The 72,089-nt window shown below is 39.9% G+C and overlaps 3 protein-coding genes across 4 annotated transcripts; all 3 read right to left on the reverse strand.

Annotated features, from left to right (window-relative positions):
* Positions 1-26,056: 26,056 nt before the first annotated feature.
* Positions 26,057-32,815, reverse strand: LOC112198984 (receptor-like protein 7). Of its 2 annotated transcripts, none has more exons than XM_040517759.1 (2): positions 29,265-32,815; positions 26,057-26,507 (listed from the first exon to the last, which is right to left on the reverse strand). In XM_040517759.1, exon 1 carries the CDS (start codon positions 32,422-32,424, stop codon positions 30,325-30,327), a length of 2,100 nt encoding a protein of 699 aa, XP_040373693.1. In that variant the 5' UTR covers positions 32,425-32,815; the 3' UTR covers positions 26,057-26,507; positions 29,265-30,324. The 2 variants fall into 2 exon arrangements, with proteins under 2 accessions (XP_040373693.1, XP_040373694.1); XM_040517760.1 differs by lacking the exon at positions 26,057-26,507 and having other exon boundaries at positions 31,339-31,463; positions 31,594-32,815.
* LOC112198983 (receptor-like protein 54) lies at positions 29,295-30,317 on the reverse strand. The gene has a single exon (XM_024340058.1). The coding sequence runs from the start codon at positions 30,315-30,317 to the stop codon at positions 29,295-29,297; it is 1,023 nt and encodes a 340-aa protein (XP_024195826.1).
* A 940-nt stretch (positions 32,816-33,755) lies between the features above and the next one.
* On the reverse strand, positions 33,756-35,378 carry LOC112196353 (xyloglucan endotransglucosylase/hydrolase protein 24). Its single transcript, XM_024336669.2, has 3 exons — positions 34,958-35,378; positions 34,577-34,770; positions 33,756-34,210 (listed from the first exon to the last, which is right to left on the reverse strand). The coding sequence occupies exons 1-3, from the start codon at positions 35,243-35,245 to the stop codon at positions 33,853-33,855; spliced, it is 840 nt and encodes a 279-aa protein (XP_024192437.1). The 5' UTR covers positions 35,246-35,378; the 3' UTR covers positions 33,756-33,852.
* Between the last annotated feature and the right edge of the window lie 36,711 nt (positions 35,379-72,089).

Below are 72,089 nucleotides of genomic sequence, written 5' to 3' on the forward strand. Positions count from 1 at the left end.
ATGAAAAGAGAGAAGTTCCGCCAGCGGAGTTGCGCCTAGCGGAGACTATCTCGCTTGCAGGATGAAAAGAGAGAAGTTCCGCTAGCGGAGTTGCGCGTAGCGGAGCCTTTCTCTCTTTGCAAGATGAAAAGAGAGAATTTCAGCAAGTGGAGACTTTCTTGTTTGCAAGATGGAAAGAGAGAAGTTCCGCTAGCGGAGACTATCTCTCTTGCAGGATGAAAAGAGAGAAGTTCTGCTAGCGGAGTTGCGCGTAGCGGAGACTTTCTCTCTTTGCAAGATGAAAAGAGAGAAGTTCCGCTAGCGGAGACTTTCTCGTTTGCAAGATGAAAAGAGAGAAGTTCCGCTAGTGGAGTTGCACTTAGCGGAGACTATCTCGCCGAGTGTTCCAATGACTGTCGATTTTCCTTTTCGATGGTTACCTTGGACAGACGCTTCGTGTGATGGTGTTCGACACGTGGCCTACATGTATTAGATTAGCATGTGTGATAACGTCTCTTCAGCACGCCCGTCGCCTCACCATTAATGTGGATAATTATTGATTTTGTAACCGAGGCGTCGCCTCGGTTAATCCGGAGAGTAAGTGCGCTTGTGAGGCACGTGTACGGTTGTGGTGCGATGTCGTTTTTCAGTGGATGGCCTAGAATAGTTTGACGTTGACATAAAAGATTGGGAAACCTTGTGTTTTGGCACTTCGTACTTTTTACCTTGTGTCGTCATCTTCAAGCTTCACTCTGCGTTCTGAGAAGAGTATTGCTGAGATTCCGAGAAGATATCCAGTTTTTGGAAGCACGAAGATATTCTGCCGTGAAGAGAAGTGTTTTTGGTCGCACTCTAGTTTTCATCTTTGAGGTTGGTACTCTGAATCTCATCCCTGTTTTACTGGATTTCTTCATTTGTTTTTGTCGGTTTCTGTTTTTTTTTTTTTTTTTTTTTTTTCAATTTGGGGTACTGTGTTCCTCCCCGGTGTGCTCTGAGGGTGTAAAGTAAGTTTTGGGGATGGGTTTTGGTGTTTGGTAGAGGGTTGGGGTATGGGGGTTTGCTGGATGGTCGAATTTGGGTTTTTGAGTATATGGGTACTTTTTGTTCCTGTTTTGGTGTTTTCTGGGAAAGTGTTCTTGATGCTTCTGGATGTAACTAATAAAGGGCTAGCCTAGATCCTGTTCCAACTGACTGGTTTGAGTTTTAGTGTTATGGGATGGCTAGCGTCATAGAGATTTCAAGCGGTGAGGATTCCGGGTCTGACGAGTCGCTCAACGTGGCGGATAGGACATTTATTGACTCGTTGCGTCCGTCTGCCCCTACAAGAACTTCCTGGTTCGAACCGCTAGACATTACACCGCTACAAACCATACCTTGGGAAGTTGCCATGGGTCGTGCTGGTCGTCCTGAGAGTTCTAGGGCAGGAGAGGATGCCGCTACTCGCAAAAGGCGGGAGGACAGGCTGGCGAGTAACATCGCAGCTAGCGGCTCCGCTGATGGGGTGAGAGAGGCTGGCGGGGAAGAGGTTGAGTCGGCCTGGGTTCTCCTCGACGGTACCGCGGTTGACGAGGCAGGAGGGCCGATGACTGTGGCCGCCGTCAACCACGTGAAGAGGGTGTTCCGCCTGCCAGGCGTTGTGAGACTGCGACCGCCGTTGAAGGATGAGAGAGCGTCGTTCCTGGTAGCAGGGCACGCCGCCGTGCACGAAGCGATCTTCCACCAGGGAGTGACACTCCCACTGCTGCCAAACCTCCAGATTTTGGTTTGTGAGTTTGGCATCGCTTTTGGGAAGATTTGCCCTAATATGTTGCGGTTGCTGATGGCGTTCAACTCACTTTGGCGTCTGTCCGGTTGTGAGGGTCCAACCGCGGTGGTGGTGCTGCACTTCTACGAGTTGGTGTACGTGAAGCGCCAAGGCTGCAGCGGACAAGTTAATCTGAGTCGCCGCCAGGGGGCGCCCAAGCTAGTCGAGAACCTAAAGGACTCCATGTTACCCTGGCGGGGGACCTTCTGTGTTGCCACCGATAGATGGGAGTACCAAGAGGGGTCGAATGCTGGGGAGCCGACATTCAGGATTAAGTCAGAATTCCAACCTATCCGAGGTTGTCGGTCTGTCGCCGTCTAGAGTTGATTTTTTGTTGCGTGGTACTTCCCTGTTGTAATGACCGCTTCGTTGTTTTTTTTTTTTGGTGTAGCGGGCCTGGTATAGCCTGACGCGAGATGAAGAGTGCCGCCTCGCGAGGATCCGCGGCTGCTGGCAGAACCGTAATTTGCTAGATCTTCCCCTACTTACCAACTGGGAGCTTTTGGTCGATCAGCAGTTGACACGAGCCCTTGGTAAGTACCTTCTGTTGATGTGTGCCTTTGTTCAATTGCCGTCAAGCAAACTCGTTGTTTTTGGACAAACTCTTCGCCGGGTAACAAAGTGAGTCGCGAGGCGTTTGATAAGGCCATGGACCGTGGCAAGATCAACAACTTCCTGGAGAGCATGTACGCCTCTGGGCTAGAGGCCCAAAAGACCACCGTCGAACCTCAAACACTGGCGCTGAGCCCATCTTAGGTTCCCGTGGTGCTGCCGATGTCGCATCATTCACATCTCGGCCCCGACGGCTCGCCCGTGGTGCAGGTGGGAACTGGTGGAGGCAATGTCCCTGCTGCGCCAGTGTAGCAGAAAGAGAGGGTGCCCGCCATTAGGCGTGGGTCAAAAGAGAGGGCGGTGGCCGCAAAGGGTCCAGTGACCATTGCGGGGCTGGAGCAGCAAACGGGAACGCTCCCCGTCGCCGCTGGTGTGACTCAGGTGTACACCAAGGGAAGCGGTGACAAAAAGATCCAGTCGACGACGATGACGCGGATGATGTGGAGACCATTGGGGTCCATCAGAGGAAGAAGGCAAGGCCAGCCCCCTCGAACGTGACAGTGACCGCTGGGCCAGAGGCGCCAACGAGAGACCTCGACTCATTTTCCGTATATGCTGAATTTTTACGGATCCTGAGCGGGAGTTATCTTCCACCTCTGCGAGCGGCTCGGGTTTGGCGACCTGGGGGGATTGTGCGCTCAACCGCCGTTAACCAATAGTCCTTTAGCTAAGCCTTTGGACATCTCTAGGTTGGGCTGCACGAATTGTTCCTGGCGGCGTCGGTACAACCCTGGGTTGAGAGGGAGCTCAGTGAGGAGATCAAGGGCCTCCAGGGGAGCTGGGGGAGGCCAAGGACAGACTGGCGGATGTGGAGCGACGCCTGGCCAAAGCAGACTATGATGCAGCGAATGCCCATGGAAAATTGACTGTCGCCGTTAAGCGGGACCTTGAGAGGGATCGCGTAGCGGCTAAGGATAAGAAAGTTGAGATCCTTTAGCGAGAAGCTGCCTCTAGGTTCGCTGAGTTGAAGAAGCTGGAGAGCGAGGTTACTCGCCTGGGAGCTGAAGGGGAACGTGCGGCGGCTGCCGCTGTGGAAACGTTTAAGCAGTCGGCGGAATACAAGAAGGCCATGACCGAGGCAGCGAAGGCCGGTGCCATGGCCAATGTGGAACTGTTGAATCAGAAGGGCGCTATCGATTGGGTCAAGGCATCCCAGCCCTCTGGGCCATCAGGTCAAAGTGCACCGCCCGCGAGGGATGTGGTTCTTGTTGAGGCTGAGGGTGCCCGCTCAGGTAGCGGCAAGAGCGGTATGCGTCCGACGGACGACTCTCAGCGAACCCCACAGCCTACTCAGTCCGAGGTCTCCCGTGCTGGCTTTCTAGTTGCCCATACCCTAGCGGACGATACCATTATAACGCCGAGCCCTACCGCTCGCGGGTCCGATCAGACAAGCCGTCAGTCCGAGCAACAACCGCCGCCGAAGGGCGAGACTGTCGCTGATGCTCAGCCATAAAGATGATTCCCCAACCTGAAGTAGTTCTGCTGATGCCTTTTTTTTTTTTTTTTGCGCCGCTAAGGCTTTTGTAATCATCAATATTCTTGGGCGGGGAGTCCCGACCCCTAAAATGCAATTGGTAGTTTGTTTCCAAAATTTTTCAAGTGTGGATGTGTTTGCTGATTGCATTGTTTGAATATGTCTGAACCGCTAGAGTTTTTACTGCTTGTTTTGTGGCTCAATGAAACATTAAAGGGATTAAAATTGTTCCAAGTGCACGATGTAGCGGACGTAGTCCGCCGAATGTTGGCGTTGCCAGTTGATTCTTATGCTTGGACTTGACGACAATGGTTTGAATAATTCCTCGTTTCATTGAGGCTGATATGTAAGCGTTTACAAAAAGCGGGGTTGTACCCGTTGGGTAGCTTCCCTTAGCTAAATATTGAGTCAAAAATTTAGCTAAGCCAAGATACTCTAGGGTAGCGGTATGTCTACTTGTAGTAATAACAAAGGTGTTCGGTATTCCAAGGGTGGGTTGTTGTGACGCCATTTTTTTCCATTAAGTAGAAGGTGCCAGGGCTAGCGACTTCCACAATTTTGTATGGACCCTCCCAAGTTGGGCGGAGTGTTGTTGGCGGTGGAATGACTTCCTTCATTACCCAGTCCCCCAGTTGGAGGTTCCGGGTTTTGACCGTGGCGTTGTAGAAACGTGATACCCGCTACTTGTTTGCAAATTGTGCAAATGGGCCTTGTGTCGTTTTCCTCTAGGAGGTCTCTGTCAAGGTTGATGCCCTCGCCGTTGGTCTCGGCGCAGTAGCCTTCGACCCTAGCAGTAGGTTGAGTTACCTCAATGGGTAGGACGGCCTCAGTTCCGAACAACATGCAGAATGGTGTTTCACCAGTGGCGGAAGTTGGGGTAGTTCTGATGGCCCACAGAAGTTCCTGAGCTTTCTCCGCCCATAAACCCTTAGCGTCGTCGAGTTTCCTTTTTAGCAGTTTCTTAATTATCTTGTTTGCTGCTTCGACCTGACTGTTGGTTTGGGGGTGAGCAACAGATGCGAAACTCATCTTTGTGCCCAGGTTAGCGATGAAAGAAATAAGTTCCTTATTGTTGAATTGTATGTCATTGTCTGTGATGATTGTGTGGGGGACGCCATAGCGGCAATAGATGTTCTTCCAGAAGAAGTGAGTTACCTTGGCGGTGGTGATTGCCGTCTGTAGTTCTGCCTTTATCCACTTGTTGTTATAGTCGATGGCAACAATGATGTATTTGAACTGGCCCTTGGCGGTTTGGAATTTGCCCATTAAGTCCAAGCCCCACGTGGAGTGGATCCATGGACCAATGATGATCGACAGTGGTTCCGCCGGGGCATGCGGGAGATCAGCATACTATTGACATTTGTGGCAAGATTTCTATATCCTTCTGGCGTCTTCGCCAAGCGTAGGCCAAAAATGGCCTTGTCGCATTGTGCGATTGGCCAAGGATCTAGCGCCCGGGTGGTTTCCACATTCCCCGCCGTGTATCATTGCCAGAACGACATTTCCCTCCTCTGGGGTTAGACACCGGAGGTTGGGGTGGGTGAACCCCTGGCAGTAAAGCTTGCCATTCTGGATGTTGTAGCGGGTTGCTCTCCGCTTGAGCTGTCGTGCTTCGACCTTGTCCTATGGCAATGTTCCATTTCGCTTATATTCGACGATTTCCTTCATCCAACTAGGATTGACCTCAATGTTGAAGATCTCCGCAAGTGTTTTTGTGATGCTAGGCCTGTCAAGACACTCCACCCTTGTGTCCGCTGGACCTTGGTGCATTTAAGCAGTTGCTAGTCTTGCTAGTGAATCAGCCTTGGCGTTCTTTTCCTTGGGGATCTGTGTGATGGTGTGAAATTTGATTTTTTTAGGAGCGTTTTGACGAACCCCAAGTACTCCTCCAATTGTTGGTCCTTGGCCTGGAAACTGTCATTGACCTGGTTAACGACAAGCTGGGAGTCCCTGAATATGTTGACATTATCAGCCCCTGAGTCGATGGCGAGGAGTATGCCGACAATGAGCGCTTCGTACTCCTCCATGTTGTTTGAGGCCTTGAAGTCGAATTTTAACGCGTATTTCACGTTTAGTCCCCCTGGCCCTGTCAAGATGACTCCGGAGCTGCTGGCCTTGGCACAGAAGGAGCCGTCCACGTGCAGGTTCCAGTCTGATTGCTGGGGGGCTGGTTTCTTGGCGGTTATCATTGCTGTGTTGGGATCTACCTTTATGTTGGGTTCATCCTGATGCTCAGTGAGCTCAGCAATGAATTCCGCCACTGCCTGGCCCTTCTGGCTGTTCTTGGTTTGTAGTCAATGTAGAACTCGCTGAGCTCGATGGCCCACTTGCTGAGGCGCCCCGAGTGCTTAGGGTTCTGCATTACTTGCCTCAGCGGTTGATTTGTTAAGACATGAATTATGTGGGCCTGAAAATACTAGCGGAGGTGTCTAGAGGCGACGATGAGTGCGAGGGCGAGCTGCTCCAGGGGGGATATCTTGTTTCAGCCCCGTTCATGCCTCTGCCGGAGTAGAAAACGGGGAGCTCATCTTGGCCGTCCCGCCGGACAATGGTGCAGCTTACCGCTGACTGTGATACCGCTAGGTATATGTACAATGTTTCTCCCTGCACTGGGATAGAGAGGAGCCGAACTGCTGTCAAGTACTCCTTCAAGCTTTGGAACGCTGCCTCACAGTCTGGGTTCCAGTCGATGACCTTCTTGTGGGTTGTCTTCAGGACTTTGAAAAATGGGAGATATATGTCAGTGAGCCTGGAGATAAACCGAGAGAGGGTGGTTAGTTTTCCCTGGAGACTCTGAACGTGCTTTTTCCATTCTGGAGCCTTCATGTTGAGTATGGCTTGCACCTTGTCGGGGTTGGCCTCTATGCCCTGCTCACTGACTATGTAACCCAAAAATTTGCTGGCGGTGACGCCGAAGAAGCATTTTTCTAGGTTAAGGCGCATACCGTAGGCCAAGAGAATGGCGAATATAATTCTGAGGTTTGCCACGTGTCCGCTGGCCTTTATGCTTTTTACCAACATATCGTCCACGTAGACCTCGATGATTTTTCCCAAATGCTCAGCGAACATAGCGTTCATCAGCTGCTGGTAAGTTGCACCGGCATTCTTCAAACCCAAAGGCATGACATTGCAGCAGTATAGGCCCTTGTCGGTGGTGAAGGAGGTGCACTCTTGGTCACCGGGGTGCATCTTGATCTGATTGTAGCCGGAAAAGGCATCCATCATGCTGAGTAGCTCGTGGCCAGCGGTTGCATTGACTAGTTGGTCTATGCGAGGTAGCGGGAAACTGTCTTTGGGGCATGCCTTGTTGAGGCCCTTGAAATCGACACGCATTCGCCATTTTCCACTGGGTTTTTTTACCATGACCAAGTTGGAAATCCACTGAGGGTAATTTACTTGGCGGATGAATCCAATGCTCTGGAGTTTGGCAACCTTTTCCCTTATTGCACGGTATCTCTCCTCATCAAAGACCCTTCGTCTTTGCTTGGTAGGGTAGGCGGATGGTTTGATACTCAATTTGTGGGTGATGATCTCGGGGGAGATGCCTGGCATGTCAGCGTAGGACCATGTAAAGACGACGGCGTTGTCACGTAGAAATTGGGTGAGTTCAGCCGCTACCTCTGGGTCTAGCTGGGCGCCGATGCGGATTGTCCGCTCAGGATGTTCGTCGGATATGCTGATAATCCTTAAGGATGTTTCGGGGTTGATAGGCTATTTTTTGACATACTTCTTCTCGTCATCCCTGGGGTCCTCGAAGATATCTTGTGTCGCTGCATGATTTCCCAATGTTAGGATTTCGTGGCGGCGCATTGATCGTGCCACAGTTGTGGAATAGCACTCTCGTGTCAGTTGCTGACTTCCCTTCACACAGCCTGTTTCGTTGGGAGTAGGGAACTTCATGAGGAGCATGTACCCGACCATGATGCATTTGAGTTTGTTAAGTGTCGGTCGACCAATGATGGCATTATATGAACTGAAGCAGTCCACAATGATGAACTCATTATGGATTTCCGCCATACATGGACTGGCGCCGATGACTAGTCGCGTGTAGTAGGAACCTAATGGCTGTGTGACGTCACCGGAGAAGCTAAGTAGTGGCTCATGATCCTGCAGTAGTTTTCTGTGCCGCCAAAGTTTGTCGTGACACTTGTTGAAGATGACATTTACAGCGGAGCCGCTATCGACAAGGATCCTTCCCACTGACCACTTATCGAATATAGCGTCAATCAAGAATGGATCATCGTGGGGCAGATGTACTCCGCGTTCTTTCTCCTCTGAGAAGGTAATGGGTTCCCAACCAGATTTTGGGAGTTTAGCGGATCTCTCATAGCGGATATTGCACACCTCCTTGGGGTGATTAGCATGTGCATAAAGCTTTTTTGCTCTGTGAGACATATTGGTGATTGGAGCACTACCGTTGATGGTGTTGATGGGGCCCAAGGGCTCAATGTTAGTAATCACAGTGGTGGTTGGTGTACCCTAAATTGTTCAATCTTACCCTCTCGGTACAGAGTCTCGATGGCTGTTTTGAGGGCGTTACAATTGTTGGTGTTGTGGCCGCTGTCCTCGTGGTATTTGCACCACTTGCCAGTGTTTCTGGGCTTTCCGACCCTTGGGTATTTTCTTGGGGGTCGTGGCGAGACCTGGTCCTTGCATTGGTCGTATATTTCCTTGTATGAGGCCGTGAGGACTGTAAACACTGCGTACCGCTGGGATGACTCCATTTGTTTATTACGGTTATCCCCATGAAATGAGCGGCTGCCCCTATTGTAATGCTGGTCCTTCTGCCGCTTGCTCTGGTGGTTGTCTGTTGCCATTCTCTCTTTTTATCAGTTGGCGGTGCAGCAGAGATTTTGCTAGTGGTTTCCTGATGGTTGGTGGAGGGTTGGGTGGACTTTACAGGCGTTGGTGGTGGTGGGGGGGCTTCTCCAGATGTAATGAATTTTGCCTGTGCATGGATGACAGCCTCGCTCATGACATGGTCGTAAGCGGCATTTGGATGGTTGTAATTGAGGTGATAGAGAAATGGTCCCTTGAGGAGTCCCTGCTTGAAAGCCGCAAGCGCCATTGTTTTATCAAGATCGCGGCACTGGGACGTTGCCGCTCGCCACCTGGTGACAAATGCCTTCAATGTCTCCTCCACCCCCTGCTTGAGGTTGAATAGTTGAGATGTATTGTGGTGTCTGGCAGCCAATAGGATGAACCGAGAGAGGAAAGCATTTGATAGTGCATTGAACGAGTCGATGGACCCTGGTGGGCACTCAAAGAACCAACTCATTGCCTCACTATCCAGTGTTTCGCTGAACAAATGGCAGAGGGTAGCGTCATCGAAGCCTTTGTTATTGGTGACTTTCTTGAAGGTGTCCATATGGACAAAGGGATCAGTCATGCCGCTGTAATGTGACATCTTTGGTGTCTTTGCATGTACTGGGCGAATGGCATGCAGGATCCTGGTGGTTAGTGGTCCTGGTCTGGACGCAAAGAGTGGATTTGGTATTGGCACTGGGGCGCCTGCCTCCGCCCGGACTAGCCTTTGTTCTAATTGTTGCATCCGCTCCAGTATTAGGGCAGTTGTACTTCTATCGGGTCCTGTCTAGATGTTCTGCTGAACCAGCTCTTGCCTGGGGACAGGCATATGACCCTTGGTTCTGGCCCTGATTGTTGAGCGGCTGGTGTGTGGCTGCGACTCTGCCTCCTGCTCCAACATTAGTCGGGGTTCAGGTGGTGGTCCCATTCCTCGTAGCTCTGGTGGGTTTAATGGTACCGGCATCTGTACAATTGGTCCGGGTACCAACCCGCCGATGTTGGGTTGACTGCGCCTGGTGCTCCGCGATTGCTCGCTTTGCGCTGGGTTGGCGTTTACTTCCAGCGCCCTCTTCAGCTCGTCAAACTTTGACATCAGCATGGCCACCTGCTTTTGTGCCTCGACCTTTTCTCTGCGCTCCTGCTCGCGCTCTCGATTTGCCTTGTGAAGGTCCGCTAATGCCAGCTCATACATAGCGAAGAGTTCCTGCACTGGAGCGCAGCTAGTGCTCGGCTGAGCCTCCGCTGTAGGTTGGGTTGGTGGGATCTGGGAGCTGGCCTGGGGTTCCCCGCCGGGGTTGACCGGCGTGCTGAATAGTGTACGGTTAACGTTAATCGCCGGATTGACGTTGATCACTGGGTTGGTGAGGTGGGGGTTAGCGGATTGATCTGCCTACTCAGTGCTTTCCCCGCTATCGTTAGTCATGGTGGATGTGGTGGGATGGCCTTCTGTTCAAGGATTCCCACAGACGGCGCCAATGTTAATGCTTAAAGTTCAGCGGTAGCTAAACCTTTGTTAACTCTGGTCCGAGGGGCGGACCGCTACCTGTAATACTCAGAGTTATCGCTACCTGTCAAGTGAAATACATAGGGCGTCAGAGGGAGACCGTGCTGGGCGGTCTTCTCTTCTCCGATGCCTAAGTTAGTCAATGTATTTACGTTGACAGAATAACAGTAGGTAAGTATTAAATGGGTAATTAATGAGGAGAGAGGAGAGGACCTTTTATAGGTGAGGAGGGAACTGATCTTCTCCATGTTTTCGATGTAGGACTGATGTGCTTCAGTCCCCAGCTTCTGAAGCTACTGATGATAACTTGGCGCTGTGCGTGGCGGCTCGTCAGCCGTGATCTGGGGGCTAGCCGGGGCTCAGGCGGTAGCCTGTTTGGCTGTGCTTTCGTAGGTCACACAGTTGGTGGTAGTTGGTTCCGCTGGCGGTATCATGAGTGGCTCATTATAGCTAATTATGCTTGCAAATGCTCATGTAAGTACAGAATAACTCCTCATTTCATTGATACTGATTGATCAGCGGATACAAAAATGTTTAGCCCTTGAGGACAAACTTAACAAAAATAGGATATGAAAAAGAACTGAAGACTATGAAGCTTCATCAGAGCGGAGTAAGAGTCTGGATGGTTGAGTAGATGCTTACTTGTAATAGTAGTGTAAGTGTTTGGTGTTCACGGATGCTTGAATACGTAGCCATCTTTGTTTTGTAAGTAGAAGGTTCCTGGGCTTGCTACCTCAACGATCTTGTATCAACCTTCCCATGTTGGGCGGAGACGGGTGGGTGGAGGGATGACATGTTTCATTACCGAGTCCCCTAGTTGAAGAGTCGGTCGGCCAAAGCGTGCATTGTAGTACTGGGCTACTGTCTGCTTGTTGATAAGATTGTGCATACGTGCGCAGCATTCCCTCTTTTCTTCTAGCAGATCACTGTTGAGATTTAATCCTTCCTAATTATTGCCCGAATTGTAGCTTTGTACGCACAGCCTAGGTTTCTGCACCTCGATGGGTATGACTGCTTCAGTGCCGAAGGCAAGGTTGAATGGAGTCAATCCGTTAGCATCCGTTGGAGTTGTCCAAATGGACCATAAAACCTATGGTAATTTTTCTGCCCATAGCCCTTTTGCGGCATTCAAATTATTTTTAAGTATTTTTTTAATGATTTTGTTTATAGCCTCGACTTGCCCATTAGTCTGGGGATGTGCAAGTGAAGAGAATAGCATAGTGGTACCGACTTTGGAGGTAAACTCAAACACTTTTTTGCTGTTGAATTGAGCTCCATTATTAGTGATGATAGTGTGGGGTACACCATAGGGGCAATAAATGTTCCCCCACAGGCCGGAAGTGGAGGACTTTGGTAGTTGTTATGACCGTTAACGGTTCTACATCGATCCACTTGGAGGAATAATCGACTACTATGATTATATATTTGAATTGTCTCTTCGTTGTGGCCAGTTTGCCTATCATCACTACTACAAAAATTGAATCAGACGACGGCTAAAAACCGTCGTCTGATATGGAGGCAAACCGTCGCATATCGAGGCACCGTCTGATGAAGGTCGATTGTAGGGAACCGTTGTGTGAAGGGCTCGGCAGCATGTCGGTAACCTGTCGACAGCAATAGCTGTTGCGTGCTATTCTTCAGACGACGGGCGACTTTAGAAACTGTTGTGTGATTGCAATTCAGAGGTCGCTTTATTTTATGCCCGTTGTGTGACTTTCATTCAGACGACAATTTTTCAAAATATCCATTATCTATTTTAAGTTCAGACGACAGTTTTTATTTTTGGGTCATTGTGACTATTGTGCACATACGACAATTTTTTTGTGGTTATTGCTGTCCTAATAGAATGATTCAATGCATTATATTTGCTGGATGTGGAATAAAAAATGACCAAATTAACAGTAACTGATCAATATATATATATAGAAGAAATTATTATAATCCACATCATGTACCAAAATGGATTGTGCAAAGATAATCTTTTGTCCACAAAAGGAGTACATCTAATAATACATCGAGAAATTTACTTAAGAGTGTCTAGCTTTGGAAGCTTTGCTGCTCTCATGGCCTCATTAGAGTCTAAGGAGCTTGAAGTTTGAGGAGCTCCACACCCTCAATGTCTTCTGGAGTTTCTTCAATGACATCAGAACTAATATAGGAGGCTCATTTGTACATTTGTCTTCTCTCTCTTTCTGTCAACTTTGGGTGTTTTCTATATCATACAATGGCCGGGTACTTTACAGCTCCTTAATATAGTCAATTGTCCATTGCCTGCTATAGTCACCTCCTTAATATAATCACAGTGTGTTCATTGACTGATATTGTCAGTTGGAACCAAAAACCCAATCAATTTAATAACACAAATTCACATAAAAATGAGAAGAATGTTAGCAATTAGAGAGAACACCATGAAAACGTAAACAAGCTGAGAAGTGGGTCAGAGGGTGTATAAACCATGTAATGCACACCATCCTGCAGCAAAGAACCACAGATTAACCATCAACACAACAATGGTTAAGTATGTACAACATTACAACTTCTTGTACTTGATCTCATGAAATGAAATTTTAAAACTGTTTACATTCTATTGATCCACTCCAAAAGGTACTAAACCAAAAGAATGTATACTGAAGACTCTGCAGTAACATGTAAGTGAAAAAGGAGATGGGAAGTTCTATTTCTCCAGACTATAAGAAAATAACCTAAAATCAAGATCACTTTATTAAGCAGTGAGTAACCTCTCCTAAAATGACAACACCTCAGGTTTGAATAGACTTTGTTCAGCGACTTTGTTATACTTACATAATATATTTCCAAGTCCACACACATTTCTCTCTTTACCGTTATCATCCATCTTTAACTGTTTGACCTCATGAGTAAGGACAAATATATAACATGAAAATTCATATATTGTCGAGACTCACCAGCAGTGTCGATCATATCATCTACCATCGGCAACTTTTCCTTTTACATCGCCAATCAAGTTCATCACCTGGGAAGGCAAATATTAAATGTACAACAAATCTTTGCTTGCCATTTTTCTAAACTAGTACTCGTACAAAAAGATTATTCAAGATTTCTATCAGCTAGTAACATTACTGTGACCATAATGTTGAGACCCATGTTGATATGCAACTGCCCCCAACAGTCCTAACATAATATAATCCCAAAGAAACTAATACGTAGTACAAATTGGAAGAGTAATGAAAGGCATTAACACTGCTGAAACTATTTCTAAGAGGATGGATTAAAATGTGTGGAAAGACAAGGCATTAACGAAGACATGTCACTACTAGAATAATGGCCCCAGACATCGGCCAAAAACCGATGAGAAACAAAAACCCGACCGGTGTCTTTGTGGGTGATGAGAAAGATCCAGAAAATGCAGACATCGGTTAAAAACCGATGTCTAGTATTCGTGTAGACATCGGTTCCTAATTATAAATCAATGTAAATAGGTTTAAATGATAACAAACTTACATGTTTTACTATTGTTAAACCCACATTTTATTGTATTTAATTCTTAAAGAAATATAGATTACACAACACAAGTTTGCGTTTTAACATCGTTATTGATTTAAGAACCGATGACTGATACTATTACAGACATCGGTTCCCATTTTGGAACTGATGTCTGGTACTCAGTAACATATCGTTTTCGACAAAAAATCGATGTCTGTATATTTTAGTAACATCGATTTCCATTTTGGAACTGATGTCTGGTACTCAGTAACATATCGTTTTCGACAAAAAATCGATGTCTGTATATTTTAGTAACATCGATTTCCATTTTGGAACTGATGTATGGTACTCAGTAACATACCGTTTTCGACAAAAAATCGATGTCTGTATATTTTAGTAACATCGATTTTCATTTTGAAACTGATGTATCTGTATTACTAAAAGAATGGTACTTCTTATCCCTCATACCACCACGAAGAATATGCATCTTATCCCTCATACCACCATGAAGAATGGTACTTCTTTGCACGGGTTAGTATTTAACCTATATTTGAACTTTACCAGATATATACACTAACTTTCATTTTGGATCATTTCACCTTGAATTCCATATTATATGCTGTAAAAGTTTTGTTTCCTAGCTAAGTTCTTTAAAAGCTATCTGTTCATGTCATGGCCTTAAATCTACATCTCATGGAGTGATGAAAGTTAGTAGAAAATACCTTTACCGTTGGACATCTTGAGATTCTATTAGAAGGCAGGGTTTAACTATGCTACAAGTGAGATTTCTTCTCCTCTACAAGTGACATTTTTTTCTATTAGAAAATAAACTTGAAGTCTAAACTTGTATACAAAGAATCTAAATTACCTCAGCACATGCTTGTTCTTTTTCCCATTCACTGCTGCACAGAAACTCGACCCATTCAATGAAACTTTTCTTTTCTTGCAAGATGATCGATTTATAGCTTGTCCACTCGGTGAAAATTCCACAAATAAGCTCCATGAATCACACACTTTACGCAAGCACCTATAAAAGAATGCATTCAACACAAAGTCAGAGATACAATGTCATATCAGAAAGCAGAAGAATCAGAAGCATATAATCAAACTAGACATTTAGCAAGTTCAGTTAAGAATCCAGGATACATGTCATATCAGAAAGCAGAAGAATCATAAGCATATAATCAAACTAGACATTTAGCAAGTTCATATGTGGTGATATGCAAATAGTAGCATAACTAAAAACTTTATTCATTGAGACAAAAGTTGACAACTAAATTGGTCACACAGATCTTTTCTTTCAAATCCCACAAGGAAGTATAATCAAATTACAATTTACAACAATGCCTCAACACTTCTGACTCCTTGTTTTGTTAAGTTACTAATATAAAAAGCAGTTCAATGGATTAAAGGTGGTGCGCAAGCAGAGTGTATTGTTCCACAAGAAAAAAGTACTGGCATAAACTTTCACACAAACCTTCTCTGTTAAAGGCTTCTTAGGGGGTGTACCTACATGTACGTTTGCAAGCATAATTAGCTATAATGAGCCACGCTCATGGTACCGCCAGAGGTACCGACTCTCACCAAGGGGGTGACCTGCGGAGACACGGCCAGGCGGGCTACCGCCCAAGCCCGGGATCGCCCCCAAATCATTGCTGACGCGCCGCCACGCGCCGCGCCAAGGTAGCATCAGAAGCTCCAGACGCTGGGAATCGAAGCACATCAGTCCCACATCGAAAACAAGAAGAAGATCAACCTTCTCCTCACCTATAAAAGGTTCTCTCCTCTCTCCTCATTAATTACGCATTTACTACTCATTTATTGTTATGCTGCCTCTATGCATTGACTGACTTAGACATCGGAGAAGTGAAGACCGCCCAACGCGGTCTCCCTCTGACGCCCTGTCTCTCGTGTGACAGCTAGCGGAGGCCATCAAATCCTCAAAGTAGCGGTCCGCCCACCGGACCCGCGTTAAATGAAAGATCGGCTACCGCCGGACTTTGAGCATTAACAGGGGGCTTGTAACTTTTCTGGGAGAATAGAAAAACAATGACTGCAAAAAGAAGTACTTCTACAAAAAGATGTCCTGCAAGAAAAAGGCCAAACAAGAGAGATTTGTTGATCAGAAACTATCCCAGACATTCAAGAGAGATTTTTTCAAGCAAACAAAATTGAAAACCCAGAAACAACCCATAGGGGATATTCAATAAGTCAATGAGAATTTCCATTCAAGTCAATTATCCCAATAATCCCAATTTCAGCAAAATAATGTTTAAACAAGTTAACACTCCACACCCATACCAAAAGAAAAACCAGATCTAGAGTGGTATTACCGTAGCCCATCGCCCTGAACCAAATATTCTGCAGCCACCAGAAACAAATACCCAAATCCCTGCCAAAACATCAAAATCATGCTATAAACAAAGTCTAGACCCATTTACCTGCCACCATATATAATCCGTAGACTCATTCTGAAAAGCTTGAAACAAATCGAGACATGATCCCTAATTTCTTTTTCAGTTTTCTCCATCCACCAGATATCTGAGCTTGAGCACTAATTGGAAGAATATGTGAGATGATAAGAGCCGTATCAAAAGTTCATAAATTTAAGATTGGGTAATCAGGTTGGGTCTTACTATTTCGAGCAATAACGAGCTCTTGGAGCTCTAAGATCTGACTGTTGAACCCGGCGATCAACCAATCCAATGACGCCTCTACTTTCTCCGCTCCCATCTCACTCTCTCTTCACAAGAAAAAGACGATGAAACGCCGGATAGAAAATCAGTATTGGTGGTGGGGAGAAGAGAGAGAGGACCTATGCTGGTGGTGGTCGGAGAACGAGCTCGAGGCCGCTCAGGTCTGAGAACGAGCTCGGGGTGGGTCAGGTTGGAGAACGAGGTCGACGCGAAGAAGGAGGTGCGTGCTGGAGTCAAAGTGAGAGTTAGTAATTAGGGTTTGTAAGTTTTAGATAGAGTGAAAAAATTCTAAGGGTTGAGGAAATGAATATTTTGGTCCCCCCGCGTATTTGAAACTTTCAACTTCTTAGTCCCTCCGTGTTTTTTAAAATTTTTCCAACGAAACTTTTCTCATCGTTTCAGTTGGTGACTGATGTCTATAATAACAATAGAAATCGGTTTTTTCACAAACTGATGTTAGCACGATTTTTAACATCAGGTGCAATCCTGACCGATTTAATAGTGGCGATGTCTAATGACATTATTCTAGTGAAAACTGGTTTGACATTGACATAAAACTTCTTGATAACATCTTGATATCACTAGATAGTTGACCTTTCAAACTCATTATTAACTGTCATAAAACTTCCCAATTTAATAGTTACCAATAGTTTAACAATATCCATCTTACTTTGTCTATGTTCTATGGGATCGTAAAGTTAGTCAATTCTTTAGTTTTTTTTCATATGGATCTCTACATGAAACAGAAACAAACATATAAGAAAGCATCAGACCAAATAAGAAAGCATTACCAGTATGCAACCTTTCTCCCTCATTCTGAAATTTCTTGTTCTGGCACTTGTAGCAGCTGTATAGCCTTGGCCATAAGAATCACAAATAGAAAAAAAGGGAAAAATTATAATCAGTACCATAAGAATCTTCCAGCAAACACAGACATCCACATGGAAGTACATGCATATAACATATGCCTTTGTATATGAAATTATGATTCATATATGAAATATATGCATGGTAAAATAGTTCTGCACTTAAAAGTTAAAACAAATATGTTTCATGGGCTCTAAAAATCGCAGTCTTCTCAACAAATGGAGGTGTGCACATCTAGTATAAGTGAGGGTATAGTATGACTGCACGTTGATAGAGCTGTAATTAAGAGGATGTATGAAGTCGTTAGCTACCTTAATTTGTATAAAATATGAAGCTAGGTAGCAGCTTGACATATATAAAGAGACACTGATGCAAGAACAATAACAGAGAGATATTTACTAGAAAGAAACAAAGAGAAAACTGTAGAAACCATTATAAGAGCACTGAGGCATAGTTTCAAAGTTAAAACTTCAAAACCAAAGAGAAAATTATAACAACAGAGGAAAATCCCATCTTGATCCTACTTTCTTTCTTTTGTTTTTTTGTTCCCAACCAAACAATCCTAAGAAGATTGAAACCAAAATAATCCTATTTTTCTTTTCAGTATATTAAAAACATCTAAGGCAATTACTTCTAACTGCAATATATCATAAACAGATTTGCGAGTTCTGTAAGACAGTAAAAGTAATTAACTGCACTATGCCACTACGGGAATAATATAACAACACTTTTTACATGACCTTTACTTCTCCTCTTACCTTTCGTGATTTTGGAATGAATCAACTTCTCTTACTTTGATATTCTAGGACCATGCTTTTCAAAAGTACAGAAAACATCACAGACATAAACTAATGATATGGTTGGTACCAAGATGATTATATGCACCAAAGTATAGCTCCCTCATAAGTGACAAAGACCTCAATATGCTGGATACAATTGATTACACCGCCTTTATATTCACCACCATAATCTTAAAAATAAATAAGAAAGACCAATTTTTTCCCTATCAGAAGTTCCTATACTTGCAGGACATAAAGTAATATATATATAAGCAGCTGTAAGCGTTCTGTATAAAAAAACCATGATAAAAAAATTCCTTAACAGTGCTGATATCAATGGTATATGAACAGATCTACAACCGATTCATATTTATATGTTCAATTGAGCAATATTCCCTACAACCTACAAAACAAAATGTCTGATACACCAAGGCAAGAATATATACTTCAAGAAATCAAATATTGCAAAACTTAAAACTGAAAATAGTACCTGTATTGGAATGTACAAAAATGAGATAACATCAAGTTTCAGTATCTCCAAAATGGAAGTGCCAGCTTCTCTAAGCAGCTGAAACTTAATTCCAAAAATCTTTGTCATGTAGAGGCCAAAATAACAATGAAAATAAATAAGATCACCAAAACCAATATAGAATTCAGCAGTGGCACAGTACATGAATCTCGCTGAATTCTAGTTGAACCAAACACCAAAAGATGAACTAAAATTACACAAATTAACAAAATAACTCAAGATTAAACAAACAAAACAGACACCCAGAAGGCCAAGAACCAAGGCATCATCTATTTACATCCTCATCAGTGAGATTGAATCAATTTAGCAGTAAGAATAGCAGAGATAATCCCTAAATATGACTACGAATTAAGGAGCGTTTAACCGTAAAATTTTCCCCATATTGTATCCAATTGAAGAATAGAATTGAAATGGATACTCACACTTTAAGGAGAATCGAAGATGCGCAAACTTGTGTGGAGATTGGCCTGAAAATGTGAGGAAGAAGAAGAAGAGTCACTAGCTTTTTAAATGCCCAGAAATTACCCAAATCTCTTCCTCTTTCACTTTGTACAAAGCAAAAAACACACAGCCGATCTCGGAAATTGCAAAAGAGAGGGGGGGTTGTTACCGGAGATTGTTGGATTTGATGTTGGCCTGAGCACGGTCGGAATAGAGCTCAGAGTTGTTGAGGTCAACATCAATGAAGGGCTTCACTATTTCCCAGATCGAATAACCCATTAGGTTTTGGTATGGGTTTGTCTAGAAGAGAGAGAGCGAGAGAGAGAGAGAGAGAGAGAGCTTTGGTTGGGGTTTGTAGAAGAAGAGATAGGGTTTGACTAGAAAAGGTTTGTTGAGGGGGAGATAGGTCAGGTTTTGAAAAGCAGAGGGAGTGTTGGGGTTGCCAGTGAGAGCCGAGTGTGAGGCAAGTCGAGCGAGGGTTTTGGTATTGAGTTTAGGTCTGTCGAGAATGAGGCGAGTCGAGAGTGAGGCGCTGTCGAGAGAGGGTTTTGATTTTGGCCTTTTGGGTATGTTTGTTCTTTTTGTTATTTTTTTTTACTCAAGTGTTAGGGTTTCAAGCTCGATCCTATCAATTTGGATAAGGAATGACACAACAAATTTGTGTAAAAATGTGGTCTGAATGCAACCATTTAAATTTGAGGGCTTTCTCGTCGAATGTTTAATACCTATTAGGGGGGAATGTGGAGTTTGAGATGATATTTGGCACGACATACATGGCGGAAAATTTGCAGCTCAATTTTTTTAGGGTCATACAATGGTTCTATCCTTAAACGTCTTCTGAACTCATTCGTAATTCCTTATCGGACGACGGATTTTATAAAAACGACATCCAAAAAAATAAAAATCAATCAGATGACGGAAAATTATGATGCGTCGTCTGATTCAATTTTTGTAGTAGTGCACGTCTAATCTCCAATGCGTATACCCATGGAGCTATGATTATTAAGAGTGGTTTAGCTGGAACCCTTGGTAAATCAGCAAACTCTTGGCATGGGTAGCATATTTGTACTACTCGCTGGGCGTTGGTTCACATGGTTGGCCAAAAATAACTTGCTCGAAGAGTTTTGTTTGCGAACGACCTTGCTCTTGAATGACTGCCACAAACACCAGAGTGAATGTCATTGAGCACCTTTGCGCCCTAGCTCGGACGGACTTAAGCATTTCAGATTGGAAAAAACCGAAGTCGTCGTCAACCTTGGAGGCTTAGAAATTACTCCCACTTGCACCGCATGTGATGATGGTAAAATTTCATTTTGCTGACTTTCACCTTCCACTACTAAAATAAGTGAATCACACGACACTTATCAGACAACACATCGAATTTTTCTGTCGTCTGAGTTCATCAGTTGACAGTTTTGTTAAACCGGTTGTTTGTTCTCTTCTTATCCAACACATGGTCATAAAGATGGAATGTAATGAAATTGCAAAAACCCGGACAACTGCAACAACAACAACATCTGTTGTCTGAAAAGCCCCAAAAAAAAAAAAATTCTTCGCTAAAAAAATTAGGTCAATCTCGCACAAACCTTTAGCTCCAGCCTCTTTCCATTCCCGCACAAACCTCCCTCGCTCTCAGCCCTACTTCCATTCCCGCACAAACCTCTGACTCTCACTCAGCCTTGCTTAGTTCAACCCCTGCTCCCTCATTCTCATTCGATGACTTAAGGCTCAGATCTCAATCATAATCATCGTTGTCCCTCGACCACAAATCCAAAGACTATTCTTGTTCCTCGAGGAAGCTGTGGACGAGCTCAGACAGACAAGGCGAGACGTCGTCACCCGATTGCTCATTCCTGCTGCTGACGTAGCTCTCCCGTCCGATCGCTCATTAAAGTTCTACCAGTTCGGCAGTGCTATGGATTCGGAAGACTTACCGTTGCACCAACCTCCTCTCCTCTTCACGGAGACAGAAACAGCAAAAGCCACCACCAGTTCAACGGTGCTTTGGATTCGAAAGACTTACCGTTCAACGACGCATCAAAAGACTTGCACACTCTTCCAAGTAACCAATCCTTTGCTCTGATTCAGATCCTTGTTCTGTAAATTTATGGAAATTTGAGTTCATTTTTAATTTGGATTTGTTGATTCAGGACCTTTGTCTTCGACTTTCACTTCCAATTCGGTTTCAGAGGGCTTTTGTCTTCGTGTTGCTTATCAGGTAGCTATCTATTTTATGTCTTTCTCTCTGCTCAACTCTCAGTGTACTAGATATGGATTTTGGTTGGATGATTTTGGGTTTGCTTAATATGGGCGTAGTGTGATAGTTCTTGTTGCAATTTTACTTGCTTGTATGGTTGTCAAGAACATTTGGAGAAAGAAATTTGGTATTTTCAGTTATGGTCATGATTTGAGTAAAGAAATGAATTCTGGAAATGACAATTTTTGGTTGGGTTGAAGTCCTAAAGAAGCAACAAGAGACGAGGCAGGTTGCGTTGTTGGCATAGGAGGCAGACTGGCAGAATCAACTGGGCTTTAGAGCAGGCCTTCAATTTGAAGCCTGATTGCAGTGAGATTGGGGATGATTTCGTTGTTTTTCGAAGACTGATGATGGAATGATGCTCTGGTATATGTGGTTTTCCCTTTTTTTGCCTTTGTTTTCAGTTATGATCCCCAATTTGATAGGGTTTTTTCTTCTATATTTTTCAGGTATCTTGAACAAACAACTAATTTTTTTGGTTCCTGGTAATCGTTGCTCTCTGCAATTTCCTTTCCCATTCCCATTTAACTAATTTTGGTTTCCCAATTGTATATTTTCTATTATTTTTTTTCCTGTCATCACTATGGATTATGCTTTAATTTTCATGGATTCTCAAAGAAAAAATGATAAGGTAGTGTTCTGGAATTTCATTTGATTTGATCCGCAAGTAGTAGAGTTGTTGAGAATTGGTTTCTACATTTATAGCTTGCTTTTTGCTATATATGGTTAGTTGATTTTTGGAAATCAATATCAACTATAGTAGAATTGTATTGGACTGTGATCATTCAATTATGTCTTATGATTATAATTGGGAATCATTCCCAGTGGCATGTTAGTTTGGTTGTCCCAGAACATTGACATAAAATTGATATGCAATTGTGGAGTTGTTTATAAATTGATTTGGATGCTAAGAATTTAATTATGGTTTCAGTAAATGATGGAAATTGTTAAGGTTCACTCTAAATTGCATCAGTTGATAGTTGTAAGCTTTGTATTGTAAAGAAGGGTTATTGTAATGTCTATTTACTGGGGCAAAATGGTTTTGTTCAGGGCACCAGTAATCCAATTGCTCAAATCAGATGTGTTCTTAAAGAAGACATGCATTGAAGTTAAGCAACGAAGACATCATTGGCTCTGGAGAGTATGGGACAATTTATATACTTACACAGGATGACACCATGGCCTTTGCTGTGAAAAGATTGAACAGAGGAAGTGCAGATAGAGATCGAAGATTTGATAGGGAAATTGAAGCAATGGGGGATATAAAGCACCGGAACATCGTGACTCTTAATGGATATTACACTGCTCCACATTATAACCTTCTTATATACGAACTGATAGCTGATGAAGGCTTAGATGGAGTGCTTCATGGTATGGCATATATTAATTCAATTTCTACATTGCTAAGATTTATACATTTGAGTTTCAATGTTAATTTAGTTTGCTATATTTGAAAAGTGCAAATGAAATGTTGATTTGAAAGTAACTAGCATTTGAAACATCAGAATTCCCAAGGAACATGAATAAAAGTTGAGTTCTTAAAGTTTTCAATTTCATGGTTATTAATCAACCCGTTCACCAATTCTTTGTGTCTACTATACATGCAATGCGGATCACTATTCAACAAGCATTTGAATTGGCTGTCCAGATACAAAATAGCACTAGGTGCTGCAAAGAAGAATATCATATCTTCATTCCAATCTGAAATTGAAGGAGACGACTGATTCGAGAGAGAGGAAGAACTTGGGGACAGGAAGAACACGAATCTGGGTATTGATTGTTCTTGGAACCATTAATATATACAAATTACTGGATACATGAAATTTTGAAGTTATTTTTCACTGGATTTTATACTTTTGCAGTTTGTAATTGTCTCTTTGACTAGATGGGGTGTACTTATCTTTAGTGGATACAAGTTTTTCACCAGAGGCAAAGGCAAGAAGGAAGAGGTATTTCATGTTCTTTTATACCTTGAGCATTATTATTAATTATTATTAATTTTTTTTTCTCTCTTTTTTATTTTGTTACAGTTTGGCCTAGACATCAGATATGGAAAGTGACATGAGCATGCTAAAAGAGATGTGGGATGCCAAAAGCATAATTAGAGTGCTCAAATGTATAAATAACAATTGATGCACGTACATATGTTTACAATTACTGTTTTCTTGATCTCCATGCAAAAAAACTTGGAGAATAATTCTAAAATTCACCTCTTATTTATAGAGGCTTGGTATTCAATTGTTAGTGGTTTCGGAGTTTTAAATCATCCCAGAACTTCTTGGTAATAATGAGTCTGCTTGGATATAAAATGTCTCAACATTTCATTTTGTTTGTCTGCAAATGATTTATGATGAGTACGTGGAGAATGATGATATACATTAATTAAAGTTGAGTTATTAGCTGTATTGGGAATGTGTCTCCTTCATTGCTGAACACGTTTTGTTGTCGTTATTGTTGTTGTTGTTGTTGTTTTTTTTTTTTCCTGATCGATTACAACCTCGGTTGTTTTGTGTGGTTTTTAAGGTTTATTTTTGGAATTTCTTTTCATGTATTTATTTCTTAGATATGGTACTTGATCTCTTGGTTATTGATGTTTTGAGCTCAAATATTACAGCATGAAATTGATGTTGTGATGGTTTTTAACTTTCAGAGTTAATCTTTATGTATAGAAATTTCTTTTGGTCTGAGATAGTTTGATGCATTTGATGAGTGCTACATATGTGCATTTTTTTAGTTCATGAAAAGCTACGTATGGAAATTAGATACATTTAAGCTTCAAACACTTCCTCCCCATGACTTAATAAGCAATTATATATCTGCCAAGTCCTGAAAACTGGAGCTGATGTGTTGTAATTTTTTTTTTAGTTGTACTCAGTAATTGAGCATTCTTGACAGAATGGTAGCACCAGAAACATGGAAGTAGCTTTGAAACAAAGCAAAGTTAACTGAAAAGCTCCACACAGCAAAGATCTGGAAGCAGCTGCAAAGATTCATATGATACCCTCTTTCCATTTCTCATGTGTTCAGTCATCCACAACCAGGTTTTGGTTTGTCTGAAGACCTTGAACTTGCTCTTGAAGCCAAGAAGTTATAAGTACAACATGGGAATAACACTAAATGCCTTTTCAAGGTAAAACAATACTGCTTGAATATGCTTCCTTTATGATTCTAAAGCTTTTGTCTCATAGTTCTATTCTTAATTTGTTATTAAAGACTATTCATCCTAGCAGGCTTGCTGTATGTATTGGATGCTGTATATAAGTTTGTGGTTCTGAGTTATTGGATGGTTTTCTGAACACTAAGAGCAAATCAATTTGTTTCAGTGGAAGAAAAGAGGGAAAGCAGCATATACCCAGCAACACATTGATGAAGTAGGAAACGAGTAGGCAAAATTTGCCGTTAAAACATATATGTAAGCAGTAGTATTGCATCTAGTTAGTGGTTGGTGACGTATTTTGGTAACCTTGATTTTACAAGATAGACAATATTATTACTTGCTAGATTGAGGTTGCTTTTGGTTAGGATTGCTGGATTTGATCATATCTAGATATAACTATGTACTTTTGGAAATGTTTTGGATTGACAATGTAAGAAATAGATGTAATTGATATATGACAATGTTTTATTTTAGATTTGTTTGGGATATGATTGAACATTCATATTTGCAACAATTGTGCAAAGATGACTGTAGTTTCCAAAGGTATCACACAACAGAAGGGTTTACAAAACCATTGTCTGAGGTCCACTTACATATCACATCTAGAAACAACAAATAATACATGTTGTCTGAACTTCATTTCAGACAACAGAAATAACAAATTGACGTTGTGTGATCTCCATTTCAGTAACATGTACAATAAAGTTATTGTCGTCTGATGTTGAAATCAGACAACAGATATAACAATAATATGTTGACTGAGATTCATAAACCACAACTAAATATAATAAGAACTGTGGTCTGAGTTCCTATTAGACGACATATCCCATCAGTGGACTATTATACCTTATGCAAATCCTACAACACAAACAAATTACTAACTGTTGTTTGAGTTCCTATCAGACGATAGATTCCTAAATCTTCTGTTGTTTTAATTGCATAACACACAACAAAAACAATACTGACGCTTGTTGGAGATTCATTTCAGACAACAAAGTCATTCCAATAGTGTGGTGTGATATTCATTTCAAACATCATATAGTTGTGTTGCTGTTGTCTGAGATTCAACACACAACACAGTTTTCCAAAAACTGTTGGTGTAATATAACTTTTCTCAACAGTTAATAAACGAACTGTCGTGTAAGTTTGTAACAGACAATAGTTAAACCTAATTATTTTAATTTGGAAATATTCAGACGACACATACTTAGCTATACATGTTGTGTGAATTTTGAACAGACAATGGTTTTTAACTGTCGTCTGAGGTCAATCAGACGACAGGCTACTAGACAACAGCAGCTTTTTCCTTCAGACGACAGTTAATGAACTGTCATTTGATTAACTTTGTGGTATAGTGTTTTTCTTGGACAAACTTCATACCTTGACTAACCAAACCTAAGCTAATAGAGGCCTTCAAAAAGTACTGTCACTGCCCAAGCAATGTGGGTGCACATAATACAGTCCCTTCATTCTCTAGCACAACTGTCAGGTTTATCGATCATATTCCAGTGACCTAGCTGCAAAACCTCATTTGAACCAGATATCAGCATTTTCACTTAACCTAATATTGTGAGGGGTTTTAGAGTATGATTTGTAACATGCACTAGTGTATTAAATAAACCTTGTAATCGTTATTAATGCAATATGTTTCGAATTTGAAATTCAAATGTGTATAATTATTTAATTTAATCTAGATCAGACAAGGATATAGAAATTACAAGACAGTTCCTTGATGGAAGGAACTACCCTAACTACTTTTTTTGGTATAAAGGGATTCCAAAGCATACATTGATCCTTGCTAGGTAGAACACTAATCCTCAAAATTAATTGTCCCATCATACAATCTAAGATTGAGGGTACATATAGGAGAAAAATAATGGATAGTGGCTTTGGATCTTGTTAGTTTCCTATATCCCTTTAATTGAAATGATCAAATCTATCAGTACCACACGTAGTTACATACCAAACTTGAAAGATCAAATCCATAACCATCAGCAAATAAAAGATAGTGCTCCCATGCCACACTCATGTTTTTTTTCTTCGAAGCACACTAAACGGGAAGCTCCGAAGTAGGGGTGGCAGTAACAATAGTTCCAATGCTGTTCTCAGTGATGTCAGTCCCTAAATTGGAATCCATCATCTACATTATCAAACAAAATTTCATCAGTTGATGAACAAATAAAAAAAAAATTATAAGAATGAAAGCCAAAGCTTAAGGGGGGTGTATTGTATTTGGATTTGTGCAGACTTTTTTTAAATGATAGACTTTTTGAAAAGTCCACAGACTCTTTAAAAGTTGATAGATTGTTATGGATTTCTTAAAACCATTGATTTTAGCGACAGACTTTTATTAATTCATGAAAATCTATATACTTTATTATGAATGACTTCTACAGATTTCCTAAAATGTACAAAATAAAAAATAAAAAAAAACAAACAAAACAAAAAACAAAAAAAATTAAAACAAATGTAGCCCAAACACAAAACAAAATAATAACTTGTTATCTCTTCAATGCTCCAATATCTTCTAATAGAAATTGACTCAAATAAATGATTATTAGTCTGTCTAGCAAGTTTGTTCTCATTACTAATCTCCCAACAACATAAATATACAATATAGATCACTTGATGTTTATGGTTAATTATTCTCATCAATTTTGTTTTCGCCGATTAACATATATTGTAACAATATTGGTCAATGTCTTGATCTATAATCAATCAATTGAAATTCAATTGTTCAACCTTTTTTTGAACCATAATATAAATTCAAATTAATGAGAATAATTAATTAATAAAATAAAATTTAGTATGGTTCAAGGTCTTAGGGTTAGACCACAATATTTGAGTTTTAGGGTTTCATAAATCATTTTTATTGCTATTAGGGTTCGAAAGTATCACAATTGAAAAAACAAAAAACAAAAATCACATTCAACAACTACAATGAACATGTTGGGTATCAAAAAAGGTTGATATCATAAAAATTAGAGAAAAGACAAAAAATTAAGAAAGAGAGATGATGAAGGACAAACTTCTTCGTGCGTAGAGAGAAGAACTTTGATAGACCTTTTTTTTTTTTTTTGAATAGGAAACTTTGATGGACTTTTTGAAATCTTTGGTATGGAGGCTGGAAAATTATTGGAGTTAAGTATGTATAGTTAACACTACAAAGTCCATGATTATCCATGATTTTCTAATTCCATAAGTATGAATGATACTTTGAATACCTCTGTACTTTTATTCATTTTTAAAAGTCCTAATTGAATACCCCTAGATTTTGGTGGAATTCATGAAGTCCTTAAAAATCCTAATTGAATACCTCAAGACTTTCATGGACTGTTAAAAGTTTATATTGAATACACCCAGACTTTTAAATTCCATAGATTTATTTAAAAGTTCCACTAATTCTATATACAATACACCCCCTTAAAACCCAAACCCAGAGCAAAGCATGAACACCTAGACCCTAATCCCAGAACTTAAAACCCAGGAATTGAAAACCCTAACCCAAAATTTAGTTTGAAAACCCTAACCCAAAATTCAGTTTGAAATTCCCAAAACAAAACACTAAATTGGGTTCGAAAGACTAAATCAAAACACATAACATAAACCCTAATCCCAAAAGCCCTAAATCAAAACCCAGTAACCCACAATGCAAACCGGTCAAACCCTAATCCAAAAATCATAAATATAAAACCCAAAACAAGATTCTCTTTGAAATCCCTAAAATCAAAACCTAGAAAACTTTGTGTTTGAAAAGTAAAAAACCACAAATTTTTTCAACTCACCGAATCGATCTAGAATTGATAAGGAGAGAGCAAGAATTACTAGAAAGAGAGCGAGAGGCAATCTCACTCTCAAATTTTCGAAGATGTGAGAGAGAGGCGCAAAGAGGGTGGGAGGCTCTGAGGTAGTGAGGCTGTGTTTTTTGAGAGAGAGGCAGAAATGATCGAATCGATTATGCCCTTTAGGGTTTTCTCTCTGGTGTGTGATCTAGTGCAGGAAGGTCTACAATAAGGTTCTATTCAACCAATATAACTAAGACACATATAAAGAAAATATAATATATATTTTCAGTTTGGGCCGGTGTAAAGTGATTGGTTCAGAAAACAAAAACCGATGCCAAATCGGTTCTCATCCAGTTCATTCCGGTTCTCTCAATTTCCAGTTATATATTCATCAGTTCATTACCGAACCGGAAAAATCAGTTCGGTTCAGTATGTTTTTATGATCATTTCAGTTTTCTGCCCAGGCAACAAAACTCATCCGAATTATTTCTGTAAATATTCTCTTGAGCAATTTTTGTCAGAAACATTTCTGTAGATTTTTGCTTGAGCAAAATTCTTCAATAGCATTAGAATGTTTAATTGTTTATGAACTTTAAGAATTTTAACACTAGCTAGTCCGGAGTCTTGGATGAAGAAAAAAGTAGTGTGGCAAGTACGCGTGAGGTTAATTGGTCATATTCATGCATTTCTCCAATGGCCACCAATTTCTCTTCTAGATGTACCTAACAAGCTTCTCTCATGATCACAAAAAAAAAAAAAAAAAAAACCCAAGGTTCGGAATCAAGATGGTATAGATCTAAAGTATCCAGCTCTTCGTCTAACTTATCCAGATTCGTCAGATGCCTATCTCTTCCTACACATTGGTTCTCTATAATAAGCATTCTACTGAAAACAAAACGTTAGTATCACTATCTGTCTATGTCATGCAGTTGCTTACTCTCAATACCTAGCAAAATTAGATCTTAAACCCTAAACCCTTTAATCTAAATTTTAATATTTGAGTAATGAAAATTTAATAAATACACAGTAAGTATGGAGCCCCAGGCATCTGTAATATGTGAATTTTAATAATTGAGTAATGAAAATTTAATAAATACACAGTTAAAAAATACCTGGAACTTCCACTGCTCTTCATGATCCGTTCAACGTCTCCATCTTGGAGCAATGTAAACATGTCTTCTATGATTACCAATTCTTTGATCCAACTGAGGGAATATCATAAGCACAATGTTATACATAACTCTGTAATACCATTTCCTCCATCTCTTGCAAAAGAAAAGTGACCCGATGGCTATTCCGAGCCCAAATACAAATCCAATTTCAATATCGATAAGATCCCAGTCAATCTTATGTGCAGATTTTGGAGGGATTCCATGTGATCTTGGTGGAGACAATACTACCATGTTGTCCAAAGGAAAACCCCATAATCCTTTGTTACCTAAAAATGAGGCTTTTGAAAATGTTGAAAACTGCGGACCGGTTGGGATATTGCCGACCAGTTGATTATTGGAGAGATTCAGGAATGAAAGGAAAGTAAGTTCAGCAAGCTTTTGTGGAATTTTCCCACTCAAGTGGTTTTGTGAGAGGTCTAAGGATTCTAGTTGAAGCATATCACCAAATGAAGATGGGATTTCACCTGTGAAATCATTATTGGACAAGTTGAACACCTGTAATGATTCGTATATTTCACTGTACTCTGGGATTGACCCGTTGAATTTGTTGCATGACAAGTCAATCAAGGTGAAGGCTGCCATAATTTTCACCAGCTTCATGTTTAAACCTTTGCTGGTAACTGTTATTGCTTCCTCGAAATACTTGTCAAAATACTCATGACCAATAGTTTCTGGTGGCAAATCGTTGAGTTGCCGAAATTCGGACCAATATATGTTAGAGATTTTTGTCAGCGAACTTGGTAAAGATATTCCTGATATTCCACCACTGAAGAAGTTGTGTGCTAGGTCTATCACTTGAAGCCTCTGCCAGGTGCCATAGATCTCTGAACATTCAATGCCTCCATGAAATTTGTTGGACCGCAAAACAAGCACACTCAAGGTGGATATTTTCATCAATAAGCATGGAAAGGTATCGCTAATCTGATTGCTTCCAAGGTTTAAAATTTCTAAACTTGTGCAGCTGGCTAGAGATTTTGGAACCTGGCCTTCCATCTGATTTTCACTTAGCTCCAGCGTTTTTAATTAAACTGCAATCTTCAAGAAATGTATCAGGAATAGTGCCAGTGAGGTTGTTTCCCCTTAAATTAAGTACACTGGAAATGTCCATTGTAGTCAAGCATTCGGGAACTAAGCCACTTAGAGAATTATGGGATAAATCAAGAACCTCAAGATATGACGAGATGTTGCATATTGATTCTGGAATTGTCCCATATAACTTATTTCTTGAAAGAGAGATGAAAGAAATGGAATTAATGGAAGTACCAATGTCAATTGGTATGCTAGAGCTGAAATGATTCCTTGAGTAATCCAGATAAGTAGCAAATGGTAGGAAAATTGGGATCTGTCCCTGAAATTGGTTCAAATGAAGGTCAAGCTCAGAGACAAATGAAGCAGAATTGAGTGAAGGAGCTTCTACAGTCACTAAGGAGTTACAAGAAACATTTAGGTGTTGAAGAGAACCGACTCCCCATATCCATTTGGGAATCTTGCCTTGCATTTGGTTTTCCGAAAGGTCCAGATGGTACAATCTGGAGAGATTTCTCAACATATGTGGGAATGTTCTCAGCTTGTTAGAAGACAAGTTCAATATTTCAATTTGAAGAAATGTGGAAGATGAGGAATTGCTGACATTTGAACAAATCAATAAGCTATTGTGCGAAAGATCAATGTCTTTAACATTTTCGAGCTGTTGAGGGCCAATGAAAGGAAAACCACTGAAATTGTTTGAAGAAAGATTAAGTTGTCGAAGCCCTCGCAAATATAGGAGAGAAGCAGATATTGGTCCTTCCAAATTGTTGCGACTCAAATCAAGGTTGTTCAGTGATTTCGAAGAGATATTGGAAATTTTTGGAACTTGACCTGAGAATTGATTGTGGGAAAGTAGTAGTTCCTCCAACAAGGGAGGAGAAAAGATAGATGTTGGAATTCTCCCATTGAGTAAATTAGAGTCCAAAGCAAGATATAGCAGATTAATAAGGTTTTCCCAGTGAATAGAATCAATTGGACCATCAAATTTGTTTCCTGACATTTTCAACTGAACTAATTGTGTTAGGTTCCCAACTGACCTTGGGATTGATCCAGTGAAATCACAACCAGAAATGTCTATCGTTGACAGCTGCCTGAGATTTCCAATTGACTCTGGCAAAAGTCCAGAAAAATTCGTTTCTCTTACAACTAGGGACCGAAGAGAATTGTTCTTGGAAAACTGTGGCAAAGAACCATGAAGTTCTAGATTATTGGTTATATCAATAGCTTGAAGAGAAGGTACCTGAAGAATCTCATCCGGAAATGTTCCCTGCAGCTGAGAATTACAGAGACTCAAGGAAGTCAAGTTTGGAAAATTGGCAAAGAATCCTGGAACAGGAGCAAAGAATCTGTTATTGGCCAAACGAACCACAGATAGAGACTGGAGCTCAGCAAGAGACTCATGGAAAGGGCCTGAAAGCGCACAATCAGATAAGCTCAACACCCTCAGGTTTGGCAATGAGGAGGTTATGGCTTGGCACCACTCAATTCCCTCAGCTAATATTTGAACGACATCAAGATATAACTCTGTAAGCTGTGTGAGGTTCTGAACCAGCATGCTTAAATTTGGTTTCTGAAGTCTTAATGGACCTCTAATAGAGAAATTTTCAGATATGTCAAGGATAACCAACCTTGTCAATTTTGAAATCTCAATGGGAATTTGGCCGAAGAATTCCGCAGACGACAAATTTAGATACTTCAAGTTTGTAAGCTTTCCTATTGCGGCTGGAATTTGAGAGCCATTGAAGTCATTGCAGGCCAAATTTAGGCTTTGAAGATGTTGAAGATGGAAGAGACTGCTTGAACTATCAATGCTTGATGAGATAAATTCACCGCTGATGTCAAGTCCAACCACACGGCCCTTGGCACTGCAAGTTACACCAACCCAGGAACAACAGTCAACACTTGAATTCCAGAATATAAGCTTGGAGGATACAGAAGAATCAAATATAAGGCTTTTCTTCAGATGGAGCAATGATAGTTGCTGGTTTTCCTCACACTGGCTTTGGATTGCAGGGATTATATAAAAACATATGGTGATTGAGAATAAGAAAAAATACAGCAAAGATTTCATTTCGGAAATTTAGTAGAGCTCGATATGAACTGATGATTGAGGGAAAAAGTGAAGAGCACTCCGGTAGTCTGGTTAATATTGGATTTTGTGGCTTTACTGTGCTGGAATTGGAAGAGGCCAAATTGTCGTTCACTAGCTTGACTTTGAAGTCTACTCCTATCTATCCATAACCAAGGAAATGAGACCACTAGTTTTGTTAAGATTGCTTTTCTCACTAAAATTTGCTTATTTCATCTCATAGTTGACTGATTGACTGACTAGGGTGTTGAAAGCAACTAGGGAAGGGAGTCTGAAATTACAGCCCGGCCTACAAAGACGATGATCGTTGGCCAATTGCAAGAAAGTGGGTGTTAAGTCACTCTCACGCCTCCGTGCTCTGGGGTTTAGAGGGATTAATACGGTTAATCTGCGACAGAAAATTGCTTAAATTGAACACTCCTTTTTGTATGAGATATTGATATAAATCATATAATTAGGTGACTTGTGTATGCCTGTTGTAGACGATAAGGAAATTTGGGGTGCTGGAAATGGATACGGTCGCTTAGTTTTGTGGAAAAATCCTCATGACGAGTGCATGGCAACCGCGGTTGGCTTCACTTTGAAGTTAGAAGCTTATTCCATCCGAATTAGTCTGTATTATAATTAACCAGCTAAGAAAATGGGACGGAAGGAAATAGTCCAATGATCTACATGTCATTGGTTGGATATATGCTTCTTATTAGTAACTATATGGATATTGAAGATTAAGATCCTTAAAGCAGAAAATTGGGTCAATTCCATAAGGATTTTGGTTCTATTGGAAGGAGTCGAGTTCTTGATCTGTTCCAATAACGTCTTATTTCCCTACATGTCATTGCCATGCTCTGCTCAAGTATTTTGATGATCAGCTTCCTTGATTTGTTAGTTATAACATTTTTCTCAACTTAATTCCTTCATTTTAATTGTGTAGAGAGGCTTTGTGTTTTCTTTTCTTTTCTTTTAGAAGACTTGCATTGTGACCTAAGGCCTAGTTGAATAACTTAAAGAAAAAATAGTTTTGGCAAGCACGCGTACAGGTTCACATGAAGATTTGGGTCGTTTTGTTATGTTGATTCGTTCTTCAACCAAATTTGTCAATGCCACAGCTAAGCTTATTGACCAAGTATTAATTATCTACCATGGATGAAGTTAATCACGAAAAACTGATGGGTGCGAGCGGAAGGGACTGATTTAGCTTTTTCAAGTCTTTTCTTTATTTTATTTTTAATTTTGATCATTTGAACAAGAACAAAACGACATTACATAAAACACAAAATACATAAAAACCAAAATTTGTAACAATAATTGTGGTGTATGATATTGTTCCACAGCTCATCATCAAGGCGAGACGTGCTTTTACAAGCCAGCCTCATCAACATAGGTTTATTGTAAAAATCAGCCGAGTTGTGTCTAGGACAGATTAGTCAAATAACATTCAGGAGCAAACCCTGGGGGGAATCGCTTCGAGTCTGTGCAGTAGTTGTAGATCATATAGTTATTTTGCACCCATTGTATCTGCCCTTTACCCGAATAATCCACCTTCTTCCAGTACCATGCTCCATGGGAATCAGAATTGGCATTGAAGTTCCTGTAAGATGCAGTAAAGGGTGCTTGCGTCCAATCTATTTTCTCCAGTCCACCTCTTGTAGCCCAGTTATCCGCATTCCAGAGACTGGAGTATAACCTCATAGGCTGGTATTTGGGAAATGGAATGCCAAAGGACTCCAGGTTCTTGAACTGTCTAATGGGAATGCCATCTACCAAGAAGCTATATATGAAATAATTTGAAATCACATCAGTACAAAACCAATGCAACTAAAACAAGCTCCATAAGAATATTGCAGTATTTTAATTATTTTTTTTATTTAAATTACAGATTACTTCACTAAATGACACGTCAATTAATGTTTCAGTTCAAATATGATTACACTTGGGATCATCAATGTAGGCATATTTAAACATCATTTTATGAAAAATTAGGGCAACTGTAATTTACCAAGTCATTATGCACTCCGGATTTAGTTTTTATCATCATCTTTAAGAGTGCATCAGGATTTTCTCCAAGTGCGAATAATGGAACTGTGAATTTGGTGCCCTTTGCATTACAGTTGTGAATTTTAAGTATAGTACTTACACAATGTTTAGGGGATTCCAAAGGATAGAATATGTGTGGAAATCGGCAGTAGGATCAAACCAAAGGTAGAATTGCTGCTCTTTGTTGCCCTGTCCTTGGCAAAAGACATTCGTATGAAGAATGTAAGGCTGACCAGTAACATTTCCCAAGAATTCAAAGTCTATCTCATCATGATGATTTCCTGTTGAGGATAACTGAAGACATAACAGATCTTACCATTAGCATCAGAAATATGTAAAACGAGGCACATATATATAATTGTTATGGAAAGAAACATATTTTAATTGTAACATCATACAGTAAGTTAATGTGGTAAGAAAAAATATGACATCTGGTAATTTAATTCATTAGTACTCTATTGTCGGTTTGCAGGATACTTACGTAGAATGTAGTGACGGTACCGGCAGAGTTTCCGGCAACAAGTTTGATTTGCATGTCTATCTTTACATATAGATATTGATTGTAGGACTCAAATGCCGAGCCACTGACACTATTGAGGGATAGAGTCAAGAGCTGCCCATAATCGAGCATTTTAGCATTCTCCGGTCCCCATGTTATGTAGAAATCATCGTAAAATTTGCCACCAAAGGCAACCATGGAAGTGCTCATCATGAAGAGGAAAACGAGCAAGGCTGAAACATTGGAAGAAGAAAAATAAGCAGAAACCATGGCTTGGTGTTTGATGGTTGGTAAGTAGAATATGAAGAAAACGAATTTTGATGTGAATGGTTTTGGGAGACTCGTTATTTATAAACCTGAAGATCTGCAAGGATTTTCTGGGTTATTCCATAGTTGGTGGAGGTCATATTGGACTTGTGTGACAACCACAAAAATTGAGTTTCGCGGTGATTTAATATGTTTATGTTTATAACCATGTCAACGGGAAAAAAAATTAGTACTTGACTTTGATAATTAGTTCTTGTCACTACTGCTGGTAAGCTCTTCTACAAACACTGATATATCTGAACGTGAGGTCCACCCACGGTTTGAAGGGAAGACAGGTTCCACCTAGCTTGACCAGCTAACCATCACTATTCGACAGTTGTTTGATACTGGTTTAAGAAACCGTACCTCGACACGTGCATGCATTCAACTACTTCATGGTTGGCTTGTCTTTATTTTGAATTTTTTTCTATTTTTGAAGGAGAATATCACAAATAGTCATTGAACTATGACATGTTCGACACTTTAGTCACTCAATTTTTAAAAATATCACTTTAGTCACTCAAGTTAGATATTGTCAATCACTTTAGTCATTTTGTCTATTTCTATTTATTTTATCAATAGAAATCTCGTAAATAACATATTATATCAAGAATATTTTGGTCAAATTACTAAAAAAAATTTCCTTTGTCTGTTTTTTATTTGTTTCTTCCTCTCCCAGAACTCTTGTTCTGCGCATGGAGCATTGTTTGAATATGTTGGTGAACCAATTGAATATGCATGACCCTGGGCATTTGGAATTGGAGCTTTGTTTTCTCCAATTTGGCTTGGATTAGATGCAAAAGTGGGATCTGAAATATGGGTTTGGAGGAAAACGGAAAACTCAACGACTTGGTTCTCACCGTCGAAAAACCCTTTGTTATTGGAGCAACGACGGCGGAGAGCTTCAGTTCAGGGAGGTGGTGGAGGTGCAGACTCAGGTGGTTTCGGGGATCAAGTACTATCTCAAGGTCTCAACCGTCAGGAATGGAGGAGCTCCTTCATTGTTTGATTCTTAGGTTGTCATCAAGCCGTGGCTCCGCTCCAAGCAATTGCTCAACTTTGTGCCTCACAATTAATTAATCAAGTTTCTGAATTAAGGGGTGTGATCTACTCTAATTTATGTATGTTAACGATAATAGGTGGTGTTCTTTACTAATCTAGTTGCATCTGATGGTTATGGGGGTACTATGTAATATTCTGTCTGGATCTATATATGCAGTTCTTGTTGAGTTTTTCTTCTTTTCGGAAGAGGAAAAAAAAAAAAAAACCTTCCCTCAATTAAATTTTTTTAGATAAACAAGACAACAAATGTTTTATAATTTTTTTATTTTCTCTTCTAAAAAATAGTGATTAGACAAAATTGCCCTCAATTTAAAGGCTTAAAATAGTAGATTTAACGGCAATGGCTAAAGGGATTGACAATATCTAACTTCAGTGATCAAAGTGATATATTCAAAAGTTGAGTGACCAAAGTGTCGAACATGTCATAATTCAGTGACCATTTGTGATATTCTCCCTATTTTTTATTTTGGCTTTTTTGTTTGAGTGGACGTCAGTTTATTCATATGCAAACGATACCACCTATAATGAACGGCATTTAGGTCAGTTTATTGGATTCATTATTTAATTACATTTTTGATATTGGTCGTAGCAAAATAAAAATTACAAGAAGTAAAAATGTGTGACACCAATTATACATGTTTGTGAAGAAGGTTAGACCAGTAAAATGAAGAAAACGGCTCTATCGACCAAAAAGAAGAGTAGCCAAACCGTAAAATGACTAGTTTAAAAGGGTGATCAAAGAACTTAAGCTTCCTACAACATCCCTAAATTAAAAAAAATTGAAGCCATTACCTCAAGTTTTGAATTGGAATTCAACGGTTTTGAGAAATTAATATCCCATGTTATATTTTTTACAAAATCGGTGAAGTTGAAAATAAAACTTGGGTTAATTACATATAAGTATATTTTAGAATGTTTTTTTAGCCATAGGCCACTAACTATTTTTTTCCCTCTTAAGGCCACTAGATTAAATAATGTATTAAATTTTAGATATAAAAACCAACATATTTACGTAAATACCACTAGAGTAAAAAGTTAACAATCTCACTCTCTCTCTCTGGCGAGGTATTCGGCCAACCTCCAGCAAATTCTGGCCAATTCTGGCGGGTCTCCAGCCGACCCCTCTCCAACTCCAGTGGGGTCTCCGACGACCACAGAAACTACTGTCACTATCACGAAAAGCTACTACCACTAGCAACAGAAGCTACTATGTACCAGCAACAAAGGCTACTGTCACTAACTAAAGTTATGCTCCCAAAACCAAAAGCTACTATCCCCACCAACAAAAACTACTGTCAGCAATACCAAAAACTACTCTCAGCAGCAACAAACGCTATTGTCCGCAATACCAGAAAACTACTTTCATCAGTAACAAAATCTATTCTCACCATCACCAAAAGTTACTCTCATCATTGTCAAAAGCCATAACCAAGTAGAACAAGCAGAACAAAAGCTACTCCTAAAGACTGAGAAAGCTATTCTCAGAGACTAACAAAACTATGAAAATATAAATGATACAACCAAAATAAAAAATGCTACTACAATTGAGAAAAGAAATCATATTCAATGATACAAAAAGTATCCAGAGTTCAACAATGATATAACTATGTAAAAAGCTACTTCCATAGTTGTAAAAAGCCACTAATATAGTTGTGAAAATCTATTACAATAGTTGTATGAAGCTACTGTCAATGTGGCAATGCTACTGTCATTTTTTCAATTGTGATGCCCTAATCCCATATATATGCATAATTTTGCAACCTTCAGCACGAGAGTTTATTTCCACATTTCTCCGTTAGCCAAATGATCTCTTGGCCAATGGAGGCTTCAATATCCAAATTCACATGAGTTTCAAAATCTACCACTACAAATGCAAAGGGAAAGAATTCTACGAGAACAAAAATACAACAGAATATTAGTATTTGAAATAAAAAAATAAAAACAACAATGTATTGCTGTGCCGCAAACATGGCACTCTTATCAACTTGATAATAAAAAAAAATAAGCAATCTACAAAGCTATTGACATAAGTACATAAAACTACTATAACACACGTACAAAGCTACTGGATCAGTAATAAAAAGCTACTATAAAACATTTACAAAGCTATTGGACCAATAACAAAAAGCTACTGATAAGAAACTACTGACATAGGTACCGAAAACTACTATAACACATGTACAAAGCTACTGGACTGGTAATAAAAAGCTACTGACATAGATACTAATTGCACAAAACCAACTGATTATACATGCTGATAGTGTAACATGAATTCCAAATAAGAAATGATAGAGATAAGAAATCACAACAAGAAGAAAATTGAATTTAATTCAAGATCATGCTTTTCAAGTTGATAAGCTATTGACAAAGATCACTTGAAATGAATCAAAATGAAAACAGAAAAGCTACTAACATCAGATTAAAAATATACTAACATAGGGATAAAACACTACTATCACTGTGTTGAAAAGCCACTACAGCAGTTACAGAAAGGTAACGACTGCAAGAAAAAATGAAAGAATTTTTGTTAACAGAGATATGACAAAGATTAGTAGGACATGCATGAACGAAAGCACATGAATCTAAAACTCAATCAACTAGATTATTAGCTTCTACTTTTGACATGAATAAAAACACATAGAGTAACTAACAAAAATGCACAGTAAGTTTGTTTGGCATTGATAGTAGTTTTTCAAAAGTATGCTAGTAGCATTTTCAAACAGTATTAGTATATTTTTTTATGGTAAAATGACAAGCCTTCATCTTTTTGGTCTAGGTAAAAGTCAACTTGACTAGTCTTTGAACCTCATTAACACATTGACACATTCAACAACCCTACATGAGAGAAATCATATTCATCATGCAAAAAGTAGCAAAAACTAGTATCCCTTTGCATAATGTACTATTTCAATCACTAATTGCCAAATGGAAAGGTAGACTTTCAGTAGCAAACATTGTGTTTGGTATAAGGAATGAATAATAAGGACAAAACACATATAGCAGTACAAAAGTGTAACAATCTAAAGGCTCAGGGTCCTAGTTCAAAGGCCAAGTAAGCACCTCCCTACTGTAACCAAATAATTGAGCATGTAAAAGCAATCTAACCAAGTAACCATAAAATTCCAAGGATCGTAGAAACAATTACCAATATAGTTATGCATTACAAATATGAAAGTCTGCTCAAAGGCTAGTACATTAATTACCTGTATAATTACAATGATTGCAGAGACAATAGGTAGGGCAAAGATAACAGAGACACAATAGGTGGGGGCAAGGAGCAGAAACACAAACCTTCTCTCTCTCTCGAGAGCCTATCGTGATCGAATCAATAACACATTCTGCAGGGATTGTAGTAGGCGTGCCTCAAATAAAGTAAACCTTCTCCAGCTTGACCGTGTCTAGATGGTGCCCAACATAAAGAACAATATAAAAATAGTCAATAAAGTCCTAAATAGAATCAATTGCACCAGTTGGATTGAGGCTGAGATTAATCCATGGCAGTACAATACCTTTTAATTTCTTGGCTTCTTGTAAGTATTTTGGGTTATTTCCATTCAACACATGTTCTCCTAAGGCTACAGGAGCCTAGAGTATCTAAGGAAGTTAGAAGAGTTTTTCTCTCCTGATTTTCGGGGGTTCTTGGAGACCTAAAGATACAAACAAAAGGATTGCAGCCACTGTTTTATCCCTTACAAATCAGGCTCACTGATCTCAATCAAAGGTATTTTGCATTCCATATATTTTGCATGTGATTGATACATAAATTGTGGATCACAACTGTCTAAGATCTTATCGGATTTCTTAGGATAGAATCTTGAATATCTTTGCTGCATTTAGAAGATTTTGAATGCTTATCAGATATCTATCACAAGAGATCACAATTACTTGATATCTGTCAGGATTAATTGAGTATCTCTTTTTGGTTGATTTGCCTTCTATGTTTATCTTATTCCGGTTAAGATGATCTGATTGAGGGGGAGTCTTGCTCCTCTATAAAGACTTTCAAACTGCATTCTGGTTTTTTTGGGGTTTTTGATCTAAGTGTTCATTGTGTGTTGCATAGTCCTCACAAACTATTTTCTGCAAAACTCTCTTTGATTGTTATTTACTTTGCTTGCTCACTGCATTAATTCATCTCATACATCATACTTGAGATCAGTGAGGCCTTGATACAAGGTGGAAGTGGTAGTCTTGTTCTGATTCAGAGATTGATTCAACTGTGTGTAGAATAGGATTTTCAAAGTGTAAGCAAGTTAGCATTGTTGCTAGTAAAGTGATTGCGTTGGATATCACTACTTGTAAACTGTAATCATTTTCTTCAATAGTGGATTTGATTCTCGTGTAGGCTACGGTACAAGCCTCGCAGTAAAGTTTTCTTAGTGGTGAGGTTTACACTGCTTTTGCAATCTACTATGTTGTGAGTTTGTTAATCTTTTCATCAAGAGTGGTTCCATCTAGTGTTTTCATTTGGCATCAGAGCAGGTTCTAGAATTTTCTAGGCGATCGTAGGGAAAATGGAGAACTCACGTGATAGCACTACAGGAGGATCTATCAATAGTCCTCCATGGTTCGACGGGGGCTGTGAAAAGTACACATAGTGGAAGATATACATGAAGTCTTATCTCTTTGCACAAGATGAGCATGTAGGGAACATCATTGAAAATGGTTGGAAGACACCTATTGTTCCAACCAAAGGAGAAGGATCTTCCACTGTCACGCCGAAGCCAAGGAAGGATTGGATTGAACAAGAGGTGTGTGATCTTCAAGCTGATTTCAAAGCTAAGAATAACATATTCACAACTATATCGGAAAGAGAGAAGCTGAGGATCAGTCACTGTGACACTGCCAAGCAGGCTTAAGATCTGCTACAGATTACGTATGAAGGTTACAAAAAGGTACGTGCTCAAAAACTGCAAAGTTTAATCTATGAGTTTGAAACTATGACTATGGGAGATGATGAAACGGTAGATGATTTCCATGGTAGAATTCTAAAAATTGATGTCAGTGTCGTAGTTTAGGTACACCGTTTGATGAAGATAAACTTGTCAAGAAAATATGGAGGGCCTTGCCTAAAAAGTTTCACTCCAAGGTCACTAGTATTAAGGATTGTTTTGACATTGATGTCTATCGTCTAGATTAGCTTATCGAGAATCTTAAAACCTGTGAAATGAGATTGAAACCAGAAAAGAAAGTCAAAGATGTAGCCTTTAAGGCTGTGAAAGTGGCTAAAGAAGAAGAAGAATCTCTTGATCCTGCTCTCTTGACGAAAGAGTTCAGGAAGTTTCTTAATAATAAGAACTCAACTAGAAATCCCAATGGTCCTAGGAGAAATTCCTATAACACTTGTAATAGTGATAACAATGTTAGGAGTGGGAAGGGAAATGTCAAAGGAACTAATTTTGGAAAAACCAAATCTTATGAATGTGGTGGCTATGGCCATATTTCTACTGATTGTGGCAACAGGAAACATGGAAATAGCAGCAATAAATCTCTTCTCTCAACATGGAGCGATGATGAATCTCAGGAAGTTGAGAATGTGGCTTTTGTCTCATCTCTCCTACCTGATTCCAATAGTGATGATACCTTTTCTGATGATGAGACTGATATCTGCTGCAAACAACTCTACAAGGCTTCAAAAGCTACATTGCTCAAAAACATGAATTTGGAGTAGGAAATTGAAGTCCTGAAGACTGAAAAAGAGAAGGTGGAGCTCATGTTAAAGACCTCACATTCCATATGGGAACAAGAGAGGAGTACGTTCGCTGATGAACTGGCAAACTTACAAAGTGACCAAGGCTCTTGGACTTAGGGGACTAAGCAGACTGAACTCCTCAACAAGATCAAAATGCTGGAAATTGAGGTAAGGGGACAACAAGCTTTGAATTGAACTAAAGTCTACTCAAGAAAAATTCACCAAGTTTGAGATCAGCTCTGGAGCAGTATCTGAGTTGTTTAGGTTAGGAAAAGTTCCTCATAATACTTTTGGGCTAGGTTACTCTGGTGAGAACTCCAAGAGTACCAAGTTTGTAAGAGAATCACGACCAGTTGTTGAGAAGATTGTGTCCACTAATGTCATCAAAGAAATCAACACATTACTGAAGGACAGAAATGTGGTCAGGAAAAGTTCCTCATAATACTTTTGGGCTAGGTTACTTTGGTGAGAACTCCAAGAGTACCAAGTTTGTAAGAGAATCACGACCAGTTGTTGAGAAGGTTGGCTCCACTAATGTCATCAAAGAAATCAACACATTACTGAAAGACAGAAATGATGGACAACCAAAACATGCTCAACACGTAAAAGTTGACCAAGGAACTTCCACTAGTCAAAACAGGTATCTAAACTTTAAGACTTTTATTCATACTTATCATCACTGTTTTAAGTTAGGACATATTAGACCTAGATGCAATGAGAGATTTTTAAAATCACAGCTTGTTCAAGAAAAGTGTACTGTAGAATCTCGACATTGTGAACTTAGAGAACAAAAGGAACTCATCAATAAGTTGACTGAACTGTTTTCTAAGAGTAACATGCAAACTGCTAAGGGAAAACCTGTTTGGACTAAGAAATATACTAATAAGTGTTTTCTTGCTTGTACTGATGTTACTGATGCTACCTATCTCTTGACTTGTGTAAGTACAGAAAAAAAATTCAACTCATATCGCGACCACCTGCTTGGTAGCACTCACGGCCTTAGCAGACAAACGTCAAGACCTTTGGTATGTTGATAGTGGCTATTCTAGACATATGACTGGAGACAAAGCCTGGTTTTCCTCCTTTGAGGATAAATGCACAGCTGGTTCTGTTACTTTTGGTGATGGAAGGAAAGCGAATATCCTAGCTCAAGGCACTGTGAATACTCCAGGCATACCTAATCTCAAGAATGTGCTATATGTTGAAGGTCTAACTGCAAATCTAGTTAGTGTTAGTCATTTAGCTAATGACTATGAAGATGTGTGGTTTAACAAACAAAGGTGCTTGGTGCTCAATCACAAAGGAGAAGGTATCATGGGAGGTAAGAGATCTTTTGACAATTGTTATCATATTCAAGCTAATGAATCTCTTAGTATGCAGTCCTATTTATTAGTAAGATCCATAGAGGAGACTTTTGAACTTTGGCACAGAAGGATGGGACATGTGAACTATCAAGATTTATTGAAATTATCTACTAAGCAATTTGTCAGAGGCTTGCCAGCTCTTAATGGCAAGACTGACAAGATTTGTGGAGACTGTAAAATTGGGAAACAAACCAAGGCACCTCACAAGGTGGTGAACTATGCTACAACCACACAAGTCTTGGAACTACTTCACATGGACCTCATAGGACCAACTCAATCTGAGAGTATTGGAGGGAAGAGCTATATGTCAGTGGTAGTTGATGATTTTTCTAGATATACTTGGGTCAACTTCGTGAAAGATTAGATTGAAACATTTGAATCTTTTAAGAACCTGAGTCAAAAGATGTTGGTTGAAAAGCAGTTCTCTAATATTGGCATAGTAAGGGTAAGATCAAATAATGGTACTGAATTAAAAAATGTTGACTTTGCTAATTATTTTCACGGGCTTGGTGTGTCTCATGAGTTCTCAGCTCGAATCACTCCTCAACAAAATGGAATTGTGGAAAGGAAAAATAGGGTACTGTTGGACATGGCTAGAGTAATGTTGCCTAACCACAAATTTTTGAGCTGAAGCTATAACCACTGCCTATTATACTATCAACAGAGTCTTCTTGAGACTAGGGACTGAGAAGACTGCATATGAATTGTGGAAAGATAAGAAGCCAAACATAGGGCACTTCCATGTTTTTGGAAGTCCCTGCTACATCTTGAGGGATAGGGAGCATCTTGGTAAGTTTGATGCAAGAAGTGATGATGGTGTGTATCTAGGATATTCTGTGAACAGTAGAGCTTATAGAGTCTACAACAAGAGAACTCAAGTTGTTATGGAATCTATAAATGTTTATATTGATGATCAGTTTTTCAGACAGGAAGAATCATTTGCAGATGTACCATAAATCTCAAACTAACCAACACCTACATTGAGTGAATCAGTTAAAGTTGATGAGGAGGAGATAGCTGACATCATTTTTGAACCAGCTCCAGTAATGAGAAGAGGCTTCAAACAAGTTCAAAAGGATCATTCAAGTCAAGATATCATTGGGGATGTGTCAGATGGTCTAAAGACTAGAAAGCAAGCTGTTGCACAGGTAAGTCAAGAAAAGTTACTTCTTTGCTTTATCACAAAAAATCAAATAAACATGAATGTTATATATCAGTTTGGTTTTGGGTCCTTAATTTAACCAAAGAATGTAAAGGAAGCATTAGGGGATGATCACTGGATTGGTGCTATGCAGGAAGAATTAAATCAATTTACTAGGAATGATGTGCGGTATCTAGTACCAAGACCTAGTAATTGTAATGTCATAGGAACCAAGTGGATTTTCAGGAAGAAGAGTAATGAAAAAGAGAATGTGACTAGAAACAAGGCTAGATTGGTTGCTCAGGGGTACACACAGGTTGAGGGTCTTGGCTTTGATGAAACATTTGCTTCAGTTGCAAGGTTAGAGTCAGTGAGATTACTTTTGTCTGTAGCTTGTCATCTAAGGTTCAAATTGTTTTAAATGGATGTCAAAAGTGCTTTCCTAAATGGGATCTTACAGGAAGAAGTTTATATGGAACAACCTTAAGGGTTCAAAGATCCACACAACTTGGATCATGTGTACAGGCTCAAGAAGGCATTGTATGGATTGAAGCAGGCTATCAGCTCATCTTGTGGGCAAAGGTTATATTAGGGGGTCTGTAGAGAAAACTTTGTTTGTGAAACAATTAAAAAATGACATTATCATTGCACAAGTATATGTTGATGACATTGTGTTTGGGTCTACATCTAATTACCTTGTCAAAGAGTTTTAATCTGTCATGGAGAATGAATTTGAGATGAGTATGTGTGGTGAGCTAACTTTCTTCTTTGGATTACAAGTCAAACAGCTTAATATAGGAATGTTTCTATGTCAAACAAAATATGCTTGGAATCTGATCAAGAAATTTGGCTCGAGTCCAAGAAAGTGGTAAATAATCCCATGAGTACCACTACAAAGCTCAATGAAGACAAGGATGGAAAATCTATTGATCCCACTCTCTATAGAAGCATGATTGGCAGTCTGTTTTACCTTACTGTCAGTAGGCCAGATATCTCATATAGTGTTGGAGTATATGCTAGATTTCAAGAAAATCCAAAGGAGTCACACCCAGAAGCTGTTAAGCGAATTCTTCGATATATCTCAGGTATTGTTTCTTGTGGCATTTTCTATACCTTTGACACTAATGTGAAAATTGCAGGTTACTCAGATGCAGATTGGGGAGGTATCTGAAAGATAGAAAAAGTACTTAAGGAGGTTGTTTCTTTGTTGGGAATAATCTAGTGGCATGGCACAGCAAGAAGCAAAATTGTATCTCTGTCACAACTGCTGCCAGTTGTTGTACTCAAATGTTGTGGATGAAGCAAATGCTCATAGTTATGGTATACCCCAAGGTAAGTTATCTATCTTCTGTGACAATACTAGTGCTATCAACATTACCAAAAATCATGTTCAACACTCTCGAACCAGGCACATTGATTTAAGGTATCATTTTACTCGAGATTTGGTTGAACATAATATTTTTTAACTGAGCTTTGTACCTACCGATAGTCAATTAGCTGACTTGTTCACCAAACCTCTTGACACTGCTAGATTTTAATTGTTGAGAAATGCTCTTGGTATCTATTCTAAATATTGAGTGTTCATGCTTTCTGACCAACCTTGAATAGGCACTAATCTGATCTTAGCATGCTGAGAACTCAATCTTTACTGGTTACATATACTGTTTTTAAGTTGTGAATTGTGCTCATGCCTTACTCTGGATAATACAATTGCCTTTCTCTCGGGTCTTCTGTCAGTTCTACTTTATTTGCGCTCTCACATATATTTGCATACGTGGTGGTGTCTAGTAAATCTAGTGCTTGGGAGAGTGATTTCAAAAACTGGACAGGTTCATCGAGTGTCTTCTCTTGCTCCATTTGCTAAAAAGGTATCAAAAGTTATTTGGAGAATGTTATATGCTATTCCCAAATGTAATCAGGTCTTGGTTGTGGTGAACTTTCCAAGGCTTGCAAGAAACAGGATAGGCATGATCTAGCTATTCCCAAACGTAATCAGGTCCTGGTTGTGGTAAACTTTCCAAGTCTTGCAATAAACAGGAATGGCTTGATCATTGTTAAGAAAATAAGACATCCCAATTCGCCCAGCAACTCGAGGTACACTTCTTTTGAACATCCATGTTATGTTTATTACCCTAAGTTCATCCGATTTGGGAGCTACTGTTGTGTGCCTTGCTACATGAGTTCGAACTGGTGCATTACTAAAATAAACGGTCAATATGGTTAAGTTTATATGTTGCTACAAGTAGACACCGTTTCTTGGCTCTTCACATAATGATAAACAAGCGTTGTGAGTTTCACTTGATTTTAATTTCACTCTCCTTTCCACTAGGCAACGTTCATAAGCCCCATCTATGCTTTATGTTCACTTATCCACTGTTGACTAACATAACCTCTTCTTGATCGAGTCTAATTGTTATTATTGATAGAGTACATCATGGATACAAACTCATGATCTTATAACAGTATGTATTCCCAATATCTATATGTGTTTCTCAGTGTTATTGCTATGCAGATTTCTATCTCCTTGGTCCTAACGTAGAATATTCTTTACATCTTGAGCGGATTTTTCTTACTTTTCATTGGTCTGATTTAGTGTAATTAAGTCTCTAAACAGGCATGCTCTTAGGGGGAGTTCTTATTTCCTTGCGTATATTGAGGCAGTTTATTCTTGCAATAACTCCTCTCCTTCTAGGAGAAGCTATGTCCCTTGGTTGGAAGGGTGTTTGTTGAGTTAGCTAACCCTAATCTTGTGTTCTATTTAAAGGCTTTGTTTCTCTAGGGTTTGTCTCAGTTTGTAGTTTCAAACTTCTGTCTTTTCATCTTCCCGCTTTCTCTACATCAAGGTATGCACCAAGATCACCACTCGTGTTGGCGAACGCTGGCGCCAACCTTCTCTCTCTCTGGAGGAGGAAGGCTACCAAGCAGCTGCCAGGGCTGGCCTGACCCACCCCGGAGAACATCGACCTTCTCGTAAACGCAGTCGGAGTCCTCCTCCTCTTCCTCGTCGGTCCCCCAAGCTGCATGCCGATGAATCCTCCTCCTTCCATCCTGCTGGTGCTCCTAGGCCTCCGACCTCCCTGGATAGCCTTGCTGTAACCATTGAAGAGATGCGCTCCACGCTTTGCAACAACATCATGGTGACTAACTGGCAGGTCAGCAGCCTCATCAACTATCCGGCTGACATAAACTTCTTGCTAGTCTGGTGTCACAATGTGCTCAACAATCTCGCCATGGAGGTCTAGAACATGTAAAGTCACCCCCCAGGGTTTCCCAAGAGGGATGCTGTGACAAGCAAGGAGGTTGTGATAAACAGGGCTCCTGCTGGAGGTGATCCAGAACCGTCCACCATGGCTGCTCACAAGGAGGCTGCGCAGGATGATAGTGATGACTCGATCGATAGTGTGGAGTTTCAGGACCGGTTGACCAAGCTGATGGAAGAGTTTGAGCCTTCCCTCTCAAAAGGGGAGAAGTAAAATTTTTAATTTTCTGTTGATTTTTCTTCTTTCTTCATTCTAATTTCCTTGAACAATAATTGTACTTGGTTTTGGTTTGTAAGTGCATAAGCACAGACTATTTTGGATGCTTCTTTTATTTTTTTGGATGTCAGAAGTTTAATTTGTTTTTTGATACACTTGGATCTTGGAAAATGACGGAAACTGATTCCTTTGATCCAGGTAAACCTTCTAGTTCTATTTCTATGATCATTGAGCTTCTCTTGATTATTTCTTTAAGTGTGATCAGCAGGTTAAAGAAGAATAATCTATGTGTTGAATGGGAATGCCCAAAGGGGGAGATTGTAAGTATTTTGGGTTATTTCCATTTAACACATGTTCTCCCAAGGCTATTAGGAGACCGGATATCTAAAGAAGTTAGGAAAGTTTTTCTCTCCTGATTTCCCAGGGGCTCTAGGAGACCTAAAGATTCAAACAAAAGGATTGCAGCCGCTATTTTATCCCTTGCAAATCAGGCTCACTGATCTCAATCAAAGGTATTTTGCATTCCATATCATTTTGCATGTGATTGATGCATAAATTGTGGATCACAACTGTCTAAGATCTTATCGGATTTCTTAAGATAAAATCTTGAATATCTTTGTTGCATTTAGAAGATTTTGAATGCTTATCAGATATCTATCACAAGAGATCACAATTACTTGATATCTGTCAGGATTAATTGAGTATCTCTTTTTGGTTGATTTGCCTTCTATGTTTATCTTATTCCGTGGTTAAGATGATCTGATTGAGGGGGAGTCTTGCTCCTTTATAAAAGGCTTTCAAACTGCATTCTGGTTTTTTTGGGGTTTTTGATCTAAGTGTTCATTGTGTGTTGCATAGTCCTCACAAACTATTTTCTGTAAAACTCTCTTTGATTGTTATTTACTTTGCTTGCTCACTGCATTAATTCATCTCATACATCATACTTGAGATCAGTGAGGCCTTGATACAAGGTGGAAGTGGAAGTCTTGTTCTGATTCAGAGATTGATTCAACTGTGTGTGGAATAGGATTTTCAAAGTGTAAGCAAGTTAGCATTGTTGCTAGTAAAGTGATTGCGTTGGATATCACTACTTGTAAACTGTAATCATTTTCTTCAATAGTGGATTTGATTCTCGTGTAGGCTACGGTACAAGCCTCGCAATGAAGTTTCCTTAGTGGTGAGGTTTACACTGCTTTAGCAATCTACTATGTTGTGAGTTTGTTAATCTTTTCATCAAGAGTGGTTCCATCTAGTGTTTTCACCTCTTCCTCCTCTCTGTGCTTTTGGAAGAGAATCTTCATCCATGTAACGGAAAGGAGCACATTTTGCATCAACTTCTGAAATCTGTTTAACTCCGATTCATCAATTAAATAAAATTTGCATACAGCATGAAAAATCGATGTCATTCTAAGCTAAATTTCAAAACCCGATCTCCGAACCAAATCAACTTATCGAGTTTGCAGGCTTGAAGCCCAAGCTATGGAGGATGACGACTATGAACATAGAAGGTGTACGATCAAAACCTACTTAAGATGGAGGAATTTGAGGGAGTTGTTGAGGGAGCTTGAGACGGAGACGTGGCTGGTAGAGTTGAGAGGAAGAGGAGAGAATCCGAGATCTGGTTATAGTCGCCGTCGTGCATCGAAGATCCATTTCGTGATTTCGAGATCTAGTAATGAAACAGCGCATCTGTCGGGGATTCAGTTCCAGTCGCCGACGTGATGGTGGATAGGAGTGTTTTGTCGGGGGGGGGGGGGGGGGAGAGAGAGAGGCAGAGGAGGGAATCAGAGATATGGTTCTAGTCTGCGTCGTGCATCAGAGCTCTAGTTCGTGCGTCAAAGATCCAGTCGCGAAACTGTGTTGTATGTCGTGCTTTAGAAATTCAATTCAGATAGCCACGTGATGAAAGAGAGAAGTATTTTGCCAGAGAGACAGAGAGATGGAGAGAGAGAGAGATATCAGAATTTATTTTGTAATTGCGAAGAGATATGAGAAATTTTTCTTTGTTATAAGGTGTGTTGATATCACTTATACATACCGTAAAGCATAAGCAACGACCTCATAGATGGGCCCCACGACATGGCTAGCCTCGCCTAGGGCATGCATTCGGTAGACCGACACCCGAGGTATGTTGCCATGGTAGAGGTCGGCCGGAATCTAATCGGGAGGCCACCCTCCCATGCTCTCCAAGAGGCTTCGAGAGAAGTAAATATGTGTATTATGTCCCATATCGGAAATGTAAACTAGAAGGAGACTTCCTTTAGCAATAAAGGGAAATCCTCCCCTTCTTAGATGACCGGGGGGGGGGGGGGGGGGGGGGGGGGGGGGGAGGGGGGGTGGCAAGGTGAACCACTATACATGCTTGTGTCATATCTCTCTCTCTCTCCATCATCCATCATGCTTCTTACTTTAGGTCCCATATTCTCACACTGAAACATTGGTGCTAGGAGGAGGGTCCCTAGGAGCCTCCGACCTTGAGCAAGGGTCATGTACAGGAACCACTAATCATGTATGCACAGGACACACCTCCCCTTCCTCACCCAAGCCTCCGGGGAGCCACCGGGTACATGAACTAGCGGGTACCACGAGTCCACAGGTACTACGAGTCAGCGGGTACGTGTACATCCCACTCCCAAGTACCTTCAACTCCACACCCAAGCCTCTTCTCCTGATACCATGAGTCCGCGGGTACTTGAGTCAACTGATACGTGCACAACACACCATCCACTTCCATGCTCCACTCTTCTCCGGGAGTCATGAGTCAGCGGGTACGAACAAGACCCCGCACCCTCAATCATACAAGCTAAGCCATCAAAATCATGCATGCATCATCCCATGCCCTTGCAAGCATCATCAGCAAGCAACTCACGCCCGTAGAGTCCAAAACCCCACTGGGGTGACTTGCACTCTCACAGGCGCACTAAGCCCAACATTAACATGCTTTTGTTAAAAGGTCATCAGGGAGAGTCAATCCTCTGGGCACCGTGCCTCCCCTGAAATTATCTACACCTAGCAGCCCCGCTTCTTGGATTATGTCATGACAAAAGCCGCCAGCCCGGATCGATCAATACCTCAAGTTACAGCCACAGCATGGTCAAATGGGTCTCCATCCAGGAACTACTTATGACGAATATCGGTGAACTCCCCAAAAATTTCTTCATATCGGTGAACCTCACATCTCGCCTACACCACACCACAGCAGACTGCTACCTGAAGAAAGCCTCCGGTACCCATTGCCAATATCTCTGCTCCCGGTACTCAGAGCTTCACCTCCCGGTATTTCTCACAGGTAGCCTCTGTTAGTTCTCCAAAAGATTCACTTGCTGACATTAACAGTTCAAAAAAGAGGAGAAATTTGCTATGGACACCCGCCATCCCGAGACCAAACCCGGCTACTCCTTCATCCCGGTGACTCATTCCCCCACCTTCTCCCGGCACCGGCATCCTCGACAGTGACCTGTCCCGGTAGCTATTCCCGGTGGTCTCACTGGCAGTCCTCGGTGCTCTCGTTCATGCAAGCAAAGCAAACGTGCTTAATGACAATCTAATAATCAACGGTATCTAGGTGATATTCACCATTCAAAAAAAAAAAAAAAAAAAAACGGGAGGTCTACTCTGGGCACCCACCTATCCAACTTCTCTCGGTGACCAACACTCCTCCTGCTCTTGGCACCCAAGCAGCGACACTTCACATCTCGGCGACACAACCCAACTGCTCCTGGTCACCGACGCACCTCCCTCAGTGATTCTCGCCGATATTTCATCAGCCCTCGGTGACTCAATTGCTTCATCACTTATCAGTCTCTCCTCCGGGCACCAGCTCGTAGTCATCTGGGCACCAGCCCTCCGAGTACCAGACAAGTTCAGCTTTAAAAAAAAAAAATATAGTGCCTAATTATATGTAAGTACTTGGACTACTCCCTTTAACACATGACTTTCCCAAGATCTTAAGGACAACAGACATGCAAAGAATTAGGAGGCTATCTCTCCTAATTACTCGGAGAATCAAAGGAAATAAAAGAAGATCGCATGGAGAAAATTTCAAGGAAACTATCTCACTGATCTTGAGATAAAGGTCTCTTTAATACATATCATATTTTCATGATTCTAAATTGATATGCATTGATTTTAATTGATCTCAAAATCTCTTTATGTATGCATATCCGATTACATGTTCAAAATAGTTTAAAAAACCTTTCCATGTTTATCTTATTCGGTGATTAAGATACGATTTGTTTGAGGGGGAGTCTTGCTCCTATAAAAGGGTTTTCAAACTGATTTATGAGAGAGAGTTTTTGTTTTGCATAAAATTGGTTTTGCTTGAACCACTTGTGTTGTTGTTCAAATCGGTCTTTGAAAAACTCTCAGTATTTTGTTTCATGTATTCAATTGCATAATCAATCACTTGCATAATTCATTCTCAAGATCAGTGAGAAGATTGAGTACGGGGAAGATTGAATATAGATTGGCTAGTAGTCGGTGTTGATCTAGTTAGAAGTTAGAACAGTAGTAAAACAAGTTAGCATTTGTTGCTAAGTGAAAGTGTTTGTTGTGAACAAACATTACTTGTATACTGTAAACTTGATTATTTCATATTGGATTGATTCTTCGTGTTGGCTACGTAACAAGCCACGCAGTGAAGTTTCCTTAGTGGAGAGGTTTACACTGCGTCAGCAATTCCTGTGTTCGTGTTATTATAATTGTGTACTTGAATAGTGTCAGTATTCAAACTCTATAATATTTGTTCCATCTAGTAAAAACAATTGGCATCAGAGTGGGTTCTAGAATCTTCTAGTGATCCCGGGAAAGATGGAACATTCACGTGATAGAGCTGCTGGTGGATCTGTCAATAGTCCTCCATGGTTCGATGGTGGATGTGAAAAATATACTCAGTGGAAGATATACATGAAATCATATCTCTACGCTCAAGATGAACATGGGTGGAATATTGTAGAAAATGGCTGGACTGTACCTGTGATAAAAGAAAAAGAAGAAAGCTCTTCCACTGTCACTCCCAAACCAAGGAAGGACTGGACTGAAGAAGAAGTTCGTGATTTGCAAGCAGACTTCAAAGCTAAGAATAGCATCTTCACAGCTCTATCTGAACGAGAAAAACTGAGAATCAGTCATTGTGATACTGCCAAGCATGCATGGGATCTTCTACAGACTACATACGAGGGAAATAAAAAGGTACGGTGCACAGAAATTACAAGCCTTGATCTTTGAATTCGAAACTATGACCATGGGAGATGATGAAACCGTAGATGACTTTCATGGTAGAATTCTTAAAATCTCCGATCAATGTCGTAGTCTGGGGGCACCCTTTGAAGAAGACAAGATTGTCAAAAAGATACTCAGAGCTTTGCCAGAAAAATTTCATTCAAAAGTCACAAGTATAGAGGACTCATTTGATATTGATGAGTATCCACTCGATGAGCTCATCGAAAATCTTAAAACTTATGAAATGAGATTGAAGCTTGAGAAGAAAAATAAAGGTGTGGCCTTTAAGGCAATCAAAGGAGCAGAAGAGGAAGAGGAGACACTGGATCTTGCGTTATTGACAAAGGAATTTAAAAAATTTCTCAAAAACAAGAACTCATCCAGAAATCCCAACACACCTAGGAAAAACTCCTACAATGGCAGTAGCAGCAGTGATTACAATAGCAAGAGTGGGAAAGCAAGCTTCAAGGGAACTCATTCAGGTAAAACTAAGTGTTATGAGTGCGGTGGCTAAGGTCATATTTCTACTGATTGTGGAAATAGGAAGCATGGAAATGGCAATAATAAGTCACTTCTCTCAACCTGGAGTGATGATGAGTCTCAGGAAGTGGAAAATGTTGCTTTTGTATCATCACTTCTACCTGACTCCGACAGTGACGAAGCCTTCTCTGATGATGAAACAAATATCCGCTGTAGACAACTCTACAAAGCTTCAAAGGCAACTCTGCTTAGAAACTTGAGTTTGGAAAAAGAAGTTGAATTCCTGAGAACCGAAAAAGAAAAATTAGAGCAAATTTTGGAAACATCACAATCTGCATGGGAACTGGAAAGAAGCAAACATGTGGGTGAATTAGCAGATCTGCAAGATGACCAGAAGTCTTCAACTTGGAAGACTGAAAAGACTGAGTATCTCAACAGGATCAAAATGCTAGAACTGGATGTTAAAGGACAACAAGTAGTGAACTTGGAATTATTGGCTAAAATTGAGTCCTTGCAAGATGAGTTACAATCAACTCAAGAAAGATTCGCCAAGTTCGATGTTAGCTCTAGTTCCATGTCTAAATTGCTTGGATCAGGAAAAACTCCTCATGACACTTATGGATTAGGGTACACTGGAGAAAGTTCCAAGAGTACTAAGTTCGTAAGAGCATCGAGATCATCTGTAGAAAAGAAAGAAGCCTCCATGGATGATCATGTCACAGTTATGAAGAAACGGAGGGAAGATCAACCACCACCAAATTATCAGGTAATACTTGACCAAGAGTCCTCCACTGGTCGAAACAGGTACACGAACTCTAGAACTTTTATTCCTACTTGTCATCACTGTGGTAAGATAGGCCATATCAGACCTAGATGTAATGAAAGATTTTCAAACTCACTATTTTCTCAAGAAAAGTGTACTGTTGAATCTCTAAAGTGTGAGCTTAAAGAACAAAAGGAACTCATTAATAAACTAGCTGAACTGTTCTCTAAGAAAGATCTTCAAACTGAAAGAAGAAAAGATGTCTGGACCAAGAAAAATGAAAGTAAATGTCTTCTGACCAATACGAATGAATTTGATGCTACATGTCTTTTTGCTTGTGCCAATACAGCTCATATTGAGGCAACTTGTTTGGTAGCTCTGACTGCCTTAGCAGAAAAGCGACGAGATTTTTGGTATGTTGACAGTGGCTGCTCTAGACACATGACTGGAGACAAAACCTGGTTCACTTCCTTTGAAGATGAACACACAACTGGATCTGTCACCTTTGGAGATGGGAGGAAAGCAAATATACTAGCTCGAGGTACTGTTAACACTCCAGGTATACCTAATCTCAAAAATGTATTATTTGTCGAAGGGTTAACTACAAATCTTATCAGTGTCAGCGATTTGGCTGATGACTATGAAGATGTTTGGTTTTAAATCAGAAAGGAGAAGGTATCATGGGAGGTAAGAGATCTTTTGATAACTGTTACCATATTCAAGCTAATGAATCTTTTAGCTTGCAGTCCTGCATGTCTGTAAGATCCACAGAGGAAACCTTTGAACTTTGGCACAGAAGGATGGGACATGTAAACTATCAGGACTTGCTAAAGTTGTCTTCCAAACAATGTGTCAGAGGTCTACCCAATCTAAAAGGCAAAACTGACAAGATATGTGGGGATTGCAAGATTGGAAAGCAAACCAAGGCACCTCACAAGGTGGTGAATTCTGCAACAACCTCAAAGGTGTTGGAACTGTTACACATGGATCTCATGTGTGACGTCCCGAACCCGGATTCACCGGTTTACTAGTCATTTGGACAGTAAACAACTTTTACTTTCACTTTTACTGTCGTTTCAATGCTTTTAGGGGGCCCTAAAACTTGACTTTTTGTTTGGGTCAAAATTTGAGAAATTTTCCTTCATGAAGGTTGTAGAGGACGTTAAACCGAGCGCGTGCATATGTGGTACGTAAAAATCGGACTTCGTATGCGAGAGTTATGGCCAAAAATGTGAAGTTACTGTTCATGGTAATTTTTGATTAAAATAGAAATTTACCCCGGGTAGGTTTCCATTTCCGGAAACCCACCCCAGCTCTTTCTCTCTCCTCTCCCCCGACCTCTCTCTTCTCCGGTTCGACCATTTTCCCTCTCCCTCCTATTTCCGGCGATTCCGGCCACCAACCGGCGTGCCACCGGTCACCAGAGGAGCGCCTCCTCCCTCCGAGCACCCTAGCAACCTTGGTTTTCCACGATTTGGCCGGAAAACCACGGATCGAAGGAAAAACTCCTCCGGCTGCAGTTTGAAGCTTTTGCCGATTTCCGGCGATTCCGACCACCTCCGGTCCCCATCTCGCCGTCGAAGGTTCGGTTTTCATCACTGATCATTTCCCCTATGGCCTTGTATCATGATTTGTTGTGTAGATGCCGAATCGACGAATTGAAATTCTAGGGTTCTTGAGGATTTCTGGGTTTTTGTTCATTGAATCGATTTCGGCCATTTTTAATTGTTATTTGGGAATGTTGTAGTTGAGAAGTTGAATCAGTGTGTTGAGAAGGTGCTACTGCCAAATTTTGGTGGCCATCGGAGATGGTGGCGGCGGCGCCGCCACTGTGGGCGGCGGTAGCGGCGGCTAGGGTAGTTTATAAATTTCAATTTTTAGCTAGTTAAATTCTATAATTATCATAGAGCTTATATATGAAGTTTGGTGAATTTTGGAGGAGTTTGGAATTGTTTGTGAATTTTCGAAGTTTGGAGTTTTGTGGTGGAATTATGGGAAATCCGGCCGTCGGATTTCCCTCGTTTTCATTATGGAATATGTAAATTGAGGAATTAGAATTGTGGAAGAGATTTGGGTTGAATTTGAGAAGTATTGGAGATAGGGATTTTCAGATTTCGTTTAAGTTCGTAATTATTTTATCGGATTGCCGTTTACGGAAATATAATTGTGTACAGGGCAATGTCGCGAGCTACGGTTAGATGAAGGAACTCGTTTGCGTGGTTGCCAATAGTACTGTGAGTGGACATTTGTTTTTAAATTAATTCCGCATGCAGTATTATTATTATTTTCTTCCAATAGAGATTTAATTATGTTTTGAATATTTGAGATTTAGTTTATCGAGATTTATTTATGGATTACGAGATTAGTATTGAAATTCCTTCCCGAGGGCTTTTAGTAGATTTTTGAGATAGTCATTCATGAGTTATTGAGTTGGGAAATGATTTTCGGGAAGTGACTGATTCGGAAAAATATTATGAGAATTATTGTTTTCGAATATAAGTTTTTGTGAAGATATACGAGTGCGATGGATTTAGCAAATATTTGAGCATGATTGATTTATAGAGATTTATTGGGTTTTGAATTCCGCACTTATCAGACTTGGGTTAGATGGAGCTTTCTTTCCGAAAGCAATTATTGAATTATAGAGTATGTGATTATGCTTTCGAGGATTTATTGAGATATCGAGGATTGAGTTAGTGAGTTATTACTGAGTTATGCTTTCGGTGAATTATTATTGATTTATTGAGGTAATATCGAGTTTCTTTCCGAAAGCAAGTGATTGAAAGAGGTTATGTTCAGTTCTTGAGGAGGCTATTCAGTTTATTAAGGAGGCCAGTTTTGGCGCATGCGTATCTTACCTAGTTGGCAGTCCCTTCTAGGTAATAGTCTGGTTGGCAGTCCCTTCCAGACTACAGCTCGGTTGGCAGTCCCATCCGATGCTTCATCTGGTTGGCAGTCCCTTCCAGATGACATGAGGTAGCTAGTCGGCAGTCCCGTCTACTACCTGTGGTTAGTCTGCAGTCCCGTCTACTACATGTGGCTAGTTGGCAGTCCCATCTATCCACCGCCTCCTATCCCGGTTGGCAGTCCCTTCCGATGCGTCATCTGGGTGGCAGTCCCTCCTAGATGGCATGAGATGACTAGACAGCAGTCCTTTCTAGTCATCAAACGAGCCTCATGAAAAGGATGTTTTTATAAGGATTGAGGATGAGATTTTAAGAGGTTTCAAGATGTTCTTGTTACGTGATTGAGATTTCAGTAAAGAGGATGATTAAGAGTGTTTTCAAGATTGTTACTGCATGCGAGGTTTTAGAGAATAACTTGGGAAAGCATTAAGTTTTACTTATTCATTTGAAATTACTTATTTTTCGTCCACTCACTCTAACGGATTTTAAATGTTTTCCCCTGGGCCCTTCGGTTTTAAATGCCCAGTTTGCAGGCCAGTTTAGCTGGAGGTTGAGCGTACTTGGGGTTGAGGCATAGCTGTCATAGCTTCCGCATTATAAAAGCATCGGTCATTTATCTTGCTTTCTATTCTTTTGTTCGCCTGTATATTAGATTGCTCTGATAACCTATGAGATTAATATTCTTAAGTTTCAGAATTGTTTGGTGATATGAGAGATGTTGTGATATAGGGAGCAGGGTGGCTCCAGGAGAATAAGGATGGATGATTTAGAAGTGTAATTGTTTTTCTACAGGTTTTGGGTTGTCCATTTTTTGGGGAAGTTCTGTCAAATTTTTGGTAGAATTTCTTCTAAGGTGGGCCCCGCAGGGCCTCTTCGGATTTCAGGGTGAAATCCGGGGCGGGTCCTGTCATCATGGGACCAGCTCAATCCGATAGTATTGGAGGTAAGAAATATATGCTTGTTATTGTGGATGATTTCTCAAGGTATACATGGGTCAACTTCTTAAAAGATAAGACTGAAACATTTGAATCTTTTAAAAACTTGAGTCAAAAGTTGATCATTGAAAAGCAATCATCAAATACTCACATAGTTAGAGTAAGGTCAGAAAATGGTACTGAATTTAAAAATGTTGCCTTTTCTAACTATTTTCATGAGCTTGGTGTGTCACATGATCTCAGCTCCAATCACTCCACAACAAAATGGCATTGTAGACAGAAAAAATAGGGTATTGCTGGACATGGCTCGAGTTATGTTACATGCTGCAGGCTTAAGCAAAAATTTTTGGGCTGAAGCTACGTGCTATACGATAAACAGAGTCTTCTTCAGACCAGGTACTGATCAAACAGCTTATGAGCTGTGGAAAGGTAAGAAGCCAAATGTTGGATACTTACATGTGTTTGGAAGTCCTTGCTATATCTTACGAGATAGAGAGCATCCTGGTAAGTTTGATGCTCGGAGTGATGATGGCATTTTCCTTGGTTATTCCATATATAGTAGAGCTTATAGGGTATATAACATAAGAACTCGAGTTGTTATGGAATCCATTAATGTCTCTATTGATGATCAATGTATGAAACAGGAAGAATCTTTTGCAGATACATCATCTACATCTTCATCAATTCCTCAAATATCAAGCAATGAAGTTCAGAATGATGAAGAGGAACTCACTGATAGAATTTTTGAACCAGCTCCAAAAATGAAAAGAGGTTTCAAGCAAGTTCAGAAAGATCATTCCAGTCATGACATTATTGGTAATGTAACTGATGGACTGACAACCAGAAGGCAAGCTGCAACACAGGTAAGTCAAGATGAGGTGAGTCAAGGTAATGCTTTATTATGTTTTATTACTGAACATCTGCTCAGCATGAATATCATATCCCATTTTGGTTTCGTGTCTTTGATTGAACCAAAACATGTAAAGGAAGCCTTGTTAGATGATCACTGGATTAATGCTATGCAGGAAGAGCTAAATCAATTTACTAGAAATGATGTGTGGTACTTGGTACCTCGACCTAGAAATTGCAATATCATAGGAACCAAGTGGATCTTTAGAAACAAAAGTGATGAAAAGGGTAATGTGGTTAGAAATAAAGCTAGGCTTGTGGCTCAGGGGTATTCACAGGTCGAGGGCCTTGATTTTGATGAAACTTTTGCTCCTGTTGCAAGATTAGAATCTATAAGATTACTCTTGTCTGTGGCCTGTCATCTTAAGTTCCAACTGTTTCAAATGGATGTCAAAAATGCGTTTCTAAATGGTATCTTACAAGAGGAAGTATATGTGGAACAACCTCAAGGTTTTACAGATCCACATCATTCAGACCATGTGTACAGGCTTGAGAAAGCTCTGTATGGACTGAAACAGGCTCCTCGTGCTTGGTATGAAAGACTTTCAAATTATCTTGTGGACAAAGGATATTCCAGGGGTTCCATTGATAAGGCCTTATTTGTCAAACATAAAAACAATGATGTTATTATTGCTCAAGTGTATGTTGATGACATTGTTTTTGGTTCCACATCTAAATATCTTGTAAATGAATTTCAATCTGTCATGGAGAGTGAATTTGAAATGCGCATGTGTGGTGAGCTAACCTTTTTCCTTGTGCTGCAAGTAAAGCAACTTGATGCAGGTATTTTTCTCTCTCAAACCAAATATGCTGAGAATCTCATCAAGAAATTTGGCCTTGAATCCAAGAAAGTGGTCAATAATCCCATGAGTACCACTACAAAGTTGAGTGAAGATCAGGATGGGAAACCAGTTGATTCCACAATCTATAGAAGCATGATTGGTAACTTGTTATATCTCACTGCAAGTCGACTGGATATATCCTACAGTGTGGGAGTGTGTGCTCGTTTTCAAGCTAACCCTAAAGAGTCACACTTAGAAGCTATCAAAAGGATCATCCGATATATTGCTGGTACAGTTAACTGTGGAATTTTCTATACCTTCGACACTAATGTGGAAATTGCAGGATATTCTGATGCTGACTGGGGAGGAAACTTAAAGGATAGAAAAAGCACTTCAGGGGGATGTTTCTTCATTGGCAACAATCTGGTTGCCTAGCATAGCAAGAAACAAAATTACATCTCTCTATCTACTGCAGAAGCTGAGTATGTTGCAGCTGGGAGTTGCTACACGCAAATGCTTTGGATGAAGCAAATGCTTCATGATTATGGCATCCCTCAAGGTAAGTTGTCTATCTTTTGTGACAACACTAGTGCCATCAACATCACTAAGAATCCTGTTCAAGACTCTTGAACAAATCACATTGATCTTCGATATCATTTTATTAGGGATTTGGTTGAACAAAACATACTTGAGTTAAGCTTTGTGCCCACTGAGAATCAACTTGCTGATTTGTTTACTAAGCCTCTTGACACTGGTAGGTTTGAGATGTTAAGAAATGCATTGGGGATATGTTCCAAGTATTGATACACACGAATGTCTGTCCTATGTCATTAGAGAATATTGTGATCTTAGTGCACGATGACCATTGTCCTTAGTGACTTGAACTATCATTAGTTACAGTATCTATTATTATCATGCCTTATTCTGGACAAATAATTTTGTACTCATGAGTAACCACTTATCCATGCAACCTCGTTCTCCACTTCACTTATAGCTATATGTGGTGGCATGTTTCTTGTTTATTGTAAAGAGAGTATAAGTAACGAAGAAGAACTGTTTCAAATGCTCAGCTGTCTCATTCCCTCTTCTCAAAGTAATCAGGTCCTAGTTGTGGTGAACTTTCTTGGATTTGTAAGAAACGAGAATGGATACAAAATATCTCTCCTCTCAAAGTAACCAGACCCTAGTTGTGGTGAACTTTCTAGGGTTTGCAAGAAACGAGTTGGTGAATGCTCTATGTATGAAATTTGTGAGAATACGAACACTAACTCAAGACTCTCTCCATGGAGCATCTTTGTTATGCTTAGTACCCTAAGATCATCTGGTCTGGGAGCTACTGAGACGGGTCTTGTTACATGAGTATGTGTCATTACAAAATAAAGAAGTCTATGACTCAAAGAACTCCATATTTTGGGAACAATGTTTCCTATATCTCTTAGGAGATCTCCTGAGCACTGTCAATACTTCTCTCTTTCACTAAATGTGTTTCTAAGCCCCACATCTTGCTTATACGCACTTCATCACAGGTTTGCTCTTTTAGGTCTACGCATGAGTACTAATCCTATTTGTTGATAGAATACATCATGATTGATACTCTGAAATATAGTTCCTTCCCTATGTGATTTATGCTCACTGTGCTTGAACTATGCTATATTTTCTCTCTTCGATATGACAAATGCATTCATTGCATTGATACTTAGCAAAGGAAACGATCATGTGATATTATTGCAGATTCTGAGAATATTTTTGCCTCTTCGTTTACCTTCTTTGATTGCCATCTGGTTGCACTTAAATTCCTTATTGATTAAGCCTAAGTTGAGGGGGAGAAGTACATTGCATGCGTGTTTCTCGGAGAAATAAATTGTCATAATTCCTCTCCCCTTTGAGACGCTATCCCAACCGGTGTGTCCTTTGGTTTTCTAACCCTACTGGTTCAATATTTATAGCCTCTCCTGTCTCTCTGGATAGTCTCCGTGACCAGATCATGGTGGCTGACTGGACAATTGCCTGCCTCACTACGGACATGGACGACATGCATTCCCTTCTGGTTCGTACTCGTCATGCTCTGACCACCCTCACACAGGAGATCCGGAACATGCAGCGCCACCCTCCCGGGTTTGACGCTCCCAGTCCATCCAACGCCATGTAGGAACCTATCGCACCAGAGGAGAGCTCGGATTCCATTGATGACGAGGATTTTCTGGACAATGTCACCAAGCTTATTGAGGAGTTCGACGTGCCCTCCCATTCAAAGGGGGAGAAGTAAAGATTTTTCTTTGTTATTTCTGTTTTTGGATTTTTTAATTTTTGATGGACAAAAGTTATTTTCTTTTGAAGTTGTAAGTGCATAAGCACAGATACTTTTGGGATGCTTTCTATTATTATTATTAAGTAATTTTATTTTGGCAACTTGGATCTGGAAAAGGATGGAAACTGATTCCTTTATCCAAGTAGCTCTTTTTGTCCACAATATGTGTATGTCTGTTAAAATCTAACATGCAGGAATACCAAGATGGAAAATTGTCATGTGTTGAATGGGATTGCCCAAAGGGGGAGATTGTAAGTACTTGGACTACTCCCTTCAACACATGACTTTCCCAAGATCTCAAGGACAACAGACATGCAAAGAATTAGGAGGGTATCTCTCCTAATTGCTCGGAGAATCAAAGGAAATAAAAGAAGATCGCATGAAGAAAATTTCAAGGAAACTATCTCACTGATCTTGAGATAAAGGTCTCTTTAATACATATCATATTTGCATGATTCTAAATTGATATGCATTGATTTTAATTGATCTCAAAATCTCTTTATGTATGCATATCCGATTACATGTTCAAAACAGTTTAAAAAACCTTTCCATGTTTATCTTATTCGGTGATTAAGATACGATTTGTTTGAGGGGGAGTCTTGCTCCTATAAAAGGGTTTTCAAACTGATTTATGAGAGAGAGTTTTTGTTTTGCATAAAATTGGTTTTGCTTGAACCACTTGTGTTGTTGTTCAAATCGGTCTTTGAAAAACTCTTAGTATTTTGTTTCATGTATTCAATTGCATAATCAATCACTTGCATAATTCATTCTCAAGATTAGTGAGAAGATTGAGTATGGGGAAGATTGAATATAGATTGGTGAGTAGTCGGTGTTGATCTAGTTAGAAGTTAGAACAGTAGTAAAACAAGTTAGCATTTGTTGCTAAGTGAAAGTGTTTGTTGTGAACAAACATTACTTGTATACTGTAAACTTGATTATTTCATATTGGATTGATTCTTCGTGTTGGCTACGTAACAAGCCATGCAGTGAAGTTTCCTCAGTGGAGAGGTTTACACTGCGTCAGCAATTCCTGTGTTCGTGTTATTCTAATTGTGTACTTGAATAGTGTCAGTATTCAAACTCTATAATATTTGTTCCATCTAGTAAAAACATTATAGCACAAGGCACCCCGGATCTTCACCTATTCATCTCCCCGGCAAGGCAGTGACAACTTCATGTCTTCACCACAAGATGGCCTCACTGCAGCTTCTTGATCTCCCCGTAGCTTTGGTTTATTCTTCTAGAAGTTCACTTGATCCCAATGGTCGCTGGGTCTTCACATATACCCATTGCTCCAACAAAACCTTTGCTCTGGGCCCCCGGAATTTGGACACCAATCGGAGAGCACAGGCCACCGGGGATCACCCAAGCAGTTTTTCGACTTGGCACGCCCACTCTGATACAAGAACCACCGGGAACCCATCAATCTACTCAACCCGGAATCTTCCTCCTCGGGTACTCTACTTGGAGCGTGGCCAAAATCCCAGAAATGTGCATTGTTCCCGGCAGTATACGTCTGCGAACAAGCAAAGCTAAGTCTTCGCACTCTTACCATTTCTCAAATTTATCTGTAATCATATCTCTGCAATTATTTCCTACTCTGTAGTCTGTACCAAGGTTTTAAATATCGGTATTTTCATATCTATTGGTACTTTGAAAAAGGGAGATATCGGATATATCGGGGATACAATGTACGAAAATATCGTTTTTGAAAAAAGTCAATTTATTAGAAATTTAGAACTCCATATAAATACATATGAATGTAAACTTCATCTACATCCAAAAAGAGACTCTAGGCGGTTGAAAAGCCGCTCGCTGGTCTACAAAAATGCAATAATCAGACCAAGACATATGACCCATATAGTGCGAATTGTAGTGATGAACATGATAGTTATAAATCTCTCTTTAGAGCTGCTGACTGTTTCCCCTATAAGGGGATAATAAGGATGAACCCAACTAGATGACTGATCATATACTTCTCCATATTGATTATATCCATAAGCATCATAACCAAATTGATTGTTGCCTTCATGAGATTCATTTGAGATCCCACTGCGCTCTATGCCTAAACTGATAGAGTCAAAACTTAAGGCAATTGAAGAAACATCAGATGGGGTACTTTGATCATCAGTTGCACCTCTAGTCCTCCTCCCATATCGGGTCTTCTCTTGAGCACCATGACCAGCTGTTCTCACTCCGTGGTCTTCATCTTGGGTGGCATGATCAAAATTACCTTCACAGGTAAATTGGAATCCTTCATCCACAGAAGATTGTCCATATTCATATCTTTCACCTCCACCACCTGTTCCACTTCCACCCTTTCCACCATCATCAGAACTATTTGGAGTTGCTGTACCACCCCACGCATCATCACTATCTGAATTATCTTCTGGGTTTTTAACAACTTCTTCAGATAAGACTCTCTCTACGTTGATTCCAGCATTAGTTGCAGTTTCTACAACTTGTGGAAGAGGTCTTCCAGCTTCATCATTGAGGTGTGCAGGCATAATCCAATCATGAAGTGGATCAATGCCATTATCAAGCGGCTCGCTTGCAACATGATGTAGATCTATATAGTTGTTTTCATTGACCACATTATTCTTGGCCTGTTTATCTCACAGCCGCAACTTCATGTTGTAGTAGCAGTATACAAGCTTTTCCAACTTCTGATATGCCAAACGGTTCCTTTGCTTGGTATGAATAATAGCAAATGTACTCCAATTTCTCTCACACGCAGAAGAAGAAGCCGTTTGTGCCAAAATACGCATTGCAATTTTCTGCATGTTTGGTGCAGAATACCCAAATTGTGTCCACCAATCAGCTGTAAAGCTACTACAATGAGTTACTACTATAATAGATCAACATTTTCTATTAAAGAAATTATGTGTGTGTATGTGTGTGTTTTAATGTATACATATACGGATATACCACAAACCTGTATTTTTGGTTTCTCTTGTTTTTCTTGCTATGGTTGACCCAAATGATTCCTTTGCATCTCTAAAGCATACAATCTACATTAACCATTTGAAAAGAGAAGAAAAGGGAAGAAAAGGTGGGGAGGGCCGGAGGGGACGACAGAAAAGAGGAGAAAATGGGAGAAAAATAGAGAATTGTCGGTTGCAGTTTGTTATATACTTATATATATTATATATGTTTGATTTTTTTTAGAAGTACTATAACGTAGTCTATATATATAATCATTATTTTTATTTTTATAACGTAGAGAATTACTGAGGTTTTTTTTTTTACCTCAAATTTTACAGATATTTCTTCACTTTATCGGGATATATCGCAAATATCTAATATATCGGGGATATTTGACGATGTCGGAGAAATTTCGCAGAAACGGTGACAGATAAGATATTTACCCCCATAAATATATCGGTCCATCGAAAAAAGGAGATATCGGGGGATATATCGGATATATCGCAGAGATTTTGAACCTTGGTCTGTTCTACTGTACGCATCAATCTGTTTTCAATAAACATATATCGGTGTTCAAGTGCATATCTTAAACTTAAAGGCTATAACATGGATGCCACACTGCATGTGAATAAACCACCACATGGTGCACATACATGTAGCCCCTACAACATGGATGCCACGTTCAAATTATATGTTTGTACGAATATGCATGTGATTCTTTTCACCGGGAATGAGTTCATTATGTCAAAGCATGATATATATTATTATATCAAGTTCAAACATCAAAGTATGATTCATGGTTTTATATCACGCATGCATGACTCTTATTGACCGTCATAACCATATTGGTTAGAAACTTGGTTTTCCAGTTTGAGCATGATTTTCCATTTTTGTTGCTTTGCACACATACACTCGCCCTGTTATAACTTGTCACTATGCCAAAAAAGCTATCAGACAACAGAGTTCAGACGACAGAATGGTCATTTTCTGTCGTCTGAGTTTTTCAAACGACACATAAATTAAATGTGTTGTCTGAATACAATGAGAAATCATGTTTATTTCATTTGGAAGATATGGTCAGATTTAGACGACACATAAATGTTGTCTGAAAAGATGGAAATTTTCTTAGCTGAAAGTTTAGATTTCCCTCCAACAAGATTGAGTCTTTTACCTCCCTTTTACCTCCCAAATGAGCAAACCCTATAGGTGACTAGTCAATGGGGTGATATTCAGACAACAGAGCCAAGAAATTCTATTGTTTGAATAAGGTGAGTTTGACTTTTTTTATTTATTTTAAGTCTCTTTTGACATAACACAAAAGCTTCGTGTTTTTCATTCCCACAAACATTACCTCTGTCTAAAACGCTCGAAGCTTACAGCATCTTGAGGAAAACTTAGCCATCTATATCTCTAAAAAATCGGCCCTCTCTCAAATCGAAGAATCCTTACCCAAAATTAATCTCTCCTTCAACCCCGACATCCTTGCTGTTTGCATTCGAGTCCGGCTTAATGGAGTTCTCCACCAGCGACTCAAGAGATTAGAGGAAGCTGGACTATTCTATTTTCGATTGGGTTATTGGTAAGCATTTTGCTTCATTTAGTTTAGGGGTTTCGATTGAGTTCAGTATTCCATTTTAGGGTTTTTCTGGAAATTGATTTCGTCTCTCATTCTTTAAACCGGAAAGTCTGAAACCCAGTCCTCTCTCACCCAGATTTCTCTCCTATCTCCTCGACGAATCGATGATCGACGAAGGTTGCATGACGGGCAGCGACACATCACTTCTCTCGGTCTCTCCTCGAACGACGATCTTGATCTCTTACTCCACATCACTCGATATCTCAGTCTTTAATTCAAAATTTTGATCAGTTTACTAGGTGGGTTTTGATTACTAGGATTGGTTTTGATTGATTGCTCTGAATCTGGAACTGAATAAACCCAGTTCTTGGCTTATTCTATTGTTATGTTTATAAATATATATGATTATATGAATTATGACAAGTGATGTTATTTTGTTAATCTGTTATTCTCAAAGGAAAGTGATGTTATTACAGAAGCTAGGCAGGGAGTGTTATTCTGTTTTGAACTTTTGATGGCATTTGAATTGAATCAATCAATTACTCTTGTTTGTTTTCCAGTCCATATATCCACTTAGTCATTTGAATTGAATCAATCGATTACTCTTGTTTGTTTTCCAGTCCATATATCCACTTAGTCATTAATTCTTCTTCCTTGCTTCTACCTTGTGAGTCCTGGCATAGCACACGCCCATGTAGAGGCTTCAGACCCACTGACCTACCCATAATTTTGTCCACATGGAATGGAATAGAAGTGGAGACAATGAACAAACCACATTTTCCACCCACCCATTCACAACATGTAACGTCCCGTATCTCAATTACCCGTTTACTAGTCATTTGGACGGTAAACGACTTTTATTTTCACTTTTACTATCGTTTCAGTACGTTTAGTGGCCCTAAAAGTTGACTTTTCGTTCGGGTCAAAATTTGTGAAAATTTCCTTCATGAAAGTTGTAGGGGGCGTTAAACCGAGCGCGTGCATATGTGGTGCGTAAAAATTGGAGTTCGTATGTGAAAGTTATAAGCGAAAGATTAAAGTTACTGTTTACGGTTACTGTTCATAGTAAGTTTCTATAAATAGCCGAGTTACTGTGGTAAGTTTCCATTTTTGGAAACCTACCCGGCTCTTTCTCTCTCCTCCCCCGACATTTCCTTCCTCTTCGGCCCGATTCTTCCTCCTCCGGCCGACCCACGGCGAAATCCGACCATCCCCAAGCTCGTCTCCTCCCCCTTGACGCATCTGTGGTGGTATTTTGGGGAGATTTGGCCGGAGGAGCTCTATTTCACGCTGGGAAGGTAACGATTGCAGTTTTGGGGTTTTGCCGATTTCCGGCCATTCCGGCCACCTCCGGCCACCATATTCACATCGAAGGTTCGGTTTTTGCAGGAGATTATTTTGCCTAAGGTCTTGCTTCTCAATTTGCAGTGTAGGGGTCGAATCGATCGAACCCGATTCTAGGGTTCTTGAGCTTTTCTGGAAAATTTTCACCGGCTTGATTCGACCACTTCGAGGTAAAATTGGGTTGTGTTGTAGTTGAGAGAATTGATCAGTGTGTTGAGTAGGTGCTACTGTCAAAATGTGGTGGCCATCGGAGGTAGCGGCCGCCGGCGCGTGGGGCCCACGCGCTGCCACTGTGGCGGCGCGTGGAGGCGTGTGTGGGCAGTGTTTTAATTTCAGTTTTAGCCCTTTTAAATTGTATAATTGTTGTAGAGGTTAAATATGTGATTTTGGTTAAGTTTGGGAGAAGTTTGACATGGATTATGAATTTCTGAAGTTTGGAAGTTTCGGTTGTTGAATTGTGGGAATCCGACCTTTGGATTTCCCTTGTTCCGTTATGGAATACATTAATCGACGGATGGATATTAATGGTGAAGTTTGGTAAGGATTGGTGAAGTTTGATTGGGTGTGGAAGAGGATTGGAGAAGTTGAGGTTATGGGTTTTGAGATTAATTATTGATTATCGTAAATAGTTATCAAATTGTTGTTTACTGATTATAATTGTGTACAGGACGTGATACCGACCTATCGCTCGACGAGGATCCTTACGCTTGGATACCACGTTAGCCGTATATCGTGAGTGGACTTTTATTTTTCAAAGAATGATGCATGCATTTATTTAAACAGTTCCGAAGTTATAAATTATTTATCAATTTACTTTCTTGAGCACACGGTTATTTTCGGAAACGGTTTTGGTTAATTGATTTACTTGGAGATTTTATGGCGTGCGGGGTCACGTCATTAGATTATGCTTATTTTCTTTTATTCATTTATTTCCGATGTGATTTCCGGATTTTTACTATTTATAATATACTTATATTCGGCAAATTGAGATTCGATGAAGTTAACCTTTATACTTATTTATATCCTATTTATTTTGTTGATGGATTATTTTGGCGTGTGGGACACGTCGTGGGAAATTCAATTACGAGAGTTGGGGAAGTTTTATGGATTTACTTGGTTTTCAGATTTTCTTTGCCATACTTTGGGTGACTTATCATTGCTAGCATTGATTTCCGCCTTTGTGGCGCGGTGATGGGATCACCGTAGCCCTCCGCCTTTGTGGCGCAGGTTACTGTCTATGTGATAGTAATTCTGTAGCCCGGTATCCTATCGCTACACTTAGTGGCGTAAGGGTATATTACGGGAGTTATGGGAGTATTTTTAGCCTGGGAGGCTATCACCCAAGCCTGGGAGGCTCACTCGTATGGCTATCGCCTTCCCCTACTCACTTTACTACTTAAGCTAGCGGGGCTAGCTCGATTTTTGTTTAACCAGCGGGGCTGGTCTTGTTTTCCTTGAGTATCAGAGTTCCAACTTTTTCTTTTAAATCATATGTGACTAGCGGGGCTAGTCGGTTTTTATGAGTGGAACTCCTCTTGTTTTATTTTCGTAAATCCTTGCATGCATCGGGAATTTCTAAAGGAAATAAATGTGGGAAAGTATAAAATCCACTTGGTTTATATTTGTTTATTTTTGTCCACTCACACTAACGTTTTTATGTACTTTTCCCTGGGCCCTTCGGTTTCAAATGCCCAGTTCGCAGTGTAGCTGTTCGGCTTTAGGAGTTGAGGCTTAGCACCACCGCTGTCATCTATCCCTCGTAGGTTAATTGCTAACCTACTTTGTGTATCGTTATTTCTCTTGGTTCTAGATTGCTCTGATAACCTTGAGTATTTTGTACTAATATTGTATCCTATGACTTGGTTGTAATTTGAGTTATTGGATAATTTGGTACTCTAAATTGTGAAGTTTTGCGGTTTTGGGAGCAGGGTGGCTCCAGGAGTTTTTGGGAGGGTTGTTTTGAAGTGAAATTGAAATGCTACAGGTTTTGGGTTACCCATTTTCAAGGGAGGTTATGCCGAAATTTTTGGTAAACCTTCTTTAAAGGTGGGTCCCGCAGGGCCACTTCGGGTTCCAGGGTGGAATCCGGGGCGGACCGTGTCACAACATCTCCTTCACTTGACATCTTAAATTAGCCTTAATTCTTCTCTTCCTAGTGTTTTGTATCAGTAAATGTAATATCTCGTGTTGGGTTATGTTTTCTTGCAACTTAGTTTATTTGGTTGTTTTCTTTAATTATTTATTTTTCCTTTTGGTTAGTTCGTTAGAGGTATCCAGGTAGCACTTGTTAGTTATTTATGTGTAAACATAAATATAATTATATATTTATTTAAGTCTTAACTTTATTAGGGGAAAAAGAAATAGAGTAAGTTATTCTTGACTGAAATAGTTTTGACGTTGTAATTGAAGGAAACAAAGTAAATATAGTTTTGGAGAAGGAAAACCTAGAAGTGAGGGATTTAGCCGCAAGAGAGGTAAGGGTGATGTGCTTCATTATGTTTCCTCTACTTGTACTTTAGAACTCCTTAATTTAGCAATGGAATTGAGGAAAACTTTGTCTATGATTTAGGTACAGAATTGACGTGTGTGCAGTTTGGGGGAGGAGAGATTTTGACAAACATTAAGGTATCTCCCTCTTAGGGTTAATTAGTTTATGTTGTTTGACTGTTCCTTGTTGCCTTTTGTATCCCTTGCATTATATTCTGAAAAGAGAATTGAAGTTTGGTTTGGGAGAATCTGGGTTTTCTGTTTATATTGTGCTGTACGACCTTTGCCAATGTGTTCCTATATAAAAACTTCGTATTTTGGCTTGAATTTTTTATATGTTAAAATAGAAGTCCTAGTCGTTCTTTTGTTAAAATTTCATAAAAGTCCAGTTCGTTTTGAAGTCTACATGATTTTCTCAATTTGGGATAGAGGTACAGGATTTTCTGCCGACAGAATTAAAGAATGCTTTGCAGTGGTCAGTTGAAAGGCCAAATGATTGATTTCAGTCTTCAAATTTTTGTGTGATGTTTACTTTGTGTTTAGTTTGTTTTTACAAATTTTCAAGAATTTATATCTTATAGTTATTTTTATAAAATTCGAAAATTATCTGAACCATGCCTATTTAAGTTGAGAGATTTGTTTCGGTTGCGGTTTGAAGAGAAACTTTTGGGGTTCATGGAATGATGGTTTTGCTCTCAAATTTTTAACGAGTTCTAACTGTTGAGTTTTAAATGGTTTTGTTAAATTTCAATAATTTTAAGATGGTATTGAAACCTATGGAGTTTTTGGAATTTCCATTGACAGTGACAGTTTTATTTCTGGGCAGCAATAGTGGTCATTTTTGGAAAATTATTTGGACTAGTTTTTGCTCTTCTTTTGACTTTATATTTTTAGAGTAGATACTTGAGGTTGTTTAGTTTTATCTTGTAAATTTTTCAAGGAGTGTAGCAAAGTGAGATTTTTCATTTGGACATAGGTCCTGTTAAGGTGCTTTTAATGCAGAATGTAAGGTTCTAGTTTGTGTCTCATTTTGAGTGTTTGTTTACTTTAGGCTGAAAAATCTCAAATTAGGATGCCCTGCCGGTTGCTAGTATAATTTTTTCAATTGAGGTAAGTAATTCTAGACTCTTCCTAGGATCACAATAAACATATATGTGCTATTGTCTTGTTGTGGTTTATATGTATGATGTTTATGCATGTATACCATTGTGTAAACTCCTAGTCGGTAGTGAAACTAAGTAGATGTATATACGTACACTTTGTATACATATACATATATATTTGAGGCAAATCCCATCTTTCTTCAACTCTATATTGTTTTATTTTTTTTAAGTTTAAATTTTGAAAAAGTGTGTCATCTCTCATAATTTAGTCCTGAAACTCTCTCTCTTAGGTCACACATTATAAAAAATGCCATTATCAATTCTCTGATTTTCCA

The sequence above is a fragment of the Rosa chinensis genome, chromosome 4 (genome assembly GCF_002994745.2).
Source record: "Rosa chinensis cultivar Old Blush chromosome 4, RchiOBHm-V2, whole genome shotgun sequence".
Classification (NCBI taxonomy): domain Eukaryota; kingdom Viridiplantae; phylum Streptophyta; class Magnoliopsida; order Rosales; family Rosaceae; genus Rosa; species Rosa chinensis.

What these genes read in the sequence shown, in the direction of transcription:
- LOC112198983 (XM_024340058.1), bottom strand. Translation starts at nt 30,317, where the DNA reads ATGGAAGGCCAGGTTCCAAAATCTCTAGCCAGCTGCACAAGTTTAGAA.
- LOC112198984 (XM_040517759.1), bottom strand. Translation starts at nt 32,424, where the DNA reads ATGAAATCTTTGCTGTATTTTTTCTTATTCTCAATCACCATATGTTTT.
- LOC112196353 (XM_024336669.2), bottom strand. Translation starts at nt 35,245, where the DNA reads ATGGTTTCTGCTTATTTTTCTTCTTCCAATGTTTCAGCCTTGCTCGTT. An exon ending in GTACCGTCACTACATTCTAC is followed by an intron (nt 34,771 to 34,957) that starts GTAAGTATCCTG and finishes TTATGTCTTCAG; the next exon opens with TTATCCTCAACAGGAAATCA. An exon ending in TGGAATCCCCTAAACATTGT is followed by an intron (nt 34,211 to 34,576) that starts GTAAGTACTATA and finishes TTTCATATATAG; the next exon opens with CTTCTTGGTAGATGGCATTC.